Raw genomic sequence first — 60,948 nt, 5'->3', positions numbered from 1 at the left:
TGGGAAGCCTCAGAAAAGAGACAGCTGCTGTTCCAAGGGCTGCAGTTTATTCTGGTGCCAGCCACCCTCGCTGTGCCCTGCTGCACCTGTTGGCACTTGAATTATGGTCATTTCATACATAGTAACTTAATAAGGTGAAGTTGGATTTTAATAGAACAAGCTGACGCTCAGATGGGGATTAAGACAGTTCCATGAACGCTTAAGGATAAGAGAGAGGAGCTACATTTAAGGGCAGGGAGATGTGCAGGTAACAATACTTTCCTGAGCAATGGCTATTCCCACTGTCATTGCAAAAGGCGTAATTGGGCTTCTCTTGCCATTGCCCAGTGAATGAAAGCCCCAGGGCTGGTTCCAGGTACAGAGCCTTTTAGGGTGGCTGTTATTTCTGATGGCTTTTTCTAGTTGTCCTTAAAGCAATGAATACAGGTGGTAGCTAGGACCCTTTCCTAACAGTGCTGTGGACCTGTTGTTGCAGCATTACAGAGATTTTGCTGGGAGGAGTGGCTCTGTGTAGACCCCCACAGCAGGGCCACCCTAGCTGGTTTTGGGTCTTGCCTGGTGTGCCAGGGCAGGTGACACCTTGGGCGCTCTTCTGACACCAGCTACCAAGTCTCCTCCCAAAAACGTTTAAGTGCTGAGATAGTTCATTAATTATTCCTCCTCCCAGTCCCCAAAGAAAACACCCTTCATTCAGACTAAATAGAGTGACCTCCTGGAGTTGTATCTATATATTTTCTTTCCATAAAACTTTATTTGGTGAAATACAATACACAGGAAAAAGGAAAAAAAAAACCAAACCAAAACCCACCAAATTAAGTGCTGAGTGCTGCTTTGAGTGGGTTTGAAAAACTTCAGAGTTAAAAAAGACGTTATAGCCACAAAGTGACCACAGGGATTTATTGATACTTTATTTTTTCCAAGAGATTACATTGTTTCAATGCAAACAACATGGAAAAACATGCTTGGGATGGATGGATCCTGGATGGTAGCAGTTTATTCCATCTAGCTTGTCCTTGTGAAAGTTCAGTGATTTTTTTAAATGAAAATGTAGAGACCCCGAGGTGATACAAATGGATGTACTGGTAAAAAGTGGTGGGATTGGAGGCACGTTATCCAGTTCTATGCAGTTTCCATGTTGATGGTGACAGACTTTCAGGCAAATCTTGAGTGCCATCTGGTCTTTCTGAATTTGACTTATTCTGGGAAGGAATGGGAGAGTTGGACTTGAGGTCAACATTGGCTGAAGAAACACTTTGAAAATGACAAACTGAGCCCTTGTTTTTTGTTTTGAGGTGGTGTTTCATACAGGAGTTTGGAATATATCTTCCCTGGTATAGAATAACTAATGGTTCAAATAAACCCACAGACCCAAAATATTTTATGTTTGCATTTTAAAGACAGCTGCTGGGTTTTTCTTTGGACAAAATGGCAGCATATCAAGGTTTAGTGCTGGTTTTTTTGCTTTTTTTTTGTTTTGTTTTTTTTGTTGTTGTTGTTTTTTGTTTCCTTACTTGTAGAACTGCTAAATGACTGGGTACTTTTGAAGCCCTTTTAACTATTGATCATGACTGTTAGAATACTCTTTTCCGGTGATTATTTTGTTTAAAAAGCTGTTCTCAGTAGTTCTCACAAGTATTCAGGCTACTCTGTCTTTACAGAAACTTATAAATTATCAGAAGGCATTGCTTTGATTTCCTTTTCTAAAACAAAATCTCAATGTGCTTGTAGGATAAATGTCTCAGGCTGCCAGTTTGCATAGTTTAAACTCTGATTTTGTATGACAACAGAGATCTAGAGTTATATTTAAGCCTGAGTACTTCTATACTCATGAATAAACTGAACATTTCTTTTCACAATTTGGGTATGTTTGAAAAATTCACTAAACACATTTTCCAACCAGTTATAGAACTGGGAACAGGCACTCCTGCTTTCTTTGCTCTTGGACAGCAGTATCCTTTTCTGCTTGTATCATTGGGAAGGTGGTGTCATATTGGTTTCACAACCTATATCTGGCCATGAGCATGTAGAAGCCTTTAAGCATAGCAGACAGGCAAAATTAAGTGTGCAAATAAGAACAACGTACCATTTGGTATCTGGGGAAGTCCACTTAGACAGACAAGATGTGCTTTACAAAAGCTGTGGAAAAATACAGACATGCTAGTTAGAAGAAGCAGCAAATGTTACTTTGGGGAATACCTTTTAAAATAACAGCTGTTCATGAGCTGATGGCATTGAAAATACATGTTCCTGATCAGATTTGACCCAACAATGTGATAGAAAGTTTTAAGTGTTTAATGTTGTACAAATTCTCTTCCTGCTTAAGTGTGATAAGACTAATTATATGGCAAATAGAACACTTTGCCTAAGCATTAACTATAGGATTGGTTCCAATCACTGCAACTGCTCTACACAGTCAGAGAGTCTAGAAATCTGGCATCGACTGAAGTAGCCTTCTCTGCTCTGGCTGAGCCTAGTCTGAGTGGTGTGACGGCAGGCAAAGCATATTGCAACAGTTGTTTTCATGCATAAGCCTTTCGACCTAACTCAGCTGTAGCTTTGTCTGACTGATTTGCCTGAGAAGCTAAAAGCCAACTGCAATGAAACTCAAGAGAGCGAGTGAGAGAGAGAAGAAATGTAGAGTGAGAGGGTGTTGAACTCTTGCACCTACCCTCGTAGTTGATGCAGCCATTGGAGTCTTCCTGACCTTTCATGAGTTCGTCTACTTCCTCTTCTGTCATCTTCTCACCTGGAGAGTGGAGAGAGCTTGGTTTATTCTTTCACGCAGCTGAGCTGAACTCTACAGCCTTTTTGCAAAGGCTTCCCTTTTTTGCCTGAGTTAGTAATAAAATGACCTATATATGAACTGAGCATTAATTTTAACTTTCTTTAGAAGTTTTGCACTTGCATATAGTCAGGGGTTCTAGTTATTCATTCAGAGTAAAGAAACTATGCAGCAAATCCTCTACCTATGTCCACGTGCATTACATCACTGAGGCTTACAGCCTTCCTCTCTATTCCTCAAATAACACTTTTGATACCTAGTCTTAATTTAGAAGTAATAAACAAAAGCTTTTCCTTTGGACTTTCTACTGAGTTTTGTGTTTGCTTTCCTTGTGGATTCACAGTTAGGAAACCCAGAATCTTGTCTGGCTTTGTAGCCTCCTACGTCTCCAAATTGGTTAGAATATCTTTCCTCCCTCTCTCATGCCTTCAAACAGCAGTGATTTTAAAAGTGCTCACAAAGACAATAATCCCTTACCCAGTGTAGCCAGTACGTGACGGAGTTCAGCCCCCATGACTGTGCCGTTGCCTTCCTTGTCAAAGACACGAAGACCTTCAACAAAGTCTTCATAGGTACCCTGATCCTTGTTGTTAGCAGCTGCTTGCAACATGGGTAGGAACTCTTCAAAAGTAATTTTCTTGGCATTCATCTCTGGAAAGAAAGCACCAGTTGCCACATGCTAGATATTTCTATGTCTGTTCTTTTGGGATACTTGCCCTGAAATACGGGAGGACCTCCCACCTCATTTGCATACCTCTTTCCATTCTTTACTTTAGTCTTTGCTTTGGGATTTGACAGGGCCTTTGTAGAATCTGGATTCTCTCTTATTGTGGGAGTTAGTTTTCACATCCATTTTATTTTTTTTCCCACATCCTTGCTCCAGCCCTCTTCTCACATAATATTATATGCTTATGTGCATGTTGTATTTTCCGTTCAGAAATGAAACTTGCTGTCTGAGTTGATCTTTGTAAAGATTTGGGGAGTTGGGGAACTGCAGAACACAGTAAAAGAGAAATCTTGTACCCCAACAGTGGGAAAAGGTAATGTTGTGACTTAGACAAACCCCTGAGGTTGCTGACATGTTACTGACATCTTCAGGGTCTCTTGGATGTGGTAGCAAAGACTGTTAGCAAAATAATAAACTAATCAAAAATAGGAATGTTTAGTGGAGGTGGTGTCCAAATTTACTATTGACACGTTCAGGGCTCACAAGCTTAGGGCATCTAACCCGTTTGTTGTCATGAGCCAGAAGTTGTAGTCCTCAGTGAGGCCTTCCCCAAATGTTTTTTTGTTGGAGCAAGGCTGCCAAATAAAAGAATTTTTCTTCTTTTTTTTTATTTGTATGGATCTTTGCGAAGAGCAGCCTTCATCTGGACAGTGATGAAATACAATAGATGGAAACATGTGAGAGATTTTTTGAGTATATAATTGTTACAGAAACTATTTTGCTATGCAGCTGTATCAAAATCACTGTCAGTTATTGCTGTAGTCACTTAAAGTACTGTCATGGTCTCACCTCTGTGTTAGTCCTCTGCTCAGTGCTTCCTGCTGGTGCTAATGCTTAACTTTGGTCTTCTGCATTGTTCCTCAGAGCCATCTTTACCAGGCCTGAGGGTCTGAATATAATTTAGTCCATCTTAATATGGTTCTGCATGACTGAAATCAGGGATCACCTGCAGCTACATCCTTGTTAGAAAGAGATGACTACAATATTTACAATTTCTCTTACCTCTAAGGGGGTAGAAAAAAGGAAATAGAAAATGGCCACTACAATAAATGGCCAACATATGCCTCAGCATGCCTAGGTTTGTAGGAGCTTTGAGCAGACCACCCCAGTCAGCAGAAATATACAGGTGGGTTTCCAGTCCCAGGGAATGTCTTGGCTTCTGCAGAAGATCCTGCACTGGAAGGACCTGAAGGGCTGAGTATCAGCTGTTAGAAATGGACTTGCAGCTCCTCAGCAAGGGCTGGGGCACAAATGGGCTGTGAGCAGCAATGAGTGTGTTACACCTACACCAAGTTGATACCAAAATGGTCCCTACATAGAATTCTCTCAAGAAGAAGGTTTTCCTCTTTCTGAGAACAGTATTCCCCATCATCCTCATAAAGGAACAGGAAAAATTCTGTGTATTGTTGCTGCAGAGTCCCCCTTGCTCCCCATCAGAACAAAAGCTCTCTCCCTCCTGCTGTGACTATTGATGACTATATTGTGACTCCTCAGCCTCAGGAAGGGCTCATGAGAGACTGTAGGGTACTTACCCTCTTTGCTGGGGTTGCCCAGGATCTTGTTGATCTCAGCATTTGTAGGGTTCTGCCCCAGTGCCCGGACGATATCGCCAACTTGGCTCAGGGTGATCTTGGCATCACCAGTCCTGTCAAAGAGGAGGAAGGCCTCCTTGAAGTCTGCAAGGGGAGAGTAACAGTCAAATTGAGCCAGGCAGCTCCCTATTGAAAAGTTGTATTGACAAAGATGTGAGCCTGTTGTCATCTGGCACTGTTCCACCAACTCCAGTGGAGTTAGCCAGGGGAATTTTTGGCCCACAATCCCAAGAAAAAACTCCTCCCCTCTGGCATTTTGGTTTCACTATTTTTAAACTTTTATATCTACCTTTCACAGCTTTCCTGGCGCTAATAACCATCAATAGTTTTGCGATTGACCCCACAGTTATTTTAAGCATGGGGAAAGATAAGCTTTCTACAACACATTGCCATTCAAGAGCAGGTTTCTTTACATGACATAGCAGCAGAAGGCAAAAATGTTATCCACTCCACCTTATCTCACCAGAGGACTGAGACCCTTCTGTCAAAGTCCCAGCGGTGCAAAACATCTGACTGCTTTGATGAGTCCTGCCTGCAATCCCAGCATCTCAACTACACAATGCTAATGGGAACCTTGAAGGTAGATTTCAAATGTTTCTACCTTTGTTTTCCTTTAAAAGTGCCTTACAATGACGTTTCTACCCATGTTTGCTCCCTCTTCCCTTTGAGGTCTGTCCCTGCTTCTTACAGATGCATGTACATCCAGCTTTTCCAGTTGGCAGTACTTGTGTGGTGCCTTATTCCAGTGCTTTTGCAGTGCATACACTTTGAGGTTTTGCTTCTTTCAGTGCTGCCAAGTGATCAATGTTCGCTTATTTCATCTTTGCTACAGACATTTCTGCTACCAAAAATCAGCATAGACAGTTGCCTTCATTGCATTGCCAGTCTTCATCTTTTGCTGCAAAGTTCCATGTTAATCATCTTACTGTATTTTTAGAGTTTTTCAAGAGAATTTGTTGAATAAAGAAACATGCTTTTTAAAAAAGAGGTGGGGGGCAAGGATCTAGCTAAAAAGCTATCTTCAAACCTCTTATGTCAAGAGCATCTTGAACTGTGCTGTTGATCTTTTCTGCATTGCAGTGTCTGATGGTGATGGTGCCGTGTTTTAGCTCCAAGTAAGCCAAGCAAAATTGCTTTCCCTTGGCTGTGATGCACTTCCAGCAGCTAGACAGGCTTTGTGTTTCGCAGCTTGTGTAGGTGGAATGTTCTTTGTGCCTTGGGGCAGATTTAGGAGTAATAAGCCACATTTCAAATCATGTCTTCATTCATCTTGTGCTGGGGACGTGTGATGCAGAGGTATTTAGGTTCCTGCTTTTGCCATCCATATACTGCCTTAGTGGAGGAGTTGCTAGCACCCAATAAAACTGCTGATACACAATGTCGGCCTGCTAGGCTGTAAACTAATACATCTGAAACTAATCTTCTTACTGTCTGATGTGAGAGACCTATAACCCTTTACTGCTAACCCTCTCCCCTTACAGCTTTTATTGCAGGGTATGAAATCAAGGCCTTCTGGAGCTGTTTAGAGCTTCCTCCTACAATATACCAACTTGTTATCAGCTCCTGCTCTAGCAGCTGAGGTCAATAGAACTGTAGTGATTTATACCATATGATCCAATCTTTCATCTGGTGCATTAATGACATTTAGCCAGAGTGAGGTGTAAAACAATGCCAGTTTGCTCTTAGCAAAGCCATCAGGAGAGTTTCTCTGTTCTGTAAATCCCGTGAAGTTTTATGTTCGCTGGATTCTGAATGCTGCTTCCCAGCTTGGAGAAAAGGCCTGATTTTATTTTTGTATCTCAGGCATGCGTTTCACTGCAATATTATCTTTGCTGTGGGGTTTTTCTTTTTATTTAAAGCTAGTCCTAGTTTATCCATCTGTTGGGGTAAGCATGTCTAAAGTCCCTCTCTGAGGAGGGTATTACTCAGCTGCTGGTGCGTCAGCCTGTGTGGATGGAAATAGTTACTGAGGGTGGGACATCTCTGTTCCTGGGAAACTCTCCCTCTGTCAAGTAGCTTTTAATTGCTCCATTGCTTGGTTCAGTCATCTCAGCATTACAGCAGCTGGATGATCTGAAATATGTAAGGAAGCTGAAAGAAATATTTTGCTTTGTTATATATGCCAGCAGCTTCGAATTGATGCCATTTTTCCACGAATCCTCCCAACACTTTTGTAAAAGTTTTGGAACTAAAAAGTGAGAAGGAGTCCAAATAATTTTCTTTGTGACAGGGAGTATTTGGACTGCAGGAGGAGAAATGTTTCCAGTCTCCTGCACTATACCTCTCCTTATTGCTTTGACTGTGTAACCCAGAGCAGGCTGGTGTTCAGGAAGTTTAGGGCTTTCTCTTAAGACCTGCTTCTAGCTATTCCTCTCCCTCTGGATTTCTAGTAAATCCTTGTGTCTTCCATTCTAAATACTTTGTTCACAGTGAGAAGTCTACTATATTTGCTACCGAATTTTTGACATTTTTTTTAAACCTATGTTATTTAATATAGCCCAAATGCATCTTTAGGATATTTTAAACACTCCAGCTTAGGCTTCCAGAGCTTCAGTGGGAATTTTTGTTCATGTCACAATTTTTAATCAGATCTTTCTAGAAAAAAAATAATGGAACTTGCTGCTGCTGTGAAGCAAAGAATACAGCAAGATGCTCAAGAATTGCATCATATTCGGAGTATTGTATTTATAAGCAACAGTTTACACAAGTCACTTATTTGCTAACCATTTCCTTGTTTCATAAATGTGTTTATAGTAAAATAGCCTTTGTTCCTCCCTTACCACAACACCTCCTGGCAAAAATGACATGTAGGCCTCTTGCATCTCCTGTTCATGTAAAATTGCAATGTCACTGCAGCTACCTAAAATTTTCAGCCCACCCCATCTTTCTGTTGTCCTTCATCTGCCTATTTCCCCTATGACTTTCAAATGCAAGACCCATTTTCAGCATCCTTGTGAATGGCCAGTACAGGAGCACAACTGAAAAATGTTCAGAAAGTAGAGCTGGTAACACTAGCATATTTCCTCTTTGTATCATGGCTTAAACTTCTCAGCTTGGGCAGCACATAAGCACCCAGATAAATTATACCTAAATCTACAATCAAATTCTTGTTCAACAGAAGTCAGCACTGCTCCTCTGAAGTCAAGGGTCTGGTGATTTATACCAGCTGAAGTCCTAGCTCATCTGTTCATAAAGGTTGAACTTCTGAGCCTGTAGGTCCTCTCTGAACCCACATACATGTAAAACACACCAGCTCTCTTGTAACTTACCATCCTGTTGCTCCTTGGAGAACTCGATCTGTTGGAAGGAAATCAATCACAAAAAATAGCTTAGGAAGGGGGGGCTGGGGGAGAACCTGTTTGTTTTCTAAAGCGTCCAGCTCAATCCTTGAGTCATCTTCCAAAACAGCAAAAATGGGGCCTTTCAGATGTGCAGAAGTAACGCAGGTAGCAAAAGAGCTGTTAAGACTAGTGAATATTTAGCATCTGGTAGCCATTATGTTTCCCCTCCCGCCCCTTGTTAAAGTTTAACTTTTATTTCACTTACCATTAATTTGGTCAGGAGTGAAGGACTGCAGTTGGGAAAAAAGAGAGAGAAAAAGAGCTAGTACTGCTGAAAATGCACTGAGAGAAAGCACAAAGCAGCTGAGTGCTCTCCCATTTGTCTTACCTAACATAATTAGGCCATAGCAACCTGAACTAGCAACTTCTCTTGTAAAAATGCATCACCAGGTCTATTCTTAAAGATTCCATTAAAATTTGCATCCCAGGGAAAGCCGAGGTTGTGGCTAGAAGCAATGAAAATCTAGTTTCTTAACTAACAAAGTCGCTAATGTACCATCAGGTTACTTACTGTTTTAGTATAGACCTGTTTTACTAAGACCATCTGAGGTAAAATTGCTTAACAAGCAGCTTTTTTTACATTAACATAGAAATCAAATGACTCAACATTTGTGTTTCAAATTAGTTTTTGACAGTACATTGTTTCATAAAGTACTAAACTATATTTTCTTACATAAATATATTACTATTTTCTTTTGCCACTTTAGCAAGTCGCATCAGATTTTTTTTTTAAAAAAATTAAGTAATAGAAAGCTTAGCAGATAGCACTAGCGAATTGTAACTGTTCTGTCTGAAGCTACAGGAGCTGCACGTCTACTATTGCCTGGTGCAGAAGTTGAGGCTGACTGGAAAACCTCACATAGTCTTTAAGGTTTAAGGAGGAAAGCCAAGCAAATCTAAACTGTTTTCTAGATTGTCCTTCCCCCCCTTAGAAGTAACTTGAGCAAGAAGTCTGATCTACTTATGTAAAATACACTGGCTCACTGCTAACCATTAGCTTTCTAGTGGACCCACCATGGCTGAGAGTTGGGAAGAAGAGCAGCAGACGTGCAGGAGGGATTAGCTGAGAGGTCCTGAGAGTGGTCCTGCTTTCCTGGCCTTTCTTCCCCTTATTTATCTGGCGGTGCTGACGGCATTGCCTGGATTAGGTGTCAGAAGGAAGTGGTCCCTCCCCTCGACGAGTTCTTTAGCTTTCTTAGGGCAAAGTGACAGGAGGCTCCATGTCTTGATCGACATCTTATGATGGCTATTTTTAGGAGGCTGGAGAGGGGCAGGGAGTGGCAAGCAGTAAGTTTGATTCATGTCAGCACTTTCTGGGTCCATACTGTCAAGAGGAGATATTCCGTGTCGAGACCCACTAGGACTTCCTTATAGGGAAGGATTCTATTTCTCCAATACGCTATGAAGTCAGTGAGCAAGGAGCACTGAGGGTGAGAAGTGCCACGTGTTTGCCCAGCTGGCTGGTTTTACATGTGGCACACAGGCTGTGTGTTAGATGCAGCTGGATGGTCCTTGTACCATTGCTGGGGTTTGCTCACCCCCTTGTGAGGTTAATATAGCTCTCAGCATTAGATGAGTGTGCTGCTCCTGGTCTGCTCAGTGTGATCCAGTTCTTGGTACCAAGCAGATTAACCCGTTGATGGAGGTGGTGTCCAACTGTGAAGGTCCTCCTCTTCACTGGTCATGTTTTCCAAATTTTGAACATTTTTCAGGGAAAAATTATCCCTGTGTTTTGGATCCTGTGTTGCTAGGTTAGCGGCTGGTGCATAAATGTACCCTGCAGGTCAGTGGGAAATTTGCATTCGCAGTAGTCTGTGCTCTGTCGGACACTCTTCCTCTGGGGCTGGGGTTAGGCAGGGCACCAGTATGCCGCTTCAGAGCACATTGGTGTGGTGAAAGGTCGTACTACTGTGGGTTTTGTGATATGGAGGCAAGCTGTGATAGAAGCTAAGACCTCCAAAAGGCTTTGTGAACTGGGAGGATGACTGATGGTGAGGAAAGGGCTACTTGCTTTTTGGGTTGCAGAGTGGAGGGGTCATGGTGGGACTACAAGTGGAGAGTTTCTAGGTAGGTTGCAGGAGGTAGAGGCTGCAGCTTCTTCAGTAGCAAAGATCTAGTCCCACCATGTAGCATCCTCCAAGCCCATGTAAAATCTCTGAAACTGATGCTGTGAGACATTTTAAAAGGTTTAGAAAACTCTGTTCCAAACTTCTTCATTTCCTCGTCATCTCAACTGGGTTAAGAGAGCCATGGAGCAGAGGTGGGAACGGTTTTGTGATGACAACAGACTGTCTGTTGCAAACTCAAATTCCCTCCCTCGTTTCTATTGATTTCCTTTGTTAAGCGTTCACTGCTCCTCATTTTCTAATGACAATATGTGATTAGTGAAGGAAATTTTCTCCTGAAGCCTGCCTAGTTACCCTGAAATAAGCATAACACTTGTGAACGTCTCTTTTCAGTATATTGAGGGCTCTGAAAAAAAGAATCAAATCCAAGCAGACTTAACTTTATTGAGGGGGAGTTTTTTATTTTGTGTGTGGTTTGTTTGTTTGGGGTTTTTTGTATTATTATTTTTTAAAAATTGAACAATCAAAATAGATCAAAATATTTGATTGAAAATTGACCTCTTACCTCCTGTTTTAAAAACTAAAGATAGAACTGCAAAGAATTTTCTAAGCATGCTGGAATTTTAGCTGGAAAAAATTCTACCCAATCAGATTATTTGCATTTTTGGAGAAATATCTGAAAGTACACCAAGTGTGAAAAAGGCTCCACTGTCAATCCATAATTTTTTGGTTTTTTTCTGCTATAGTTAATCTATTAGCCTGTAGGAACAGGGATGCATTCAGAACAAAGTGTAGCCATGATCAGGTGTGGTTGCATCAAAAAGGGGTTTGATGCTTGACTCTAAATTATCTAACATAGGTTCAGCACAGTGCAGACCTCCTGATTAATACTGGCTGGAGCAGGATGTAGGCGGTGAGAAAGCTAATACAGATCTTGGCCATCAGTCCCAATGCATTAATAGAAGAGCCTTCTAAAGACTTTGGCAGAGCTGAAATGTTGCCTGGGTCAATGCAGTGTGTTGCCTTTTGTGGAATTTTCCTTCTGCCCTCAGCCTCTTGCTCTCCAGTGCTGGCAACTAGGAAAAGCTCCATGGAAAACAGGTTTACAAAAAAAGATGTTTTTAAAGGAAAACTTAGATTAATGTTCTTGAACATTTTTGCTTACTTCCAGGTAAGCGTTATTGTTGGCTACAAACAACACTAATCTCAAAAGACTTTAGATGTCAAGCAGAAAATAATTTGGGTGCATTTGTCTTGGGCATAGAAAATTGATACCTGGATTGGCCATCTGGCTTGAATGGGCTATCAAATATGTATAAATTGAGAAGCATCTACATATAAGCTGATCTTTTGACTATGTGAGACTTTGGCTCAGAATTTAGATGAGGAAATACTAGTGCACCATATCAACCCTTCATTTTATTGCTGATTCTTGAATAAAAGCTCACTAGGCAGAGTTCTGGTGGGATGAAATATTCTAGCATGGGCATGTTGCATTCACTTGAATTAAGGATCACCCTGCTTTAAGCCAATAGGGTCTGTTGAGGGCTTAAAATGCTACTTGCTTTGAGTAAGGCCACCTACAAAGGGCCTTATTGTAGAAAGTATTTCAAACATCACTTAAAAACAATTAAAATTTCTGATCCTATAAGGAGCTTTCATAAACTTCAAAAAGTAGAGAGAAATATTTTGCAGTGATCTTTGTTCTGATACTGGCAGTGCTGTATGGATTGTCAGAGGACATGATGAGTCTCAGGGCTTTAGGGAAAATGTTGATATTGTTGAAATTTAGGGAGTTCAGCTTAAAATAATGAACTCCCTGCCCTGCTTCCCCCCAGTATAATGAAAAGTTGAAGGAAGTGCAACACATGGAAAGACCAGAAGGACCTGGATTTCTCTAACTTGGCTTATCCCTTATTTATAGACAAAGCAAAAGGTGGTGTGTTTTGGTTTTTTTTTCATTTGTTTTGAAGATTAAGGCTTTTCCCTGTGTAGTTTGTGACCACCTTCTAGTCATCTTGTTGCTAGGTAGAGGCATTTTGACCAGGTCCCAGTTATATAGGATGTGGTGGATAGAGTTGTATGCAACTCTTTATCACCAGCTAAGTAGAAGACCCAATCTGCACAAAACTTTATTTCCAAATTGTTATCAAAGTTCCTAATTTCCCTCCAAATCACTCGTTCATGGGTCTTAGGGCCCTGACCTTTGCAGCGTGGGGCTGTGCTCACTTGTTTAGGCCAGTGGGCACTGGGGCTGAGTACAGGTGTGCTGAGTGATGGTTGCTTTGTGTTCACTGTAAATGTGTAAATGTCTGGGCAGGGTGAAAAGCCCTGGGGAAAGATGCTGCTGGGAGTTAAAGCATTCAGCTGCTCCACCTGCTTGTTACCCTTTGGGTAAATTACAGAGAAGGGAATAATATTAGGATTTCATTGGACAGTCATCAGATATTTCAAGGTACTGTATCTGTAGCAGAGACTAAGAGCATATCAGATGTCTTGGGAAATCAGAGAGGAGAAAATAGGAGAGTCCCCTAGGATACTCATTGTATATTTAGCCTTCTATTCAGGACTAGAGGGATTCTTTTTATTTTTGGGTGGAGATAAACTAGGATTGTGCCTAGAGCAGTTCATATGATAACTGTTCACCATTAATGCCTGCTCCTTGATTAATACAGCTGCACATCTTTTCCAGTAGACACCACTGAATGCTCGATTACACACTTCTCAATCCCTTCTGAAAAGCAGGCTGTCATTCTTCCGTCTCTCACCCAAGATCGATAGCTTGTACGATCAATGCCACAGATTTTAGAGAGGCTACTTCTCATTTAAGTAAGAATCAACAGTCTGATGGATTTGTCCTCATGTCTTTTATGAGGTGGAAAAATATTAGAAGCAGATGAGCTCTTGAGAAAGAGAGCTCAGTTTTGAGAACAGAGCTGCCTGGAAATACAATTGAAGAAACAATAAAAATGACCACCCTTAATACAAGAGAGAAAATTGTGTGAGATACCATGAGTTTTGGAAGAATAGCTCAAAATCTCTTTAAATTTAATGGACTGCAGATGAATTTGAGTTTTTTCTAAGCATTCTGTGTAACTTCCAAGTTTGTTTATTTTTAAAGCTTGGAACTTCACAGTTGCTTTACAGTGGTACAAAAACTTTTGGATGTGCCTTGCCAATTAATTAATGTGCCCTTCTGAAATGTCTTGGGAGTGAAATGTGCTCTAGCTGATCTGTTGGTCATACCAGTTTGAACAGATTTTATTAGCTTCGTGGTGGAAGTGCACTCAGTTGTGCTCATTTATGAAAGTGTCCATTTTCTAATTACATTTAGTTTTGTGTGAATGTGTATAATCGAGAGGATGTGTGCGGAAATGTGAGGCTCTGGGATTTGTTGTTTTAAGATGCCTCCCAGTGGCAATGTTAGAGTATTAACATTATTTAAACTATTGCTACTTGACATTTAAGTACTATGCGGTAAAGCAGCCAGTTGAAAGTGCTTTTTGGCAATGGGTATAAGATGGAATAAAGCCTCAGTGAAGTGGAGGCAAATTTCCAGACTGGCTTTTTCATATCTCCTTACAGACAGCTTCTTTCTTTACTTGTCATTGGCTAAATTAGTCACCTTCTTCTTGCCTTATGTAAGATAAACTCAAATATCTTGTTACTATCTGTTACACTCTGTGCTCTATGGGGGTTTAAAAAGTATTTTAGAAATATTGTGGGGTTGTTTTGATTTATTAGTTTATGGGAGAAAGTGTCTGCCACACAACCACTGTCGACACTTGAAATTACTCTGTGAGCTTTCGAAATGTTACTGTGTAATTTGCTTTAAATTCCAGTGTTTCTACCGGAGTTTGTCACTCCCCAGACCCTCCAAAGGCCATAAGTTATCATTTATAAATGCTGCTAAAGCTGTGAATTACTAAGAATAGAGCTTGTAAAAAAAATAATCACTGTTTTCCAAATAATTTTTCACGTTAACAAACATAAAATGTGTCTCTAATACATATGGGCAGTCACTACTTTTGAGGGACTCCTTGCTTAGCAGCACTTTAGGAAAATAAGGAGGCAAAGTCCATATGAAAACTTTGTAAATAAAAGTATAGTGAGGGCTTTTCTATTTGCTTTTCCTTCTGGTTTTCAGCAATGTCCTGCAGGGATGTCTTGGTGTATAGCTGAGTCTGATGTCCAAGTTACTTGTCCTGGGACACCTTTATGGCATGTCTTGACTCTGCAGTGATTTAGCAACTGCCACCGTGAGTCTGGCATCAGTGCCGGGGTTTACATGGGCAAGGGATTTAGCTGGAGCTGCTCTGCTCTGGGGTGGATCCTGAATGGTACCGTATCTCGGTGGTCAAAGCAGTAGCAGGAAGCTGGTCTAAATGGCATCAGGTGGGCGTCTTTGTATCTCTTAAGGCTAAGTCATGTTTGCACTCGTCCTCTTCCTACTTGAAAGGACACTTGGGACCGGTGACCTTGTTCAACAGGTATATCAGTCTTAGAGAATCTTTCTGGAGTTGTTGCTGGAGCTGGATCAGGCTTCATCTGAAGGCCTGAGCCAAAAATTTCAGGCAAAAACCTGCCAGTTCCTAATAAAGCCCTTAGCCCTATGAGCGAAGCTACTGTTAACATTCCGGTTCTCACTCCACAGCTTCACATGGAGTTTGTCTGCAGTGTAATAGCTCTCCCAGCACTTCAGCTGACATTTGCTGTTCTGCTTGCCCTCCAGCCCAGAAGCTTTCTGTCAGTGCATTTTAGTGAGTTTACCTCTCTCTGGTTATATCCAATGCAATGTCTGTTCAGAGATGACCTACTTGAGTAATGAATGTAACAAGAATTAAGGACACTTGGAGAAACTTTTTACTGCCTTAAGAGCTCTGTATTTAAAAACAAAAGATCACACAGGTTTGCTTCCATGCAGCAGGCTTTGTCATGCATCACACAGTTACACAAGGCCTTAGCAAGTCTACAAGTTGATAGCTTTAAATTATTTTTCCCCTAAAGATGTAGGTATCTTATCTGCAGTTGGACATGGCATAATTGGTGTCCTGGGATTTCAGTCTTGAAAACACTAGCATGGGAAACCTTGAGTACCAAATGAACCTCACTTACACCATGGATACTTGCAAGACCCCAATCTCTGTTTCTGCTCAAGAAGGGATATACAGGTGTATCCACAAGGTAAAGGGCCTGGTGTGACACTGGATCAGGGTGCTACACGTTCAGATCACCATCTGCAGAGCAGAAGCCTATGCAGCACTGCACTCAGCGTCTCCAGCACCCAGATCCCAAAACATCTCAGTTAATGTTATGAGCCTGGTCTCAGTCCAAGGACTGGGGGTGTGTGCTAGGAAGGGCGCTTAAATTTCCAGCAGGAAAGCCCACATTTTTCCTGTTAAACCAATTTGGGCAGTATGAATTTTATCCATTTCCCACTGCCTCAGTTGCAAAACCCAGCATGAGACATCCTCATCATTAATGTCTCATCCCAGATATCGCAGACATAGACCCATAGTAGTGCTGTTCATCAACTAAATGTTTCTTCTCACTCAGGCTTGTGTGGGAGAAGGAAGCTAACAAGACAGGTAACTATCTTTTTGGGAGTGTCCTTGGCTATGGTTTTAACTACAGAACTACCGGGAGTTCTCTGAAGAAAATGACCCATATGGTCATTTTGCTTTTACTCATGGTTGGTTCCTGGTGGTAACTCTCAGATACACCCATTGGCCTGTTTTTCTTCTCTTAGTTATGATTTAATCTTCAACCTTTGTACTTATTGTTTAAATCCAAGCCATGCTAGCAATAAAGAAAATTGGAAATAATCATTTTAGTCTGGAAAGGCTTGTGCAAAGCAGATTGAATTTTTTGGTTTTTCTTGAGAAGAGGGGAAAGGGTCTTTACATTTCCATTTAAAAACAAGTTTTCCCTCCCTGTGTTGACTCTCTTCCTGTGGTGGTTGTACCGTAACTTAAGGTGAGCTGAGAAAGGGCTGAGTTTAGAGATTTGAGTCTTTAGCAGTTAGGTATTCCTGTTACTCAGTTTTAGAGTCAATAGATGGTGCTCCAAAATAGAAAATCCCATACTAGCTGCTATTAGTACTAGCAACTCACCAAATATTTGCTTTCATTGGATTAATTTAAAGTGGGGGGTGGGGGTGGGGTGGGGTGGGGAGGGGAAACCCAGAAAAGAGTAAAAGACCTGCCACAACTTCTGATAGTGACAAGCAATTTTGGCATGTCTGCATCTGCAAGAACCCAGCTTGAGATCTCTTAAGGAAAAAAGAAAAAGCCTAACTTTCAAAGCATGCACTCCAAAAAGCTCAGAAAAACAGATTCCCTGCAGATGGGCCAAGCAGGGCACATGAGAGGAAGGGAACCACTGAAAGAATCACTACCAACATTTGTAAACCACCTTGCTTGTTTTGGAGAATATTACAATCTCTGATGCCAATTTAAAATGAAGTGCACTGCCAAATGTGGCTTATTTGGCTGCTGTAAACCCTTATTGGGCAGCTCTACTCTTACCCACTCCAGCTATAACAGTTAGAAGAGGCTTGGATGTCTATAAAAGCTAACAAAGCCTTTGTGTGTGTTTGCCTGCCGTGTGGCTCCTCATATTGTCGTGGCACTGCAGCCTGGCATTCCCATTCACCTCTCATTAGTAGCAAGCTCTGGCATGGCCACCAATTCCCCTGAGGATTGGAGAGGATGTTCTTGTTCAAAGTGCTGGAGGCTTTGACTCCACACCTGGTAAATCAGTGTAAAGAGCCCCAGTATAGGATCATTCACTGAGTCCTGGTCAAAAGCTTAGCTTTAAGTAACCCCTGGCTCCAAAGTTTTGCTGGAACTGGTTCTGTGCCTTTTCCCTTACTGAGACTTTAAGAGTTGAATGGAAGTACTCAAGGTTAATTAATGCTAAGTAAGGGGCTGGCTTTAGACTCAAAAGTCTTTGATTGCTGACTGCCATGTCTCCCAGGTAAATCACTTAGAAGAAAATGTTGTTTCCCTTCACTGCCTGAGCTCTGAAAGTGTGAAAAAGGATAAACCAGGGTGGCTGGTTGGGACCCTGGGAGGTTGTCAAGTCCCTGCCCCTAGGCAGGATGAAAAGTACCATGGTTGTTCCAGGTGCCTTCTTGAAGAGCCCAGCACTGGAGATGCCATAGTCTGCTTAAGCAGCCCTTGCCCGATGTGGGGGTCTTGAGTGAGAGGGGAAGATCAAGGATAGAGGGCACACGTATCACCCTCATGTGCAGCATACGTTTCTGCATCACCTTGTGGCCACGGCTGTGTCGTTGGGTAGAGTCACCCACTGGGGGGGGGTTGGAGGAGGTGTGTCTTTGTCCACCCTTGCAACACCTCTGAGGCACTCTGCTCCTTGCCTGGTAAGGGCATGATGAAGAGTGGAGGAGGTATTTGCAGAAAGATACATGCTAGTAATAAGCATGCAGGGCAGGGGGCTGTGCCACCCACTTGATTGCAGGGTAGTCCTGTAACCTCCATCACACTATCCATATCTTCACTTATTAGGAAATGGGAATAGTAATCCTTACGTGCTGATGTTAGTGTTAATAGTTTTGTCTTGCTAATCCAGGGTTTTTTCTCCTCTCTTCAAAATGGAAAATGTTTTGTCTGATATTATTTTCAAAAGAAAGATAATTTAGGGAGACTATCTTCTCTTATCAGTCTGACTATAACAAAACCAGAAGCGTTCTCTCTGTGCTAGCAGTATATATTTCCTGCCATTATAGAGAGCTGTCTGGGTAAAGGAGTGAACTGCAGAGACGCCTCAGACTGCAGTCTGCCATTTTTAGCTGGTAATATGCTATTAAGTCTATTTATGTAAAGAAAGATTAGCTAGAATCACTGGAGTTGAAAATTCTCTTTTCTCCTAATGAACTGGACATAGAAAGCTATCAAATCACATTAAATTATTTAGTAGGAAATCTAGCTTGCATTCCCCTTCATCTCTAGAGATGAGCAAAATGTGGGGTCTAATCTAATTTTCAGACAGTATTCTCAAAAACAGTGGGCTTTTGGTGTAGTCTTTACTATGATCTCTCAAAGTACTTAAAAATGTCTTTTTTTTAATTTCCTCTTGTTCTGCTTTGCCAGTGGGTTCAACTTCACTCTTGTGAGAAGCTACGTACTGCTTCAGAAAAGTACTGACTACTGATTGTGAAAATTAAAGTAAACTTCAAGAAATTTCACTAATGGGTCATGATCTTGGGACTATATGTAGTAAGATATTTGAAACAGAATGCATCATGAGATGAAAATGAGTAGGTCCTATTAGGAGCCTTTGTAGTCCTTCTTTTCTCCATAATAGGCATGATTCCTTATGTAGAATTTAGCAAATTGGTCCTGGGACCAATCAGCTTGTCAGGTAGGTGGAGAATAACTATTTATAGTTCTACCCAGAGAAATTGGTCTGTCTCTTAATTTCTTTAACTGCTTACCCTCCTTCTCCTCTTTCCTAAGTAAAGAATTTCTCAACACGGAGGAGTTTTCTTTGACGGGTCAAGGCAACAATCACTGATGTTGGTTGGCATGCAAAGTCTGAAGACAGTATAAGATCAAATGGAAGTGCAGTAAAAGGGAAACTTCCAAAGGGTTCTTCCTCTTTGTTGCTTTTGATTTGCAGCAAATTGCAAATTCTGAGCAAATATGTAAAGGTGAGAGGAAATCACTTGAAGCGCTTCCATCCATGGCTTTCCAGCTCATGGTGTCTATCAATGTTTGCTGTACAATACAAATAAAAAGAAAACAGATGAAACTGCCAAATCCCTTTTTTCTTTCTTTCTTTTTTTTTTTTTTTTAAATCTGTTTTGTTTTGTTTCTGCTTATAAAGATAAGCCATGCTGATCTCAAAACACATGACCAAATTGTCATGAGGTGGTTGCAAAAATTTTGACAGGAATTTGAGGGGAAACTGCAAATTAAGGTTTGGTTTTAGTACAGTGCTATGGGAAAACATTGCATTCCAAGTTTCAGTAACCCTTTCCTGTACTCATGCACATGCTGCTTTAGAGGGTTTTGTTTTGTTGGTTTTTTTTCTTTTAAATTTAGCTTTACTGAACAGCTCGGACTGATACTGATTTGGTAAAAAGCTCTGAGGGCCACAGTCCAAAATACTTTTGAAATCCCCAGGCTTTGCTCTTGTGTTAAATCATGCGCCATGCCTTATACCCCTCCAGCTACCAAAACAATCAAAAACTCAGGCAGCTCAACAAATCCATTGACTGAGGTTACTCATTCATTTCACTGCAGTCTCCAAACCGGAACCAAATACACACAACATTTCACTGCAGGTCTCAGCTGGGACTCTACCAACATTCCCCTTTGGGTCCGCAATCAGCACACGTTCATCCATTTACCTTGATGCTCTTGAGATCGATTGCAGGTTCTTTGGGTTTAGCTGGTGCAGGTGCTGGTGCTGGTGCAGGTGCTGGTGCTGGTGCTGCTGCTGGTTTCTTTACATCTTTCTTTGGTGCCATTTTGTGCTGCTTAAACTTGAAAGTAAAGGTGCCCCCAACAAAAAAAAAACTTTTTTTTTTTAAAAAAAAACAAAACAAAACACCAGCCAACCACACCTTAGAAGTTGTTCCCGGGAGAGGAGCAGTGGTCAGAATGAGCTACAGCCTGTGCCCTGGAGGTGGACCCAATGTGCTAAACTCTATAAGGGCATATATATATTTCACTTAGTGCCTCATACAGTCCTGAGACATGTAGCTGGATTGGACAGCTTGCTAATCAAGGGGGATGTCATTCCAGCTCGAGCTATAAATGGAATATAGGAGTTCAGGGCTTCATAAGATCAAGGGACTTGGGTACCCTTTTTCCCCCCTCTTTAAAAACCCCAGCAACCTCCTCTGTATTTTTTTTCCCTTTTTTTTTAATGTGTACAAAGGAGAGTGGAATATGACAAACCCAGTTTCAGATCTGTCATGGACATTCAGACATGGATTGAACAGTTCTTTTTCTCATCTGAATTTCAGTTCTGCTTGAGTAATAAATCTTCTTTCTTTCCTTCCCTCCCCTTTTCCCCCATGCCTATGTAGCATTCCAGGAGGATTCAGTTTCAAGTAGGAATTTTGACTTTCATGGCTGGGAAGATCATCAATTTCCAACCTCATTTGCCTCTCTCCCCACAGCCACTCACTCCTCCTCTGCTTCCTTGTTTTACAAGGAAGTGTTGATCAAGCAAAGGCTCTGGGTGTTTAAAAATAAAGCAGACAAATATGGAAAACACTGCAGTACCTTCAGCCAATACATCTCTCCCAGACCCTGAGTGTCTTTCAGCTGTTCTTACTATTCATTTCTATCATGTTAACTGTGCTTTAAATTGAATATTGCTTCCTTTAATTTTTTCCTTTGATCTTCTTTTTCCTCTCCTAGGGATAGGCTGTGCCCTGATAGAATGGAGATCAGCTGCATATTATGTTTTCCCACACAAAAGGTTTCCTTTTGTAATGTATTTATGATTGGAAACTAGCCATCGGGCAAAGGAGGCACTTCTGTTTTCACCTTGTTTGCCTGCCCATCCTGTGTCACTCATCTTTACAAACCTCAGTCTCCTAATGGACCTCCCTGCTCCTCATGCTCTCCAGGAGACACAACTTTCAGGAAAAGATTGCTTTTCTGTTTTCAGTAGACTTTTTTCCGGAACAGCAAAACAGCTTTCAACTCTTTCAAACCTGATGGTTCCCTTGGGTCCATATGATTGAGATTTTCTGCAGAAAAATCCAGGACTGCTGGTTTTTCCTTCCTTGTCCAGCAATCTCTCCCATGTATTCTCCAGACTCCTGAAGTTCTGTGCTATTAAGTGCAAGGGGTCCTTACTTCTGTCTCATGAACTATAATGTGGGGTTTTTTATAATTAGAAATTTAGAGCCTGAAGGCCTGGACAGATACTTTGCATTCAAAATCTGGCACAGTACCCAAGCACTTGCATTTTAGATTAAAAAGGTTTAAGCAAGTCTTACAAAACTTGTGACTTCTAAAACTGCACACCAAATAAAGGGATGGAGAATAGCTAAGTGTGTATTTTCATGTAAGAAAACCTGTGCTCAGAGCTCCTCTTTGCTGTAGCCCATGACCTTGAGCAAGACATCTTTTGGAAGTTGAGTCATCTTTTTTGAATCAATAGATCTATACTGATGCATACCATTTGAAGCTTTGGCTCAGTCTCTGCTTTAGAGAATGCAGACCAGGAGAGATTTTATTTCAATTTTTCTGCCTTCAGTTTTGTGAATGCTTTGGGACAGAGAGCCTGTGACTGATGAGCTCTGCTGGCTGCCTTTGAGGTGCTTGATGGAGGGATCCGTGCTCTGCTGGTCTGCCTGGGAAGGCATTGGCATGGCCTCTCCTGCACCACTGCAGGTTAGCAGGAGTCTGTAGGCTGTCATCCATGAGGGGCCTGCTGAGGGCATCTCCAGTGATGCTCATGTTTTACATTGCACAAACCAAACTTTAGCTAAAACCACCAGCAGAAATATATCCTGGAGGTATAACTTGGGTGGAAATTGTATAAAATAATTTTTATGTATCTCTAAACTTATGGTAACTTTAAGTAATTGCAAGAAAGAGCCAGTGATGATCTAATCATTTCTATGATCACCTGAGGTTTGTAATGACCTAAGTGTGAAAGCCACCATCAAATATATTTTAAAAGGAAGGCAGACTTTCAAAAACAAAGCATGAACTTAGTTCTGGCCCTGTACAGTGTGGCCTGTCTAAGAATGTAGATGTGCCTGGCCAAGCTTCATGCTTCCAGAAAATAATTGTGTATTGATTAGGTAAGAAGATAAACAGGTGCAGAGGAGTAGGAGGAGGATGGCAGGTCCTTGTTTCAGTTGCTGGGTTAAGGATTTGGATCCAGTCAGTTTTCTGGGCTTGGGACAGGACACCAAGGGTTTATCTGCCTGGCAAACTTGGATGTGTCCCAAGCCATCTCTGGGAGTGTGTCAAGTCTGTCCCTAGAGAGCAAGGATATCCCAGATGATGCAGAGGAGATGTGTCCCTGTGCTCTTGCATGGGAGCTACCATTTGCAGGTCTCTGACTGTGTTATACCATCTCGCCCGGCGCTCCAAAGCTGGTTCCAGGGGCTGCAGCAGGAAGGCTTTGCTTCCGCTTTTAGCAGCAGCTTTGTGCAAGCAGGCAGGAATACTAGAGCAAACCCCCAGCCTCTCCCTCATGCTTGCTGGGACTTGCCGAGATCTACTTCTAAGGGAAAGCAGCAGCAGCTGGGGATGTGAATTATCACTGGCATCTGCCTTGTCAGGTGCACAGCTCATGGGCAGTGCATGGATGCTTCTCTCTTCTCTTCCGCAAGAGAATCCATGTCAAGGGGAGGCATAATGAACAGTGATGGAGCTTCAGATTTCATAAGGCCCCAGAAAATCCAGTAGTGAGAAAGCTGTTCGTTGGAAACAATGCCCTATTAATCCTGTTACTCACTGAAACAAGGGTCAGCTTGCTTGGGGCTTGCCTGGTTTTTACAAACAGTTTAATTGATGAGGACGCACTTCTGGCCAACACAAAACTTCTATGCATTTGGGCTGCATTTAGTTGAACTAATGTAAGGGAAGTGTGTTTTCCATCAGGAGCATTGACATGATTCATTCTGACACTGTTCCTTTTCTCAGGCTAAAGTCACACAGAGGTGGCATTGACTGCAGTGCCAGAACAGTAGTGGGAGTTCCAGTGCTGGGCTGCGCTCCCTGTGCAATTACTCTGAAGTCTCTGCCTTTATGGCCCAGTTTTAACAGGGTGGTTCTGTATTGGTGTTTCTTATAGCCCAGGGAGTCAGGCGCTCCTCCAGAAGGAGGGAATTGATGGTTTAAATTCATGCAGTTAAGTAGTAGACTAGATCTCCCGTATTTCAGGGGAGTGTGCAAGCCATGGATGGATGAAAGGGTGAGCACTGCTGTTTCTGCTTTGTTTCACAATGAACTCCTTTTGAGACTTTTGCCTTTTGTTGTCCAAAATGCCTGAAAATGGAATTAACTTACCATTTTCCCAGTAACTTAAAACTAAGGTTTTTCATTATCCACATTTTATTCACACTTACTTCCTTTTACACTGTTAGTATGTCCCCCAAGCCACACATGCTACAATGACTGCCCAATAGACACTTCTCATAGTCGCAGTGTATCTACAGTGTTGCACACAGGTCAGAAGGTAAGGCATGTTTCTTCCAGGGTAAATTTGCTCAGAAGAGCTTAGGCCAGGTGCTTCACTCTGCTTAAGATAGCCAGAGTCCTGGTTCAGGAGGTCACAGAGGAAGAAATCCTTTTTGGCCAAGATAATGCTAATTTATATGCTACTACTATATGACCAAAAGGGCTACTGCAAGTTTAGTGTGTCTCTGTTGAGTGCCTGCTTTGAATGTGGTTTCCTTGCTTTTTGTGAAATTGTTGGTGAGTTCACCACAGGATGCCAGATCAAGCACTAGGGGAAGTGGCGTCAGTCACTCAAAAGGCTCTGATGGGAGTTTGTTTTCAGGCAAGGTGTGTAACACTGAGAGTATAAACGATGTTTACTAATATCTAAGGACAGTCAACCTATTCCAATCTCTTCTTGAAGCCTTTCTCCTGTCCCATGCACACTTCTATCACTTCATCTGTCTGGTATGTTCTCATTCGTGTGATCACCTCCTGTCTGACACCTGTTGCTGTGAAATATTTGCCATGTTCCTCTTCTGAAGGTTGGGTGGCTTCAATGTCAGCAGGAAAAATTGCAAGTGTACGTGTACCATTTGGCAAGCAATGAGTTCTGAGAAAGATTTTGATGGGTTGAAGCTGTACCCTGATACAACCATCTACTTCATTCCGCTCATAAGCAAGAACAGATTCCATTATCCAAAGTTACAAAAAGTAGAGGGAAATTAATGGAGAAGCCTTTTGAACACCAACAAAGGAAGTTCAGTGAAATTCAAAACTAATATGTGGGAATTTTGCTTTTTCCAACACCAGTTAGATTGTGAAACTTGTTGCTGGGGGACTATTTGAAGCCAAGAACCTAATACGATGCAGGAAGGAACTGGGCATTTGGGCAGTTATCAAGAATATCAAAGTTAATATAATTCATAACAAATCTGGAAGGAATATATATTCCATTTCACTGTGCTTAAGCAGTTCTTGAACTGATAAGAGACCAGGTGCGTTTTTCCACACAAAGAGGCTGCAGACATCCTTGTACTTTCTCTTAAATGTGTGGGGTTGTCCATAAAAGAGAGATTACTGTCTCAGCCAAAATGCTGCTCTGATCTGATTCTTGCACGTTTCACCACAGGCTTAGAGTAACAAGCCAGGGATATGCAGCCTGCAAACTCTCTCAAGATCTCAGCCTGAGGCTGTAATTGTGTAACAGGGTGCCTTATTAATCTACTAATGTTTTGGCTTTCTCAGTGCTCACAATGTGCAAGGCACTTTCAACACAAAAAACCAAAGCCATTTGCTATCCAAGATGCTCACAGCTGCAGGACACCTTGATAAGCTGTGGGGCCTTGTGCAGAAGAAAGTCAAGCCCAATGAATGGCCAGGTCAGAATGTTTCAGGGGTCTTGGTCTGACGAGGATGCCCTATCTTTGGGAAGGCATTCTGGGAGTGGGGCATGGCACATGAGGAGACCTGGAGGTGACTGTGCAGGCATGTCACCAGCAGACAGTCGGGGCTGGCACTATGGGATTTGCAGGTGGTAGGAAATAGGGCAATGATGGATGAACACTGGAGACAGCATTCTATAAAGGCACAAAGGTTGTATTACATACACAAATAAAGGGCTCTGTTGGCTCGAGGGAGGTGATGGGTGTGTTTTGGAGCGACAATTTGCCTCTTGGCTCCTCCAAGTGCTGCGTAAGGTGTTGGTGGTAGCCTGAATGCAGCTGCTGACATGCAGCAGTCACAGGGCAGTATAGATTGAAGTCAAACCATGCTGAAGAAGCAGGCAAAGGAATGAATATCTAAAGAAGGGGAAAGAAGGCACCAACTGGTGTGCCACATATAGCCTACGGCTGACTTAGCACTTGTGCTGCATTGCCCTCCTGCTTAAGGTTTTCTAATTCTGTCCCAAATGATGTCAGTGTCCTCCAGCAACTGGCAGCAAGACATACAAGGCATTCTTCGGAGAAAGGCGTGAGCATCTCCATCATCCCCCACCTCAAGCCAGGAGGCCTGACGAGGGGAGCAGCGGCTTCCTAAAGGTGTGCCTGCTTCTCAGCTCTTGCTGGATGACTTTGGGCTGCTTTTAGCTCATGTTCAGGCAGCTCACCTTCCCAGTACTACTGTTCCCTGAGGAAGAAACAGTGTCACCTGAGTGCTCTTTGCAGTTTGCTTTTCACTGTCCTGTAAAGCTTTTGATCATTGTTTTGGCACCTCAGTTTCCTTTGCATGAGCATCAGTTTACAGTTCATTAAGCAACCAGGCTCTGAAACAAGTGCCTGGCTTAATGTAACCAAAATATGCATGAGCAGGGCTGCCCCTTGCTCCTGTTGCCCTGCTCCTTTGGCAAGGGCTGCAATTGAGGCAGAACGTGCACATCAAATCCCACCAGGCAGGACACTTTACCAAGGAAAGCATTAGCTGATAGGCCTGGAGGGGTGCTATGTAATTTTAAATGTAATGATTAGGCGCTGCATAAGATGTTAATCTCAGAACGGTCTCTCACACTATGCAGGATAAAATCTTGGTGCTGCTTTGGGCAATTAGGATTCCTGCGTCTTCAGTGCCCCAACAGCCTCTGCATGAGCTAGAGATTCACTGCCTTTCCTCTCCTCTCTTTCCTTTGAGTGTGCAGCAGAGGAATTAAATTACTGCCCAGTTAAAATGAATTGTGTCTTTCTCAGGTCCCATTTTAACCTACTAGGACGTGGAGTGACTTCAGACTTGGAAAGGGCATTAAAGGATAGCTAAGTATATGGCACAGAGTCCCCACATACCTGCAGTGCCTGGAAGGTTTAATTGTGACATCAAGAGGCATCAACCTCTCCTGTTTCACCTTTTTTCTCCCTCTTATTTTTGACATAAAGTGCTCCAGAAGGTCTTGAGTCAGCCCAGTATTTAAAGGCCAGACTGGCTGGTGGGATAAATCCCCAGGCTTAACATGATGCGGGTTAAGTTTTGCTGGTTTCTGTTAGGGATGGTCTGGGATTAAAAACTCTCAAAACTTGAAGATCATATCTGTTTTAGGAAATCTAGCATTGTCACAGTCTAGACCTCTTTTTCTTTTCAGCCATCAGTAAAACTTCTTTTCGATGATGGTATGGATAGCCTTCAAGACCCGAAGCTTGGAGATGTGAACATCACTCTCTGTGATCATATGTTCTCTGTCCTTGTCATTGAAATCCTGTCTCTGCCAAGCATGTGGTCTGCATTTGCTTAACTATTTCTAAATGCCCAGATGCTCCAAAATGTGTTCGATACACCGGAAAATCCTGGTTTCTAATTGCATGCATGAGTCTTGCTGTTGTGTTAAGTGGTATGTAGCTTAGTCATATGCAAACCTTGAGACAGCCCAGCAAGAATAAAGTTGTAAGAACTAAAATTTTTCAGCTATTTCCATGTCTAGTATTTATGGAACCTATGTAGGTTTTGGATAACACTGGTGCATTTTGAACCATATCCATGAAGATGATATTCTTTGGAGAGGGGGGGCTATAACTACACTATAGTATGATCAATTGTATTGTACGTATCTCAAAAAACTATTTGGAGAATCTAAGTAGCGTTGTCAAGGCTTATTAAACCCTGATAGAGATCCACACAAATATCTACGATATAAGCTGTACCATGGTTTTCTGAGTGGACACTAATGAGCATAAAGCATTTGATGAGCTCCTCCTTTCTCATGAATCACTATGAGAGTGTTCTGGAGCATCCTGTAATGGATAAAAATAGATTAAAAGTATCCATATGTAGAGATTTGACACAGAAAGATGGAGCTGACATTTTGCTTTGGAGGTTTGGGGATCTGAGGTTATTGATCTGGTGGCAGAGTGCTCCCTGTGGCACCCCCAGCTGTAGCATCCCTCTTTGACACTGTGCCTTTGGTCCAGCCTCCTAGCCATCATGGTGCTCAGCTCGGTGTTGTCTGTGGGCTTGCGTCCTTCCATAGCATTAATAGGTGTTTTCTGATGGCACTGTGTCCCCTTACTCCAGCAGGATTTTCATTCCCAGTGCCCAGCACATGGCTGGAGAGGTATCCTCCAACCAGCAGGCAAAGGAGGCTACAGGAAAGGCCTGGCAGGGTTTCCCTGCACTTCTCTAGCCAGTCAGGGCTACAGATCCTCCTTTTAGAAATGTCACAAAAAGGTAGTGTGATTATCTTATGCTTTTAGTGGGAGAAGGGAGAGTGGGAAACCAGTTGTGTTGTGGTCCAAGGGGACAGAGCATTCAGTGAGCTGCCAGGTGCTTCTTACAGGAGGCAGGAAGGTATCACTGCTGCCAGAAATACATTAGATAAACCTGACCAAGCTGTTTAAAACTAGCATGATGGAGCTTGGTCTTTTGTGTTGTGCTTGCAATACCTCTGTGTTCCCTGTGTGTGTGAAAACAAACCTTGGTAAAGCACTGGGAAATCTTCTCATTGAGGCTGCTTTTAGGTGTGAGCCTGTTTTTTGAGGGGCAGTGATGTACACATGCACGTAACATCTCTCTTCCAGGGTCTGTCAAAAAACCATGCTGGCTTTCTTTAAATAGCCCAGTGTTCCTGCACCCCTTATTTAGCTGTAGGGAGGCAAGCGACACGGTGATGCTCAAGAATGTCATTTTGTTTCTTGTGTGACCTATGAGATCAGAGGTTGTTAGCAGGAGATATGCAGTGACTTCCACAGCAAGTGCTGCTGGATCCAGGACTGGGAAATTCTGCGAGGCCGGGCGAGATGTCAGAGCCCAAGGGCTGAAGGACACCCTGGGAGGGACTCTTTGGCCATAGGGAGTGACTGAACACCTTAAACACCCTACAAAAGCTTCATGTGCCTGGTGTTTGGCAGCCAGTGCAAGCTGCCTCTGCCTCCACCTGCAACTCTTTTAGCTATTAGGTTTAAAGTTGCTATTTCTTATGAGACACATGTAATCAGGACTTTGGAGGTCCAGTTACAGATGGCGATATGAGCAAGGCATCACCTTCAGCCACTGCTGTTTGAATAGCCAGCCCTGAGGTTTTTTTCTCCTGCTTGTTAAACTTCTGTCAAAGTCAGTTGCTTTGCAATGTGAGATGCCTTCAGAGCTGCCAGTGAGAGACTGATGACATACTTTATGAAGACTGTTAACCCCAAAGGTAGTTCAGAAATGCCTGTTATTTTTATTAAATACTTTTGTCCCAAACTCATCTCTCCCAAGTAACTCCATTAAGCTGATAGAACTGCAGCAGTTGGGTGTGGGCTGCTGTGTGCAGGTGTGACTTTTAACCCTTTATGTTTATAAAGCTATTTCTAACTTTCTCCTTGAGAAATATTGGATCATGGAAGGGGGAACTGCAGCTGGAGCCTAAATGCCAAAACTGATTTGAATGAATGTTTGTAGCGAGGACAGTTTAAATGACAGGTGCAAGTACAGTGGAAGAAGTCTTCACTTCTGTAGTTTTGGGAACTCTGAAATAGGTGAGAGATTGGATCCTGAAAGGTGATGCAGCCACACAAGAGTCACCTGACACAAACTCCAATCTCATGACTCCTTAAACTAGTTGTGCCACCCTTTTAGTTTGTGAATGGTCACATTTGAATTGTTTTACCCAATTATTTTGGCAAATGGATTTTAGTTTCTGGATTTGTTGAAGCTGGGTAAATGTAACTATTCACAGCTTAAAATCTGGACAGTCTTGATTAACAAGTAGACCATATAGTACTTTTATTTTCTGCCAGGTTTGTCTAACTCTCAGAATGTGATGCTAGCAGAAAACTTTTGCAATAATAAGTTCATCATTAGTTTTAAGCGAATATTTTGAAAAACTTTTGTAAAGTAAGTAGATTTGATGAAGACTTTTGCCAAAGAATACAAGACATTTCTACAAAATGGAAGTGATTTAGAAATTCAAGTGTGTTTTTGTAGTAATTTTTTTCCCTGTACTTGTACAACATTATCCATTTAGTGTTTTTTACAAAATTCAGACATGCGTTTCATCTCTCATGTAGAAATAAAACACTAGCTTCTTGTATTTACCTGCTATTTCAGCAATAGTTTGTGGCACCTGTACAGTATCAAGAGAGCAGAATTCTGGTAGTGCTTTCCAGCTGGTGTGATAAAATGAAATAAAATCAGCTTCATCGCAGAAGAGCTTCCTCTGTGATCTCAAACACTGTGTCATAGTGTTACCTTCCTTGGGAATATAATAGGACAATCCCTGGCAGGCATTGTGCTGTGGACATGGGATTCTCATATCCATGTTGTCTGCAGGTGTCTATTGCTGTAGCACATTTCTGCCTGGCAGGTACCGGCAAACGTTTCATTTTGGTTCCTCCTGGTTGGTAATGTGTTTTGTGGCTGATCCCTGTGGGACACATGGAGTTGGTTTTGTTTCCTGGTAGATGTCTAAAGTAAACAGCTTAATGTTTGAATACTTTTAACTAGAAATGACATGAAACGGTATGTGCTGCAGTGAACACAAGCCAGTGCTTTTCCTTCAGAAACTGTTGCAAAATCATTTAATGTGTGTTTTGATTTGTCCTTGTGAATGTTACATACAGATAATGATTGATGAAGATGTTTTATTAATTCTTCTTATATTGTGCTTAAATGAATTGGCAGGGGCAAAGGAGATTGCTTAGAATTAAATTATAAACTCCTGGGGACTTAGCATTTGTATAGCAGCTATAAAAAAAAATATGATCTGCTTTCAACTCTGTTCCCTGCAATGAGTGTACAGGTTTCTTCTTATGATAAAATCATATTGAGATAATTGAGGAATCCGGGAATCAAGACATTTGGAAGTGTCTGTGGCTATGAGTGGAACCTTCACCTTACTGGATGCGTCTCCCAGAGGGTGGCAAATGGTGTAATGTTAGCAAACTCCTGCCAGTGCCTCCCTTCTCCCGAGTTGGATGTCAGTTTAGCACAGCTTCTATAGGATAGCTTGGAGAGGGGAGCTGCTGTACATTTAGTAATGCCGTAGTTACCAGCCTGTGAGGTTTGAGGCTGGAATGTCATTTTTGTGCCTGCTGCTTTTGGACCTGGGAATATCTCTCTCCCATTTGTTCTTTTTACTCTCAGTCTCTTTTAAAATTAGAAGGGGCTTGTGCTCCTTTAGAGCATCACAGTGGAGATGTCCTCAAGGAAGCTTCCAGTGTAGATGCAGGCCCTGCCACCATCTCTTTGCATCACTTTCTTTTGGGTTTTTTACCTCTTACCGTTTTCTTTTGTTGCCATCATGGAGGCAATGTTTTTATCTCTCCTGAAAGGTTGTTTCCACAAGGATTTTGTGTGGAGTTTTTATTGTTTTAACAGTACTTAAAGAATTGTAATCAAGTCTCTTAGTCTGCTGTGGGTTTTCACGTTTATACAAGCATACTAATAATCCTGGGTAGCACATTCGCTTCTCCGCCTGAGAGTGGTGAATGCTGAAACGCACCTTGCTCCCACTGCCAGCACACCTCATTTAGCGGATCTGTTTTCTTCACAGTAGAGTTCAAAACTGACATTCCCCAATTCCTGATTAACTTGACAAAAGTTTTTTGTCCCACAGTCCTGTCCCTTCAAAGGGAAGGAAAAATCCAAAGCTGCAGCATGGTTGTGAACACTTGCTCTTGTGGCCTGTCTGCTCACTTGAAGAAGAGGAGCCGTGCATTTGCTGCTGCTCAGGATTAGACAGCTGAAGAAAACAGTCCAGCAGAAAGTGGCATTGGCAGCTTTTGGGATAAGACGACATCTGCCAGGAGGAATGTGTTGTTGGCAGCTTCAGCAGCTGAGAGCTGCTGTTCCCCTCTGTGTGCTCTGAAGCAGACCTGCTTTCGCTGTCATCTTTTGCTCAGTAATGAGGATGGTAATTGTTATTTATTGGCCAAGGATTTCAGTACTCACAAGTGATTTGCAGAAACCAATTTTGGGTTTTCAGAAAGTGATGAACACTTTCCTCTTTAAAACAAACAAACAAAAAAACCCAACATAAAAAACATTGCACCCCCCAAAAAAAACCCAATGCCAACCCCCCCATCACCTTCAACCCCCCCACCCCCAACTCCTGCAGCCTCTTTTCATGGGTTTTTAAGCTGAACATCCTCCAAATCAAGGTGTCTCGACTCACTTTACTTTGAAATTCCATTACTACAGATGGGTTTTTAAAGAGCAAACGGTAGCTAAGTCTGCTTCTAATGATGTCTCTGGGGCCACAGGAATGGGTAGTGCACTGTACAGTGTATGTTGCATGATTAGGGTTCAAATTAAGGAGAAAAAGAACCTAATGGGAAGCTGCTATAAGGAGGATAAAAGCAAAGACATAAATACAGCCAGGCAGTCTTGTAAGTGGGTTCAAGGCATAGGGAGGGCTAGGAAAATATGTGCAAACAAGGGTATGGAACCCAGCACGTTCAAGCAGTATAACCTGCAAATGCTTGGATGCTGAACTGGTGGGAATAGTTAGCAGGGGTCTGGCATACATTTCCTTTCTGAGCTCCGGAGGCAGAACAAGTCTGCACAGTGGCCACATCATGGGGCCTGAATTCTCATCCCAGTGCTGTCATGAGACAAAGTGCTCAGCCCCTCTGAAAAGCGAAGATATGGTGAATTTTATTACTTCCAATTCACTTTAAGAAGATCACAATTCAGCGTGGTTTCCAGCTCCCTGTTTCAGGGTCAGAAGAGACTCCTAGTATGCCTTTCTTGTGTGTGCATTTGTTCCCGCCTTCTGTATGTTCCTGAAGGATGACACTTTTCACCTTCCCACAGTCGTTGCAGACTGCCAGTTGGATTTTTCTCTCTGTGTTGTCTTTTCTTCAAACCCTAAATTTGTGCCTATGCAAGGCTCCCAGCCCTGTGTCATATCTGAAGGTTATGTTCAGTGATTTAGCTGGCGCTGAAGAAAATGTGCCCAACAGCTAGTGGGGCTGTTGGGGTGCCTGGTCTGCTGTAGAATAGATCCCTGCTGTTTTTAATAGTTCTCTGACAGTCTTGGCCAGCAAGCATGTACACTTCATTAATACTCAGTTTCCATGCAGGCAAATGACCTTTGCAGCAGTTAAGTAAAGCACCTTAGACTTTCATGGTCCTAGTGAAGTGCTAGTGATGGTTTCCTTTCTAATGGACTGTGTACTCCTTGGGGTTCATATTGGGTGGGCTCACACGTGGGCAAAGGACAGGGCTGTGATCCACATTGCAGCAAATAACACTCCCTCCCAGGCTAGTTCCCTGTGACCTACCTTCACAAAGCACATCTCCTGTCAGCTTCCAGGGCTGGGCAATGCTGGCTAGGAGCACCAGGGTTGTCTGCCCAGCTTTCCCCCCTCTAGCTGAGCTGGCAGGCCTGGACAGAGGCAGGGAGAGACAGGTTTTGCAATAGTGAAAGGGCTGGCAGCTATCTGTGAGGTGTGGGATGCTGCCTTCTTCCTGACGGCTGCGAATCCAGCCAAGGCTCATCTCATTGCCGTGGTGGTACCTCCTGACTCTGAAGTACAGGGAATAATGGTGGCAGAGTGTGATGATAATGGATTAATCAGAGGAGAAATGATTCAGGTGTTCTTTCATCTGAGAAATGAAGCACTTCTATAAAGACTTTTTTCCCCAGATACTCTCTTACAAGACTTAGAAGGCATAATGTTGAAGACATAGTATTAATTTTGTATTGCTTTCATTTCTGTATTTATACATTTGGATTTTTAGGTATTGATTTCTTCCTCGGTAGTTCTTGAGCATGTTGAAAGTGCGGTAACAATGTTACTATTTGCAGTATGGCAAATGCAAAAGAAGTGTCTTCAGATTTCAGGCTCTAACTGGAGCCCCTATATTATGTGTCACACCAAGAAATAATGAGAAACCCTGCCTCAGAGATGCTGGAAAATGAGCAAAAGAAATGGGAGAAAAGCAAAGCAGAGAGCAACTGAATGACTTGGAGGAGCCCCAGCCTGGGAGTTGCAGACAGAGGAAGGACATTTGTCTGCTGAATCCCAGTCCAATGCAAGGCATGTCCACTGGAACGAGCTGTCTTGCAAACATTGCCTCCGGCCCCTGTTCTCTCGGTTTCTTTCCTTTTGATGAAATTATGTTTAGAGAATTGTCGAGGCATCATGTAGAGACTTTGTAGGCTTGAGTCTAACCCTTTGATGGTCTCAAGTGGATAGAGGTTTTCTCTGAGTTCTAGTGGAGCTCCCAAAGCTGCCTTCAAAAGTGTCATGGAGGCGCTGTCCTGAGCTGATCGGACAGAGGAGGCAGCCGTTGGAGCACACCTGGAAACCAACCTGTCTGGTGTAGATGCTGTGTTTCCTGCTCAGATCAGCTGTGGTGGCAGGATGCCATGTGAAACTTCCATCACCTGAAATTATTAAAGGGCTCAGCTTTGTCTGCATGGGCACAGCATGAACCTTTTACAGTAGAAAATATGTTGAGGATCATTATGCATCATTAAAGGATAATAATGTGGATCATTAAAGACTTTTGTACAGGTATATCTAATCCATTTGCTGTTTGAATAGCTTGGCTGTATTCTGTATTCTGAGTAATATGATTCACCTTCTTGGCCTGGTTTCCTAAAAAGGTGAGGTTTAAGGATTTGCCTTACATGTCTTTATTTCTGTATTCTCCCAGTGCTATTTCTAACTCCTTTGGAATATTTCAGCAAAATTAGAAAGAAGGACAGAAGTGTAGGAATGTGATCACCTAGGTTTTGTGAAAATTGCAGCTAGGAAGAGTCATAAATCAGGCCCTTTTATTCTAAAGCATATATCACATTTAAATCTTAAAGTGAGAAAAGCAAGGAAAGGATACCAGGCCTTTTTTCTCTTGTTATGGAGAATGTCTCTATTTCCCCCTCGCTGATATAATGTGTCACAAATCAGGGGTATGAGAAGTCAGTGCTAGTATTATTGACCCTTGGTTTTATGAGGCAGTAATTCAACACTTGAATGCATAAACTATTGAGTGGAAGGCTAAGTGGTTATTGGAGCAAATTAATGAGATTATTGCTAATGAAAAACAGGAAATTGGAATTATTATGGTATTGTGAAGGTAACAAAAGAGAGGGAAAGAGAACAGAAGAAGATCTGTTTTAAAAAGGGTCTGTATGCTCCCAAAACCTGGACACATTTGGACTCATTTGGGATCCCTACATCAGGCTCTGTCTTCTCAATATGCTTGTAAAGCATGGGGTCAGCCCTGCTGGAACGGAGTATTTCCCAGCTTCAGTTGATATAAACACCTTGGAGTATATTCTCCGTGGTGATGAACCCCCAGGGTTCCCAAACGCTTCCACTGGCAACTTCCCACTTCTGGTCCGGAGCCCAGCTTCTTGCAGATGAATTTGTCAGCCTTGTAAATACTAAGTCTGGTGGGGTGGTGAGCCCTATTCTGGGAACTGCTGTGCTGTATCCTGGTGTGGCTTTCACCTAATTGCGACCAACTGTAGCTGCCACCAAGGTGGGGTTTGTCCTCTTTCCCACGGTGATAAATTTCTAACAAGGGTGTTCCTGGATATAGGATACACTCTTATCCAAAGGTTGTGGTTTATGGTCACCTTCTCACAGTCTCTTAGACTTTGTCTTCTGAGGTCTCTCTCTCTTATTTTTTTTGGCCGCTTGTAAAAATCTGATCCATCACTTCCTACCTACTACTGGGAGCATCAGTATGGAGGAGGAGCACCTCAGTGACAGAGCAATGGGCTGCAATAAATCTCCAAGAAGCTTCTGGGAACAGGGGGAGCCCCTGTAGCTAAGGGGTGCTTTGGGTCTCCCCTTCAAGGAAGCTGTTTGACACTACTGTGGTCTCACTCTCACCAGTGAGGGGTATCCTTAAAGAAGGCTAGCTGTAATAAAACTTGGCCAAAGTGTGGAAATGTGATTGGCTCCTCAATTAATCTGATTAGAGCCAACAGCTGTTATATGGAACATTTGCTCCTACCCTGTATGCAGCTGCATACTACAGCGTAACTATTTATGGGCCCGTCTCCAATGGGATTTATGGGTGATGAGGTACTACCAGTGGATTTGATTACTGCCTGTGATCACTGCAAATGCTGCAGCAAACTGCAGTGGCTGCAAAAAGAGCTTTTTGCAAGGGCTGCCTGACGTGTGTCCTGCCAACAAAAAATTCCCCAGCCATAAGGAGATGGAGTTAAATGGCTCTCCACAGCTGTGCTCTTTTTTCCCTTCTTAAGGCTTTCAAGTTGTTTTTAGCACTGCCTCTGCCTTTTCCATCACCGGCTGCCTTCCTTGCTGCAGAGGAAGCGGAGCAGTGTGCTGTCATCCACAGGCTTCAAGAGTGGCCATTCATTACAGGATCTATTGTACTTTTTGGGCAAATTTGCCACCTTTCACCCTCTGGCAGAAGCAGAGAGGATGCATGGTCTGAAGGTGAAGGGTGGCTGCAAGGTGCCCCATCCAGCGTAGAGGGTGGCAAAACCAAATGGCTTTTGTGCCTCTGGAGTTGAGGACTAAATGAAAAATAACTTAATCCTCTTCTCCGCTTTTTGCTGGCAACTCTTAGATTGCCCAAATGTTGGGGACAAGGTTGTTCTTGGGTGGTCCTGGGCTGTGCTCAAACACATCCTCCCCATGAGCAGCAGGGAGGGTGCAGGTTTCCTTGCACTAAGCTGGTTTTGCCTTCCTCCCACATTGCATTTTGCTTTCCCCTTGCTGTGATGCTGTAAACCAGATTTGTGAAATGATCCAGAGTAAAAGCCACCACCCTTCTTCCCAAAAAGGGCAGCATGGAAACAGAAACAAATGGGTGAGAAAGAGGTAGACAGAGAAGTAAAACAGAAGTGTCTTCAGGCAACGCTCTTGCAAGAGAAAACGGCAGGGACCACCATGCTGAGGGTGAAAACTGGCTCAAGCAACACTTGGGAATACAAAGCTTTGTGGGTGAGGCAATAGCAGGCTCTGTCTTGAATCAGCAACTGTATTGAGAGCTGTTTTGTTTTACTTTTCCCCCAACAGCTTTTTGAGGGAGTGGTTTTGATTCTGAAACAGCGAAAGTCCTGCAGGATGCAAAGATGTGATGGTCCTCTTCAGGTGTCAGAGCAGCTGTGCATTGCACCCACCCAGGCAGGCAGAGATCTTCATGCTTATACTCTGCTTTCAAAGGTCAGTTGTGCTAATGGGGTTGAACCAGGATGCTGGGAAATGTTCATCCCCAGACACAAAACACCACATTCACAGTAGTGCCAGCATGGCCATTGGCACAGTGAGACCCTCATCTCCTCTACAGAGAAAGCACCACCCAAGCCAAGCAATGTCACTTTTCCAGTAGCAGCATCCCTGATCCTTGCTCCAGAGCTGGGAAGGAGCTCTCTGAAGCCTGGTTGGTATGAAGTGATATTCTGTAATCTTTGGCAAAGACAGGGGGTACAGGAGGGATGTAAATATGTTTGTAGTAAAGGGAGAGTGATGTTGTGTCTGTTTCCAGCTCATGGTAAGGGGATGTTTAATGAGGGACATCTTAAATGATGGGAGAGTTCACTGGTTCTTTCCAAAAGGGAAAAAAACCCCAAACTAGAAAACCCAACAAAAAACTACGTGTGAGATCTTGCTAGGATCCTTTAATTAATATACCAAGGCTTGCTGTTAAGGTCAGGCACAAACAGGTTTATTAGCTGGGCCTGAAATTTGATCAACTGTTCAAAGTTAATTAACCTCCACCAACTCCTACGTGCAGCTGCTGCAGAAAGGCTGGGTCCTAAACTGCTCTAAATCACCTGAATTCCATGGGCTTTACACAGCTCTAGGTCTGGGCCACATAAATGATTTTTTTCCAGAAAATTACTGCCAACAAGAAAAGCAAAGGTAAGGTGGAAAAACAAAACCAAAAAGGCAAACAGAAGGTATAAGCTGTGTTGATTGATTCAGGGAGAACAGTCAATGAAGCAACCCTCTCTGTTTCCACTATAATCTGGAAATCCATGCTTACCCCTTTTGCTAAGGTTAATGAGCTGTGCTTGGTGTTGCAGCATCCATCCACACCAGCTATGGTACTGGATTTGGGGTTTTAAGTCTATGTTGTCCTGAGCTTAGTTATCTGCTCCCTGCTGTGTTTGTGAATGAGTTTGGATGCTAACGTTGCAACCCACTGTCACAGGGGTCCTCCCAAAAACCTGAAAGAACCCACAGGCCTGAATCCCCCGACGCCACAGGGCCCAGTTCCCTGCCTTGTGCTCCTCCATCCTCACACATGGCCAGAACAAGGGGTTGCCTGAAAACTTCCAAGACTGCCAATCAGCAGGGTCAGCAAGACCCAAGGCTGTTCTTGGCCGTGTTGGCTTCAGGCCGTGTCTCAACAGAGACAGTACTGCAAATCCACCTGCAGGAGGCATTTCTGCCCTACCTGGGCTTGGTTTTTCCCTTGACATCAAAATATCTCAGTGGTGAGCCTTGACACCCTTACACATGTGCCCAGCTGGGTTTTCTTGATGCTCTTGCCCTTTTGGGATGTTCCCAATCCCTATGGGGTTCTAGGGCAGTGAACCAGAGCCAGGGGCAGCCTGTGGGGATGGGGGTTGTTGGCTCTCTAGTTCCTGGGAGTCGGGAGCAGTTGGTGGCAGATCTTGTGCAACATCTGTAAAACTGACATGGGGAGGCATACAGTGTTTTCCCTCAGGATGTGGAACATTTCCTTGAAAACCTGCTTGAACATGTGGAATGTTTCCTTGAAAACCTGCCTGTGTGGCCGAAGAGCATGAAGAGTTGTCCTCCTCTGCTGGGGCTTGTGGAGGAGCTTGTGTAGCGTCAGGCAAGAAAGATGTGCTGTTTTGGTTTTGGTTTTGTTTTTCTTTTCCAAGGGTGTACATGACTCACTTAGAAGCAATGCACTTCTGAAGGGCTTCCACATTTCTCACATCTCTGTCATCCCACACAGTATACAAATACAACCTCATCTGTGTAGGCTTTTTGGTTTGAGTGACTTTCCCAGGGCTGCCCAAGAGCCGAATCCCAGCTCTCTGGAGGTATGACTTAGCAGCCGAGGGTGTGGGCATCTGCTTGGCAGTGGCAGGGTGGCTGCTGCTGTCAGGCTGCATTGCCACCTGCTGGGGATGCACAGCCCCTTTCTGAGGCCATCTCCACCCAAGCTTCAGCAATGGGTGTCCTCGGGCTGGCTCCCCTGCCAGGGCAAGCCTAGTTGGGCTCCAGCATGTTTCCTCAGGTGCTTATTTTGGGCAGATCATCTGCCTCTTGTTCTGTTGGATTTTGTCTTCAGAAAATTCATAACGTTGTGAGTTGTAACTCCTGGGATTTAGATTTCCTGTTCTGGGTACTGGTCTTCAGTTCAGGTTTCCCTCCTGGGTGCAGCTGAAGGGACATGGGACACTTTGGCTAAAGGACTCAGCTGTTCTGGGCAGAAAGATGTGAGGAACCAGGTTCTTCCCAATGCAAAAAAAAAAAAAAAAAAGTATCTTGCAACAAATGAACTGTATGTTATGGGACCTTGCTGGCCTGGAGCAGGACTTGGCAGTCCCACTGGGACCAAGCCACATTCCTTTGGGTGTTACCATAAGAAAACTCCATTCAAATTTGGCCAAGGTGGTGGAAAAACATGAACAAAGAGGGGAAGGGGCAAAGGTGAGATAACAGCGCAGAGAGATGGAAGTCAGATGAGATGCTGGAGAGAAGCAAGGTCTGGCTGGATAACTTGTGCAAATGAAGCCTTTTGCCAGCAGCTTTGCGCCCCACAGGGTTGCTTCTCTCACAGCTGCTTTTGAGTCATTGCATGTGGGACATGCAACCTGAATTCTCCACCTCACCCAGCTCCAAGCCTGTCAGATGGAGCAACATCCCTGTTAGGGGCAGGAGGCCGAGGTGGGGTTTGTGGAGGCTTTTTCCCTGTCAATACAAGGAGGGCAACTGCCAGGCCGCAGCCAGCAGCCTACTCTGAAGCGGCTTCAAAGTGAAACCCATGTGCATTAAATGATGGCAGTGGTAGTTCGTGAACTGATTTCTCAGATGAGCTGTGTGCCTCGCTGCTAATGCTGTTGGGGCTGAGAACCACTCATGAGGGGGACTTGTTTGGCAACATAGTATTAGCCATGGATTTAGCATTAGTGCTGATTGTAGTTTGTGGGCATTTGAAAAGTTATATGCAAGAATGGGAAATTAAATAAATTGGGCAGAGGCAGCAATAACATATCTGTCCTCTCACACTGTCCCTGTGTCACCTCATTCATAGCTGAGGCTGCTGTCAGTTCTTGAGAGCTGAAACCACAGCAGGCTCTCGGGGGAGATGCACACCTACAGCTGGCGTTTGGTTAACAGCGTGACATTTTTCATCTTACTCATCACACTGGTATACGCAGGAGGTGAACAAAAACCGAGCCACATGGCAATCCATTCAAAACACATTTTTTACTTATTTCTTGGGAGTATAAGGCACTTGATTTTTTAAAAATGGAACACTGTCATGGACAAACATAAACATCACCAAGAACTGTTAAATGTCTACATGTCTGATGAAGTCCCTCTTGTGTAGCTTGTTGAAGCAGTAGTGTTTATTCAGGCTTTGTCTTGCTCCCACTCCCTGCACTTGGCATAAAGATGCATGAAAGTGGGCAGCACCACACCCCCATATGAAAAAGGAAGGGCAACCAGAGACACTCTGCACCATGCTGCTTTCCCATCCCAATTGCTGGACCCCCCTCCCTGACAAACTTTACCACAAACCTCAATAGAAATGGAAATTGTAGAAAACCAAGCTGTACGGGACTCAAGCAGCTTAATTTATGCTTGTGCTGGAGCACAGGATCACCTTTACTCATACCATTCCTGACACTCTGGTCTTAAACACTCTGGTGCTGAACAGTCCCAGCCTGACAGGCAGCCTGTTCCTCCTGCCACTGGGCCAGAGGGATGCTTTTTTGGGAGGATTCACATCTTCTTTCTGGTGGGCAGCAGCGCACACAGGCACATTTTGGTGCAGTTAAGACTAACTTGCAGGACTGTCGTCTCCAATGGAAGCCACAGTGGGGAGGACATGGACTTGGATGGAAACAGCGTTGCCAAAGGATGTCCTGGGAGAAAAGCACGGCCTGTGATGGATTGGAGATGGGGAAAAATGTGAAATACTCTTTTGACACCCAGGGTTGGTGAGAAGTCAGTGAGACCCCAGGAGCCACCGGAGCAGCTGTTGTGGCATCTTGTTCTCTTCAGACATGAATCCTGGTCACAAAGTAGGGGGTAGAAATAACCCAAAGCTTGTTCATTTCAGCATTTTTATTAAACAGTGCTCCACTCTGCAGTTGTACACCAGGCCCTGACAATCCCCTGGGGTGTACGAACCCTGGGGTGTGATGGTGCTGTGACATCAGGCTGCACAAACCATCTCCTTTACAGAAGCAGTGCCCAGGAGAAGCCCAGGCTCAGAGCAACGTCCCTACGCTGCCATCACACCAGCCAAGTGAGGAGGTAAATTACAGCAGGCCTCACGTACTACAGGATCCCACCCCCAAACTGTTTTGATTAGCCAAATCACGCTCTTGGGGCTGTGCTTTCTCCTTTCCAGTCACCTCCCTGTGTTGTTTAGGCCCCATGAACAACAGGGGATGACCACTGCTGAGTCTGCACGAGCTTCTGATGGGGATGCTGGGCCCAAAGTTACTCTGCAATTCAGGCTGTCTTTTGATGAACTTCCAGAAAACATGTGATGGCAACAGGAGGCTGGGCTTTGAGGATCAGGCAGCCTTCCAGGAATGGTTTCTATTCTTTGCTGGAGCAGCCCATCCAGCAGGTTCTTGGAGGTCTGCCTATGCCACTGTGGCGAGGCTGCCTTGCATTCAGGCACCTGTGAGCTAGCTGCATTAGTATGCCAGGTCTGGTTCTCCTGCTTCACCTATCGCTGGTGCAGGAGCATGATGGCTTGGAGCCTGCCGATACTGCCCTGCAGCTGCTTGCCTGCTCTTAAGCGGCCTGAGGCACTCAGCAACTGAGCCCTTAAAAGATGAGAACTCACGTCCACTGTTGTGCAGGCAGAGGAGCTGCCCTCAATCAGCAAAGTGGTACAGCTGCATCAGTAACTATCACTCTGCTCAGAGTTTAGCTCATGCTTAGTGCTAAGGAAGTGTTTTACAGGGTCATGTCCCTAATTGCTGCAAATTAGTATAGCATCAGCTAAGGATGGAAAAGTAGATTACCCCTTGCAAGTATCTGGTCTGCTTGACAGGTCAAAGCTATTTAACCTAGGGCAGATTTTCCAGTTGGGTTGATGTGTGGTTGCATATCAAACTACAACAAGCAGTAACAAGGCAAACAAGTGGCTCAAATTATCAGGTTCAGGAAAGCTTATAAAACAAAGCATGTAAACATCTATATAGGTAATAGGTTAAACACTGACAAAACTCAGTGGAATACATTTCATTTCCCATGCTGCTGCTGGTGGGCCTAGCATCAACTAACACCTATAGTATTCATACACAATTTTAAATAATGACTGCAGAATCAACTTTCAAAGGTAAACAGAAGAGACCACACCAGCAAGCGCGCTTAGCTCACTTCTAGACTGGGGTTTTCCATTAGATCATCAATGGACTTCTGCAAGGTTTAGCATAAGATGGGCAAATAAGCACAAAAGCTAGTGGATTATTTGTCTGTCACTGGAAAAAAAGCACAGAAGAGCTATACATAGCCTTTGTCTTTAAAAAAGACAGGTGAAAATTCAGGGCAAGGCTTTGGTATGTCAGTTCCAGCTGTGCCACTTGCAATCTTGACATTAAAAAAACATATATAAAGACTCCACAGTCCATCACATTTGCTTTGCGTGGAGCAGCGCAGCTACTGAACTGCCTAGTCCCTGGCTGCTCAGAAAGAAAACACTTAAAAGCAACTTGCAGGGCAAGAGTCTCAGTTTTTCATTTTCCAAAGGCAACTAAATTCCTGCAACTATTTGTCAGCACACAAAAAAAAAAAATGGCCAAAGTTACATTAAATAGAAAATTTCTTGCCAGGAAATGGGACACAGAAAACAGCAGAACTCTATAGCCAACAAAATACTGTGCATTTTATCCATGCTCCCACCTTCAGCTCTGTGTTTTTAAGAGACAACAGCAAAATGTGTATTCTGTCTTTTAAATTGAAACAATGCAATGAGATGACTAGAAATATTAGAAAACTCAGCATGCCCTCAGAAGGATGGATTTACATTGTCAGGTGAACAATGATGAGTTTGGAAGAAGGAGAAAACAGCTTCGAACTGTTTTTCCCAGTGCGGAAGGATTCAGGCAGGAAACTGCCAAACTCAGATTTAGAGTTCAAATGCAGGGAATTTCGCCTTGGTTGGCACCAGCAGGTCAGCAAGAAAGTAAATCGTTCCAGCCATTCCTGAGGATAAGAAAAAACACAACGTGCTTCAGAGAGATTCCTTTTGGGCACCTATTTTATCAGTTATCTAGGGGGTGAATGAGTCATGCAGACATAAGCAAGGAAAACGTTTTTCAGAAGCACCTAAATTTCCAAGGTCTGAACCCAGGTTTCCCGAGCAACTTAGGTACTTCAGTGCGGAAAACATTTCAAAGTTGTTCAAATGTTGCAAATCACCTGGGAAAACATGATGGGTCTTCCCCTCCTGCAGCTCCCTCCCTTCTGCTTTACCTGTCCACAGGTTTAATAATCTGAACATTTTTGCAAAACTTTGGACCCAGTGACATGCTGCCTCAGGTCCTCACTGATCTAACTCCCCTTGCTCCTGAAGCAAAGCTAGGGAGATCTATGTTAGCAGATGAAACGGCTCTTTCAGTAATACCTGCTGATGGCAGATTTTGGGGGAGAGCTTAGGAGGAGCCACAAAGTGCCAGAGGAGCCAACAAGGCCTACAAAAGCAGCCATTTGTTCCTCAGTCAACTTTGGAATGGAACTGGTTTTAATCCTTAAAAATGCACAGAAAAGAGACTGAGAAGCCAGGCTACAAATTACCGTAAGGTAGACTTTGGCCTGTACCCATTAAGAATTCCCCTTGAGACCTGTGTGCAGAATCTGTGTGGGAGGCCCAAGAGGACAAGATGCTCCAGCTAAGACATTAGTCTGTGCTACAAAAAGACTACTTATGGAAAAGGGTAAAAAAAGTAGATACAATTTCCTTCCCATCCTCTACACTAAGTTTTGCAAAGACTTCAGTGAAGCATTTATTTTGTTTTCCTTGGTGCTAGATTGGCTCAGATCGAGGAGAAAAACACAAGCCTAGAGATAGAGGTTACCTTCAAAGAGAGAGAATGGTGTGTCTGGAGTCCTGCACCCATGTTGGCCATAGCTTAAACACCACTCTGCAAACTGAGAGGAAAAAAAAATGTTTACATTTTGTTGAGGACAGATCTTAAATAAAATACCACCCTCATACTCACATTATCTCTTGCAGAGCTAAGCTTCTGCAGGGATATTCCTTCTGTACAGGCTGTCAGAAAATGACTGCACTGCTGAAGGACTAGTCTAGTGGAGCTAGTCAGATCTAGCTGCATCTCTGCCACAGTAGAAATTGGGTTTCAAAGGCAAAGCCAGTGACATAAAAGGCAGAAGTGAACAATCCCCTCTCTCTTCCTCACACAGGTACTTACCTTGCAAGCCCTGTACAGGTATTTCATATTCTGCGTGAGGTTGTACAGTGTGAGGAAGCCATAAGCGTTGCCAGCTGTCCCATGGCACAGCCCATAGCCTTTCTTCAGTAACCCATGCTGCCAGATCACTTCTGCACACTGCAAGGCATCATTTAGATACTGCTGCTCCCCAAAGACCTACAGAGACAAGAAATATTCCCCCTTGCTGAGGCAATTTCCTCCACACCAAGGGCATCCCTGTGTGATGGGGAGGCTTGGGTTAATTAGTTTCTCTCCTATGGAAGTCTTAATGCTGTGACTTTGTTGTCTACTTTAAAGGAGAATGTTTTTGATATGATGAATGGGACTGTAGGACCATTACTTCACAGACAACTAGTTGTCACCATCAGTCACCTGCTACAGGACACCCCACACAGCTGATGGGTATTTTCAGAAACAATTTTTAAAAAGACTAATTTCCATACCAGTCAGTGGTCACTGTGGGTGATTTCACTGTAACAAGCCATCCTATTCTCAGGGAGAGAGGGACTCTATTAATAGAGTCTTCTCCATGATGACGTTCCACCTTTAGGGGTCCCCAAAGGGTCTTTGCAAGATTTCTGGTACCTTGTAGGCCTGGACAAGCATGTAGATAACACCTGGTGCCCCATGGCACCAGTGGACGAGTAGGTCTCTGGTGTCATTGATGCATGGAGGGTAATTTCCAGATGTGAACTTTAGTTGGCAGACGTAGTCCACGCTGGGTTTGACTGTGTTGTGCAGTTTTACTTGGCTCACTCCAAGGCCAGGCTAAGAGAGAGAAAGTGTTAAACTGGGGAGAATTACCATTCTGTCTGTCCCTAAGAGGCCCAAGATCTGCCTGAAGGACAGAAACAAACCCAGCTATGACCATGTTCCCTCTTACTCCTTGTCAATAAAGTTATTTCTTTGCTCCAGGCTTTCACACATCACAAACACTCACTTGGCCCCAGGCAGCTCTGTCCTTCAGCAATGACTTATTTCCAGTTATACCCTGGCATCCCCAGAAACAAAGACTGCCCCCAGCATGTCACCTGGCCCTTTAGCAAGAGGGCTTGCTGCTTCTTTTCCTGATAAGTAGGAATAGTTTCAGGTACCCAGAGCTGGAGTGAAGAGATAAACTGTCTAAAATCAGTATTAAGGATGAATACAGGCAATGAGCACCTAGAGCATCTCAGCTCTGACCTGCTGGGCCAGCCGTGCTGGTGGGCTGTGATACTGCTTTTTCACAGATGTTTCTGGGTAATTGCAAGGGGGTCACTTCACCGCTGACCTCAGATGGAAAACAAGGGAGTGGCTTGAGTCCTCTTCCAATGACACTACCTCACATGAAATCTGTGCAGTTCTGATTTCCCATGCCAGACTGCAGCAAGCACTCTCACCTAAGGATCACACTGTTCCCAGGTTGATAACTTGAAAATTAAAAAGCAATGCTTGTGCTGTAAAACCATTAGAGGTAAGAGTCCAATGTTGTCCTCTCCATATCTCCCTTGTTTGCTTCTCCCAAAGCCTTTTGTGCATCATGCCTGGCTGATCCAGGCTCCTTGTACTTCATACTGCAGAGAAGCATGAAGCCCATGCAGTATTTTATGGGATACAACCTCAGCGACTCGGTGCAAATTCAGGCTCACTGCACACCGCTGCCTTCTCTGCTCCCAACTAGCTGTTCTGTATTCCTGGGCAATAATCACCTCACATCCTCCTCTTGCCAAATCTCCTCCCACTTACAAGATACCAACCACCCCTTCCTCTCTGAGTCAAGTAAGAGGGTTATATTCACAGGAACTATGCTTATCTTGTATATGGGATTGAACTTTGAGGGCCCTGAAGGAAAGCTCAAATACTTGAAACCTGGTGGGTTCTTTTCCCCTTGCTGTGACAGCTGGGTCTAATAAAAGATATCACCTTCTTCTATGCTAAAATAATTTGCGTTGCTCAGTGGGTGCCCTTAATGCTTTGAAAAGGCAATGTCATTCATTGCTGCTATTTTTCAGAGCTTAAGCACTGTACATTTATGCACAAAGTGACCCACATAGGGAAATCACCACCCTCATTTGAGCTGGGGAAGGGAATATTGCCAGAGTTCCAGCAAGTTGTGCAAAGCTGTGAGAAAGACAGCATCAAAGCAAAGCGGCACTGCAGCTCCCAACTTCTCGTCTTGCCATGCCTTCTTCAGGCACTGCAGAACTCAGCTGCTTTATCAAAGTAAAAAGTCCCACCTCTTTCACCTTTAGATACAGGCCCTGATTTGGAAACAAAGCATTTCCCGCCTTCCTACTATGAACAAAATCTCTTTCACTATGATTTTCTTACAAAGATTCTCAATTTGTAATGGTCTGGGATTGCTCCAAGTAACCACCTCAAAAAATGCAGGCAGCCCGCAGACACCATCAAATGGGAATACTTCACAAGCAATTAATACAAGAGGGGGAAGCTCAAACCCAGCTGTCCTACAGGTCTCCATTATGTGAAACTGCTGGTATAATGCAGGTCACACTTCTCTACAGATCTCCATGGAGGTGGGAATTTCAATCTCGCACACTTGGAGAAAACCTTTAGAAGTGGAGATGCATGATCACCCACAGAAGTCAATCAGACAAGGGACCTTACCAGCCTGTCATCACCAAGAGCCAACTCAAATGCTCCTCCTTGTTCAAAGAAATGTGAAACAGCTGCTAAAGGTCCATCCCCTCCAGTGCCTCTTACCTGCATGAGATAGTAGTAAATCCCAGCCAAACCATGGGCTGCCCCTACATAGTACTCCTGGTACCACTCATACATCAGCGGGCTCTTTGCTGTGAAGTTCCTCCTTTTGGCCAAGCTCTCTCCTGAGGCTACAACTGCTTCACAGACCTATGGATGGGAACAGATGTGGGTGAAGGAAATGCTGCTGTATTGGACATAGCACAGTGAGTATCCTGACACAGATCAGAAGAGTTGTTTTTCTGCCCAAGCATAGAGAAGAGTGTGGGTGAGGGAGTGAAATGTATGCCAGGTCAGTACTGCCTATGGATTTGTATGTGTGGTGGGTGGGCATGTGGTGCTTTGTCCATTTGGAAGAAGAGCAGCAGGCATACCATGATGCATTTTCTCCCTTCCAGAGTTCTCTACATCTTGCATTGATTTTTACCTGCAGATGAGCTGCATGGGAAGAGACAGTTAACAAATCAACAGAAGCCACAGTACCTGCTGAATGTGACTTTGAGGGATCTTTTCCTCTCCAAAGTGCTTGTTCACAAATATTAGCGCATAGAGATAGCCTACGCGCCCGTACAGCAGTTCATCTGGAACTCGTGGGTCAAGCTTGTGTAGATGGAGCAAACTACAAAGAAAAATTCACATGGGGAAGATTAGAGGACACTCAAAGCCATCTAACCAAGTAGTGAGACTGGAGCTCAGAAACATGGTTGGTCCCTTCATGCTGCCTGTGCCCTGGGAGATGTCAGGCCAGTCTGGTTCTCAGCCTTCCAGCTACACCAAGTGCAGAATTCCTCCTTCCCCTCTGTTGTTTTTTTTTTTTTTGGCTTATTGCTTTAGTCTGCTCAGCTCTTTACAATGCAGTCATACTATGTGCTTGTTCTTTAAAACATCAGCTCCAGGAAAGCTACTTGCAGGGAAACGTGGACTATAGGAAATGGTCAGCATAAAGTTGTTCAAGCAATGCTAGAAAGTCAAACTAGGGCTGATGGTATGTGGAAGAATCTCACCCCTTGCGCTTGGAAGTCCTGATAGAAAAGCCCCTTTCTCTCCACGCCTGAGAGGGGCACTCTGTCAGTGGAAAAAGAGGGGCCTCTATGAACTAAAAATCTAGGTAAGAGGTGGGGATAAGCAGCTGAAAATATTGTTTAACATCAAGCCTCTGTGGCACATACAAGACATCTTTTCTAGGGTTGAGCAGTAGTGAGAACAGCTCAGCAGTGTGTGCTGTGGGCTGGCTGTGGTGCGACCCCACACTGAGGACAGCTTGGCTGGCACTAGGCTTTAGCCCGTATGTGCAGAGCAAGAGGTCTGCTGGACTCAGATACTTTGCCATTTTTCTATTATCATGTTGCAAAGTTGGTGATATTCCTGTAGCACTAACAGAGACTGACAGCTCTTCACACTGGTGTTTTGTAGCCCAGCTCACTCTTAATATGATTTTTCCTTCGTTTTGCCTCTCACCACACTTCCAGCAAGGCTGGATGTCCTTCCCTGTCAGAGCAGCAGGCAGGGATGTGACTAGTTTTGGGTTTATTTTTCTGTTCACCCCTGAGATGACAATCGGAAAAATGCCATCACTTTTAAAATACTAGCATAAGTGTCTTCACGGCTGTTCCCTCAGCCATTTCCTGCTGTGGCTGCAACAGGGGTAGGGCCGAGAAACTACCAGGAGAGCTGTGTGTGTGCGCAGGGCTTCCCTGTCACAGCAGTGTGAGGAGCAGAAAATGTGTCTTGGCAGCCTCTGCTCCTAGGCAGAACAATGTGTTGCACAGGAAAGAACCAAATGTCCACAGTACCCTCAGAGCAGAGAAAGGATGCTGGGCTGTTGACTCCCTTTGGCACTGGACTCAAAGTGAGCAGGGTTATTGAAGTAGAAAGGAAAGAGCAGTGTCTCAAGGTGGACTGGCCCCAGGCCTCATGTACCACTCCAGATGCGCATTGCTCCATGGGGGAGACTTCTCACAGATTAAACCCAAGAGACAGACTTTACATCCAAGACTAGGCATAAGTGCAGGTCCCTCTCAGTTGTGTGAGCTGAAAGCAAAGCCCTGCTGTCTCCTCATGTCCCCTGTCCCCAAGTCCAAGGAAGGCAGATAGAGAGGAGGGTTTCCAAGGAAGAAAACAGTGTTTTGACAGATGGACTGGCCAGAAGCACGCTGGCCAGAAGAGATGCTGGCTGGTGATGTTGTTTGGCTCTGAGATGTCAGGGAAATGTCAGGTGCAATAGAAGGAATGGGTGGGTGGATAAATAGTAATACCCATAGCAGGGATTTTCTGAGGTCTGGATGTGAAACCTTCTTTTCATGGGGAAATCCAGAGCAGCTGGAGCTACTGTTCTTGCTCCTTACACATTGTTGTGTCTACCTCTAGCTGCTTTCCCAGCCAGGATAATCAGGGGAGGAAGCCTGGCAGCAGTTTCTATTGTTTCTGAAATGTGGGGCAGGGCTGCATGGCGTGCATGCAGCAAGAGATGCCGGGGATACTGCTGGACTGATTGCATGCAGAATGCATTTCTTGGGTGTAAGGGGGTAAATACAGGTCCCTGAAAGGAAGAGCCACTCCTGCTCACATATCAGCCTATTACCTCAACTCTCAAAAATCAGTAGTTTCTGGACAGAAGGGAAGTGAGACAGCTGTAGAGCAAGATGTGAGTTTTGTATGCTACTGGCTCTAAAAGCAAATCTTTGACCTTCTGAATTGGTGGGAGATGGCGGTGAAAAGAGGACTCCTGGAACACAGCTCAGATTTTCACAGGCTCTTGGAAAATGGGACGCCCTGAAACATTAGTCTCTCCAGAGCATAAAAGCACATTTGTTGGTCATTAACTCATTTAGGCAAGAGCAAGGAGGTAAGAAAACACAAGGTTCTGTCTCTTCCACTGCAGGTAAAAACTGGCTGATGGATTCCCTCCTCGGGCTCAGTAAAGATGAGGTGCTTTAAAAGACTGAGAACAAAATGGAGAGGCCCTCCTTCTCCACAGCTGCAACAGAAGTGCACTCTCTATGCACTTGCACTGCATAAATTAGCAACTGGTCTGTAACTAAACAGCATATGCAAAACCCACTTAGGAGTTTTATTAAGGGAACTATTTCTTAAAGAAATACTCTCTTTTTAAAGGTAGCATGGTCAGGCTAACTGCTCTGGGAATTAGTGGCAAAGTAAGGATGTAACTGTTTCTTCGAGAAAGCCACATTTTTCTTTTTTCCTCCTCTCAGATGTATGAGGAAACCAATTTCCACGGCTCTGCCTTTATTATGCCATTAGATGGCAGTGCAGAATTAATAATGAGTTCCCATTCTGCCACAAAACTGTAGGCAGAACAGAAGGGATACGGGGAGGAGAGATCTACAGCAAGAAAACATTAATTAGGGTTTTTTCACAACTCGGGGCTTATGCATTGACCACAACTGGCCTGTAATGTTTGATAGATTAGTTCCCTTTTTGTTAGCAAATACATTACTCGTAGTGAGATTCACCACTCTGATACAGTATTAAGCAAAACCTAAACGACAGATTATTTAAAAAATAAAGAAGAGAGTTCTGTCCTCAGACTGACTTTATCCACATAAACCAGAAGCTATTCTTAGTTACAGGAGTGGGAACTTGCTGTCCAAACCATACAGGCACCTCTGATTCCCACCCGTGGCTTTTTAAATTGAAATTATGCATCACTTGCTCGGCTGCTTAAAGGCACTTAGTGTTGTTTTGAAATGCGAGGGGTTTTGTCTTGCTTTTGTGCTGACCGTAAGTAAATGGAAACTCTTTACAGGACTTTCTCACCTTCTCAAAACTGATTTCCCTTAAGCAACAAAAGCTTGCAACTGCATCTCCTCCTTCCTCTGCCACATGCTGATCTGACTGTAGGACTGCTTGTCTGTGCTTTTCTGAAGTACCCAACAAAAATACATTTGGAAACAGTTGAGGAAAGGCAGGAAATGGAACTAAATGAATCATAACCAGCTGCATTCAGCAGTTGAAAGGGATGCTTTCCATCTTAGGTTTAAGTCAAGGTCAACTAATAAATAGCAAGTGAAAGCAAGTTACAAAATTAATCTAATAACCCTACCACATTTCTCCTTTTCATCAAAATGGCTGTAAAGCTAAATTTAAGGGTTCCGAAAAAATACCAAACCTCACCTGGTTTGTTTGTCTTTTTTTTTTTTTTTTTCTTCTTTCTGTGCTTACTGGAATTTTTAAGATGGCAATACCAGCTGAACAATATCCTTGCTCTGCAGGCTGACAGGCAAGTGTGTTTGTCTTTGAGCTAGCTCTTTCACCAAGTTTGTGCTGGCTCACTAAGTTACTGGCTTCTCTCTCAGATAAGACTGCAACAAAATGTATTCAGGCTTGGTGGAGAGTGCCCGCTACAAGCCCAAACCAGCTTTATGAGCAAGAGGAACTTCAAGTCACAGGCATAACCAAGCGTTTTACCGAGTGATGCAGTCTTCTGATTGCTTCTGGTTCTGCAGTTTGTGGTAGACAACAGCAGCCACTGCCAGGGGCCCAGCATCTCCACACAAGAAAGTGATGGATCGTTTTGTCAGACAGCTCAGGCTTTTCTTCACGTACTCGTGGGCCACCTGAAGGTAGGCTGGGTCTCCATACACATCATGCAAGTGCAAATACAGCAAAGCAATGCCTGCAAAAGGAACATAAAGGTTGCACCCACCAGAAAAGTTTACCCATTCCACTATGTGCCCTGCCTATTTTAACAAACTTAAAAGCCTGTCCTTCAGCCTCATCTAGAGCATAAGCCTTCTAGACAGACTTCTTGGTCACATCCAGGAGCATAACCCACAGCCTCTTTTCCTGCTTTGTGACCTTGTTGTACCTGATGCTGCTCATGAGTGGACTGCAGATCAAGACAAACAGCATTGTCTGATCCAGGAGGTCCTGGAGGACAGCAGAGCTTCTGATACACAGGTTACATACAGTTTTAGTAGCAAGGAGCAAAAGATGAAACATAGGCAAACCCACCTAAATCTATCAGCTGTACCTGGGACTGTTGCTAAACAGTGGAAGAAAAAAGAAATCATCTTTGAGCAAGATGGTACTTGCAGCAGAGCAGCACTGAGTTGTTGCCCTATCTCAATTATTTTTTCTCATGCCAGGAAGTAAAGGGCTGGATCACTTAGCTTGGATTGGATATCTTAGAAAGTGACACATGATCAGCACTGAGAAGCAGCAACCTTAAGACATTCTACTTGGCTTCCCCCCAACCCCACCCGTGCCCCCAGGGGAAGCACCAGCAAGGTTCTTACAGCTCCCTGGACACCGGTGCATCCTAGAAAAGAAAAGGGCTGCCTTACTCTCCTCTGCAGCACATCATTCATGATATGAGCCCTTGTCCAAAACAGAAAGAGCTACCTTGCATGCTGAAAAAGGCTGCATGGTCTTCCCTGGAGATTTTCAATTGGCTGGCCAGCTACAGAAGCAACTCCACTACTGAGAAGTCACATCAATTGCTGTCCTTTGCCTCTGCCCTGTCTTCATCCAGGTCTTGGAAGCTTTTAGTAGGTAACTGAAGAGTCCTCAGTAAGGCTGTGTCTGAAAGATCTGCCACATTTGAACTGTCCTTCTGATCTGGAAGGCATCCTCAAACATGCACTGAAGAAAGGTACTGGCCTATATCACTTTGAGAAAAGCTTATTTCTCCCCTTAACAGTAACCATTTCTAAGAGGACTGAGGTCCTGCTTTTAAGCCTAAATTAATTAAGCCAATCTCTGCAGGTTTTGATGTGGTAAGGTGAAGGGAGACAAGCATGCTGCAAAATCCCTTTCCATGATACTGAGGACAATTTTAAATTTAGATCATTTTCTCATTTTGCATGGGTAAGCTCCAAAGCTTCGCACTACAGACAATTCTATTCTGTGTGTCTATTACGGGCAAATTTCCATTTCCTGCTGAAGCTAATAACCTTGTCCTCTCTCTAAGCAGTTCAGCGTTAGTATTTCCAGAGAAAGCTCAGATGTACGGTGTCATTGCTCAAGTCTATGAGGATGTGGAGATGAAGCCCTTCTTTAAAGGGGAACCCTCCTCTTCCAGCTAGCAAATGTCAAGTGATTCTCCTTGATTTATTCAGCAACTAACACAGCTTCTAGCCTTTAATAGGCCTGATAGCTGTTTGAGCACAACTTGCACTCTTGACTTACCTGCTTTAATACATAACTTTTTGCTTTGTAAGTAGCTTCTATTCCCACTGCCATCATACCACCCTAATTATGTATGTAACTACCTTGCTGAGACCACTGCTAGAATTGAATTCTTAGAAAGTAAATGTTTCAGCATCATTTTCCTCTGACTTCTTTGCCTCTCCTCTTTTAAAACATTTCTTGCCCCCTTTCCTCCCAGGCCCAAGCATCTTTGGAAAAGACTTCAAAAAACCACTGACCTACATACACTGAAGGATGGAAGGGATAAGCTGCTTCCCCAAGTCATTCATTTCTCCTTTAAAACCCAAAGGCCTTAAAAAATGAATCTAAAGCCAGTTTTCTCAACTCATTCCTCAAGGAATTCATACACCCAAGCCGATCAGAAGGGCACAATGCAGTGCTGCCTTTAGCCCACTGCTTGCTCCGTTGCTATCTGTGAGCCTAAAAGTAAGGAAGGCCAGCAAAGGAGGGCATATCCATGCATAAAGAGGCAATGTTTACAGATGTATGCAGAGGGATACAAAACACAGTCACCAGGGTGGGGAATAGCCTATACTGACCTGTGTGCCTAGATGTAGGCAGCATATTTCAGAGGCAGTGCAGTTGGGAGACAAGAGAGTTCCATCTGAAGAACCTGGCTCAGCTACGCAGTGTTGCTCTCCAGAAGCTATTCCACAGCTCTGCCTTGCTCCCTTTCCAATAATACCTTCCCCACCCCAACTGACGAGGTAGGGTTTGCCAGCTGACTGGTTGTTTGTTTGGCATGCTTCAAGTGCTATACAAACACAGCATCATCAGTTAAATGGGTCTAGGTAAGCAGTGGATCTGCTCCATTTCTGTGTGCCCTGGAGGTCCGTGTTCAGTGTCCCAGTTGGAAATGTGACCTTTTTTTTGTGACCTCGGAGACTCCTGATTGTTTCCAGCAGAACTGCCATGCAGCAGCTGCCTGTGGCCTGCTATTGCCAAAGATGTATGGGCTTTATTCTGTTTACTGATTGCTACTGGACTGACTTTGTTGTGGTTTCTTCGATTTTTTTTGCTTCTTGCACTGTTGAGACCTACTGCATAGCCACATGTGATGGAGGATGCATCAGATGTCATTTGGTGCAGGACAACAGTGAACCCGTGCTACTGACAGCGTATCTTTTAGCAGGGCTCTGATGACTGAAACTGTAACCTCTAGTGCGTAGGAAGCCAATACGCTGGAGTGTTAATGCCTGAGATGCTTGCTCACTGCAGGAAACCAGGAGGCAAAAATAAATTCTGCTTGTCTCTCACAAAGCCTGTTAATTTCACATCTTCAGCAGGACACTAAACACCACCTCTCTTCTTGCTGTCTTTTATGAGCAGTATTGTAGATGCAGAGGGGTACTGTGCATTAGAGATTTCTTTTGAGTGGGGCAGAGGAGACTTAAACGTACAGAGTAGAAAATGGAATTGTTTGCACCAGCTGTACCAGTTGGCTAGTGCTGATGGCCCTGATTTTAGCAACCATTGCTTTCAACAGAGCAGACATCACTGGAGATACCAAAGAAGTTCCTGCTCAAGAGCTAAAGCACTGCAGCAGGCTGAGGGAATCTCTCATCCATATGACCATTCTGTTGATCAAAGAGAAGTAAAGCTGTGCCTCACCTACCCTGCAAGTTTAACCTTGCTCTTTTGTGTTGGATTGCACTACCACTGCAAACAATTCTGCTGGTGGGAGAACAGCAGTAGTGAGACAAAGCTTCCCCTTCACACTGAATAGAGTGGATAACATTGAGAGGAAGCGTGGCTTGGTGTCAGCTCCCTGCAGTCCCCTCGCTGCCAGCAGCAGCACGGATGTCCATCAGATTGTTCTGAACACACCTCCTTGTCCACCAGGGGCTGAGCTGAAACGTGGTCCTTTCACACGGGACACTAGGTTGCCACATGAGGAGATTTCTTGACCTAATTTGGACCAGTTCCAAACCTACCATCTACAGTAATAAACAGCTCAGAGTTCTTGTGCTGACCCAGGGAAGTCAGCCAGCACCCTCAAAGCAGAATGTCAACACAGAAGAAAGAAGTGGAAACTGGTCTCTGCACATAGTTATGAAGCCTGATGGTTTCTGCTGAGAAAACTGATGTCACTCGTAATGAGTCAGGCATAGGGTAAAAGTTACAGAGGGGGTGGCATAGCTCTACTGCCCAGCTCAAAGGATATAAGCATCTTTTCTGGTGCAGATGCATGGATGTTATCTTGTGCTCAGAAGTCATGCCAAAGCCATGCTGAATGGGACAGCGAGACACCGCCTCTGGAGGGCTGTATCATGCCACGTTCAGAATTGTCTGGGCAGCTGCAGGTGCATTTTACTACAGCTTACTGCTTGCCTTCCTAGCGCATTGTGGGACACTGGGCATTTCTCAGGATGCCTCAGCTTTTTCAGCCTTAAAACCTGGGTAACAACACTTCTTTTGTAAAACTTTTTACAGAAGAAGATTCCCTTGCACCCCCCACCCCCCAAAAAAAACCCCAACCCACCACCAGTCCAGTCCAAACTAAACCAACCCATTACCTACCGCATCACAGAACTGTGCAACAGACTAGGTTAGAAGAGATCTGTGGAAGTGATCTGATCCAAACATCTGAAAGTAAGGCCAGCTTCAATTTTACATCCCATCGCTCTCTGAACCTTGTCCAGTCAAATAGTGACTATCTCCAAGAATGGAGATTTCACACTACTCACCAAGCACTTGGCAGGAATGTGGTTTATGCGTGTGATACAAGGCACTCTATTCTCTCATCAAACGCAGCCTCACTGCCTCTTATTCTGTAGGGATTATTTTGTTTTTCTGAACCAAACTCTTAAGAGGATGCAAGTTCTCTGGGTTCTGAGGTTAAAACTAAGATACTGCGCTAAAGTGAATGAAAGGTGTTTTTCTAGAAGCCTTCCTGAACTGGTACGGTCAGAATTTCTATCCATTATTAAATGACTTTTCTTTCCTCTGGTGTATCTTTTGAAGAGTCCTTTCAAAAGGCAACTCAGCCCAGCTCCTCATCTCCACTTGCCAACAGGCCAGCCAAAAGCCACAGGTGGGGCAGGCCAGCTGGACTCACTGGTCTGTTTCAGAGGCCCTGAAGCTCTGAAAGCCATGACTATGACATTGCTAAAGAAGGGAATGCTTGCATGGGAAGCAAATTCCAGAGGCACTGCTGTAACACAGAAGAAGGGGAATCTCTTCCGTTTCAGGTGGCAGATCACCTCATTGTCTGGGAAGGACACAACAGTGCAGCACGCACCAGACACGGGAGCTTCCTAGCCTCTGCAGTCAGCTAAGAGGTTACAGGAGTGACATCAGTCTCCTTCCATTGGAACCTTCCATCCCCTTTCCATCATCTGTGCTCCCAGTCGTGGCAGTCATTGGAGCAAGGCCTCCTACGCTAAGAAATACCACCACACCTGTATATACTCTTCAGCACCCTCATGAAAATCTATTTGAAAACAGATGAGGCAGTTGTACTTCTGCCAGGATTTGAACTGCTACTGACTCAGAATTAGCTTACGGCAGTTTACATTCCCTCAGTCAACACTCAGATACCAGCGAAACCGATTAAGACCACAAAAGCTCTTACTGCACTCTAGCTATAAAAGACAAAACAGAATACCACAGCCAAGCCTGGTTTATACCCAGGCATGCACCAGGCGTTGCCTACAGGGCCCTGATCTCTATGGGGAACTTAATGAAACTGTAACAAACTGATTGAAATGTGTTTTGAGGGCGTTCAGCCATTCACTGGGTAATCTTGATCCAAAGTGTGTTTTCACTGCCTCTGAGCTGAAAACAGAAGTCCTTCCCTCCCTCTGCTCCAACTTCAAGTGCCAAGAAGCCATGGCTTCGCTGGCACACATGCAGGCTGAGGGAACAGGGCTCTGTCAAGTGTGTTGGGAAGGCAACAGGCACCGAAGTAAAATGCCAGCATATGCTGTGTATTACTGGGTGTAATGTAGTACACTCTAATATGTTACATTTCACGCAGAGTTTGTGCTAAGAGAGCCGTATTTCAAATCTCTCTCATTAGTGGCCACAAGAGTGTGGGTTCATTTCAGACTGCTGGGCAATGATTTACATGAGAAGATACTCAACAAGCCTTTCCTACATAAGCAATTACAGGAAAAAGCTGCTGTCTTGGCCCAATTAATTTCATCTCTGGAAACCAGTACTGAATAAATTAATATAGCTAGGATTAGAAAAGAAGGGAGGGTGACAAAGATACAGCGTAGTATCTGCAAACTTTACTTCGCAGGCTGTGACCTGTGGGAAATCTGTCCATGGTTTTTTTGCTAATCCCATTAGCCAAGGCAACAAAGTTGTGTGCCCAATAAGGAATGATCTGTGGGCAGAAAAAAAGAAGAATCCCTCTTAAGAAACTCCCTTCCAAATAAAACTGAGCTGAAATCCTACCAGAGCTCTCAACCATTGTTGCACAACTGCAGTCACTTTCCAACATGATGGTCCTCAAGGCCACCCTAAGGAAAGGAATATGGCCTCTGGGGAAAGGTGTTTACGTTCTCCCCGCAGAATTTCAGAGTATTCCCAATATCAGCTAATTTTTATCTCCTGAATTATTCTGGCCAGAGGTTGACTGCCATCATGCCAAGTAGCACCCTCATGACTGAAGACCATCTTTATGTATGGAGTGCTTTTCATCTGAGGGGACCTCAGCAGGGTCACACAGGCTGGAAGACTAAACCTGTCTCCCAAGGTGAAATCAGCCAGCACTGAACCAAAATGCATAAATTCACAGGCAGGAGCAGCAGAGTGCTGCCAGGCAGCAACTGATAAAATCAATGCTCTCCCACGCTGGAATTTAATACTGGCATCCTACCATTTCACAGGAACTGCTCTAGAGCACTCTCAGTGCCTGTCTATGCCTGTCTACGTTACTAAAATTTTTAAGCAGGCATTTTTGTCATTGCTGTCATCAAGCTGCAACGTTAGTTCAGCACCAATGCAAATGAACACCATTTTCCCAAGCAAGTTCCACAGCATCCAAGTGCAAGCCAGCCACACCCAGATTATAATGTAGAAAACTGCCATTTAGGATTGCAGTGTACTGTCCCCCCTCCCAAAACCCCGCGGAGCAATGAAACATCTTGCAGCAAGCATGAGGTTAATCACAACTACCCCAGGGTCCCTCCCTAGAGCCTGGCACAGCGCAGAAGGCAGAAAAGCTGACAAAGCATGCAGCAGTAGCCAAGGATGAAGTGGCAGAGAAAGGTGTGTCCTCCCTGGCTCCAGTGGGAAAAAATAGGAGGCAGAAGGTCGGGCACACTCTCAAGGAAGGAAAACCAGGTTGAAAATGCAGCACAAGAGAAAGACAAGCTCCTGGAAGCTTTGCACACAAGAGTTAGTGTGAGGAAGGTTTTCATCCTTCGTAATACTCACATTTGCATTTCTGCTCCTTCCAGCAGATACGGGAGCAGAACTAGCCCTGGCTAAGTGGAGGGGCACTACCTGGGGAACAGGAATGGAGCAACCTGCCAATCAGACAATGTCGTAAGATAAAACTCGGCCCAAACAGAAAAGACAGACATTATCTCAGGCCATAAGCTCACCGCTGCCATATGCAAGGTCTTTTTGCGGGTAAATGACCTATCTCAAGTATCTGCCTACTTCACAAAGCACTGGTTTACTTGTCGCCATCCCCACTACAGCCAGATTTGGAGCCAGTCCCTTCGAAGGCTCCCGTGTTTGCTCTCAAGCAGGTGACGGCTTGGCATAAGTCTGGGACTGTCAACCAAGAGAAGCCCCAGCTGTGCCCTGCAACACTAAAGTCTTCCCTCTGCAGCTCGAAACCTCCAAAACCACAGTCCTGAGAAAGACAGCCCTTTAATGGATTAAAACAGCCAGAAGAAGCACTGTTCTTGACACAAGTCTAACATGATCGTTCAAACACCGCAACAAACCAACAGTCTGCCTCGGCCTGACCTAGAAGTGGGCTCCAGAGAGCTCCTGCCCCATCTGACGCAGCCCAAGCAGGTGCCCTACCTGCCCAGCCGGTGTACGCGGTGCAGTCGTGCGGGTCGGCAGACTTGAGGCCCCTCTCCATCTGCTGCAGCAGCTCTCTGATTTTGTTATTCAGCCGCTGTGTGAATTCAGGGGTCAGCTGTGGAGAAAAAAACCCCCACCACTAAAAGTGAAGGCCACACCGGGAGGCGGATGGGGTTTTGGTAAGCTGGAGCTACCTGGAGGGCGCGTAACTAGGGCACCGGGTGGTTTTAAACCTGGCAGGTCCCCGCTGGAAACCCTCGGGTACCTCAGGGCCGGGCTGGGCCCCTGCTGCCCAGCTGGGGCCGGGAAGGGCCCGCTCCCGCCCCGGCTGCCTCACCCCGGCCCCGCTCACCCTCCCGGCGGTGTCGAAGTAGCCGGTGGCCAAGGACTTGTCATAGTCCGCGTAGGGGTTAGGAAGGGCCCGCTGCGCCATCATGGTGCCGCCGTGCCCGCTCCGCCGCGCTCCGCTCCGCTGGGCCGCGGCCCGGCCCGCCCCGCCCCGGAAGGGAGCGGGCGCTGCTGTCGGTCCCGCCGTTCTCGGCGCTGAGGCGGCGCCTCGCGGCTCCGTGGGGAGTGCGGAGCCTCTCGGGGTTAAGGACCCCTTGCAGCTGGCTCTGGCGGGCTCCCCGGGGGTTAGAGGCTCTGTTCGGCTGGCCCTGGGGGATTTGGGGGGCGCTTCAGCGTTTAGGGGCCCCTTGCAGCTGGCCTTGTGGGGTTTAGGGATTGGTTTGGGTTTTTTTGCTGACTCTGTGGGGCTTAGGGAGCCCTGCAGAGTTTGGGGTCCCCCTGGCAGCTGGCCCTGTGGGGTTTAGAGGACCCTGTGGTGTTTGGGGGCCCATTGCAGCTGACCCTGTGGGGTTTAGGGGCCCCATGTAGCTGCTCTGTGGGGTTTAGGGAGCCCTGTGCCATTTAGGGGCCCCTTACAGCTGGCCCTGTGGTGTTTAGGGGCAGTTGGGCTTGGCTGGCTGTGTGGGACTTGAAGGCCGTTGGGGGGCTGGGGCTCCTTGCAGCCGGCCCTGGGGATTTTGAGGTCTTGTGGGGATGGGTACCATGTGGTTGTGGTGGCAGAGGGTCAGTCCAAGGAGCATATATTGAGTTCTGCTCCCCTCCAGCAGCTCAGTTTAGGGCTGGGCCTGGATGAGGGATGGGGTGTCTTCCTTGCTGTCCCTTGCTGAGCTGCTGCATCTCACCTGTGCTGGCTAAGCCAGGTCTTCCTTGTGAATGTAGGGTAGGTCCCTATGACTCATAGGCCTGAGCAGTGCTTTCCACAGCTGCATAGCATTTGGGATGTTGTACTGGTGTTGGGCGTCTCCCTGCAGTCATCTTCTAGCCGTGTACCCCGCGCAGCCAGCCGTGTACAGTGTACCTTTGGCAACAGGATAGCATTCATTGGATTAAGTTGTCCTCGTGCTGTATGTCTGAATCCAGGCCTTCTTGCCTTTCTGCCTGCTATAACACTGTGCTCGGCTCCCCTTTTCCTGACCCAGTAGGCCTGAGAAGGATTGTGACATCCCTGCCTGGAGTCTGGCTCACTGAAGTCCATGACAGGCACAGCTTTGGGGCTCCCCAGCACTTCTAGCTCTGCAGGCTTGCCCGTGTGTCTCTCGGGGAACTGCAAATGAATGTGTCTGAGCTTGAAGCTCTTGGTGGCTTGTAGAGGTCTAAATGCAGTGGCACTGCCCCTTGCAGGAGCCAAATCCATCTGGGTGGGTTCAGGGGAAACAGCAGATCATAAGAATTTACCTTTCGGTGGTGATCATTAGGTCACTGTATTCATGCTTGGGACAGTCGTGTTATCTAAGGGATTCTGGTTTTCTGTCCATGTGTCCATTCTTTATTACAATCTGTAAAATCAGAGCTCAAAGAAAAGAAAAAAAAAAAGTTATTGCAGGAG

At 44.5% G+C, this 60,948-nt stretch overlaps 2 protein-coding genes across 4 annotated transcripts; both read right to left on the bottom strand.

Annotated features, from left to right (window-relative positions):
- Nucleotides 1-883: 883 nt before the first annotated feature.
- MYL1 (myosin light chain 1) lies at nt 884-20,177 on the bottom strand. 2 transcript variants are annotated; one of them, XM_056349278.1, is made up of 7 exons: nt 19,885-20,177; nt 8,371-8,398; nt 5,042-5,185; nt 3,260-3,433; nt 2,669-2,746; nt 2,084-2,136; nt 884-1,199 (listed from the first exon to the last, which is right to left on the bottom strand). In XM_056349278.1, exons 1-6 carry the CDS (start codon nt 20,002-20,004, stop codon nt 2,108-2,110), a joined length of 573 nt encoding a protein of 190 aa, XP_056205253.1. In that variant the 5' UTR covers nt 20,005-20,177; the 3' UTR covers nt 884-1,199; nt 2,084-2,107. The 2 variants fall into 2 exon arrangements, with proteins under 2 accessions (XP_056205253.1, XP_056205254.1); XM_056349279.1 differs by lacking the exons at nt 8,371-8,398; nt 19,885-20,177 and adding exons at nt 8,648-8,672; nt 9,457-9,545.
- Nucleotides 20,178-40,824: 20,647 nt separating this feature from the next.
- On the bottom strand, nt 40,825-59,560 carry LANCL1 (LanC like glutathione S-transferase 1). Of its 2 annotated transcripts, XM_056349249.1 has the most exons (9): nt 59,407-59,560; nt 59,052-59,169; nt 51,318-51,525; nt 47,373-47,508; nt 46,893-47,039; nt 44,775-44,957; nt 44,169-44,345; nt 43,815-43,887; nt 40,825-42,942 (listed from the first exon to the last, which is right to left on the bottom strand). In XM_056349249.1, the coding sequence occupies exons 1-9, from the start codon at nt 59,488-59,490 to the stop codon at nt 42,866-42,868; spliced, it is 1,203 nt and encodes a 400-aa protein (XP_056205224.1). In that variant the 5' UTR covers nt 59,491-59,560; the 3' UTR covers nt 40,825-42,865. The 2 variants fall into 2 exon arrangements, with proteins under 2 accessions (XP_056205224.1, XP_056205226.1); XM_056349251.1 differs by lacking the exons at nt 59,052-59,169; nt 59,407-59,560 and adding an exon at nt 52,254-55,486.
- Between the last annotated feature and the right edge of the window lie 1,388 nt (nt 59,561-60,948).

The sequence above is a fragment of the Falco biarmicus genome, chromosome 8 (assembly GCF_023638135.1).
Source record: "Falco biarmicus isolate bFalBia1 chromosome 8, bFalBia1.pri, whole genome shotgun sequence".
In the NCBI taxonomy this organism is placed as follows: Eukaryota; Metazoa; Chordata; class Aves; order Falconiformes; family Falconidae; genus Falco; species Falco biarmicus.
Note: the sequence above shows the minus strand (reverse complement) of the source record. Positions and strands in the feature narration are given on the sequence as shown.

Coding starts and splice junctions, on each gene's coding strand:
- MYL1 (XM_056349278.1), bottom strand. CDS start 20,004: ATGGCACCAAAGAAAGATGTAAAGAAACCAGCAGCAGCACCAGCACCA. Junction 3,434..5,041: donor GGGCAACCCCAGCAAAGAGG/GTAAGTACCCTA, acceptor CTTTCTTTCCAG/AGATGAATGCCAAGAAAATT. Junction 2,137..2,668: donor TGGCTGCATCAACTACGAGG/GTAGGTGCAAGA, acceptor ATTTTTCCACAG/CTTTTGTAAAGCACATCTTG.
- LANCL1 (XM_056349249.1), bottom strand. CDS start 59,490: ATGATGGCGCAGCGGGCCCTTCCTAACCCCTACGCGGACTATGACAAG. Junction 47,509..51,317: donor TCAGAAGACTGCATCACTCG/GTAAAACGCTTG, acceptor TTTTCTTTGTAG/TTTGCTCCATCTACACAAGC. Junction 44,958..46,892: donor TTTACTACTATCTCATGCAG/GTAAGAGGCACT, acceptor TCTCTCTCTTAG/CCTGGCCTTGGAGTGAGCCA.